At 39.1% G+C, this 72,089-nt stretch overlaps 5 protein-coding genes across 5 annotated transcripts in view; 3 read left to right on the plus strand and 2 right to left on the minus strand.

Annotated features, from left to right (window-relative positions):
* Positions 1–24,494: 24,494 nt before the first annotated feature.
* Positions 24,495–26,558, minus strand: LOC131668288 (uncharacterized). The gene is made up of 2 exons (XM_058942343.1): positions 25,071–26,558; positions 24,495–24,758 (listed from the first exon to the last, which is right to left on the minus strand). The coding sequence occupies exons 1-2, from the start codon at positions 26,556–26,558 to the stop codon at positions 24,495–24,497; spliced, it is 1,752 nt and encodes a 583-aa protein (XP_058798326.1).
* Positions 26,559–32,452: 5,894 nt separating this feature from the next.
* Positions 32,453–33,760, plus strand: LOC131668289 (uncharacterized). Its single transcript, XM_058942346.1, has one exon. The coding sequence runs from the start codon at positions 32,453–32,455 to the stop codon at positions 33,758–33,760; it is 1,308 nt and encodes a 435-aa protein (XP_058798329.1).
* A 141-nt stretch (positions 33,761–33,901) lies between these two features.
* LOC131668290 (uncharacterized) lies at positions 33,902–37,723 on the plus strand. Its single transcript, XM_058942347.1, is given in 1 exon segment — positions 33,902–37,723. A coding segment is annotated over 1 exon segment (3,822 nt).
* An 879-nt stretch (positions 37,724–38,602) lies between these two features.
* LOC131668291 (uncharacterized) lies at positions 38,603–44,243 on the plus strand. The gene is made up of 9 exons (XM_058942348.1): positions 38,603–38,755; positions 38,827–39,118; positions 39,192–39,396; positions 40,937–41,025; positions 41,276–41,878; positions 42,013–42,353; positions 42,425–42,666; positions 42,748–43,030; positions 44,115–44,243. Exons 1-9 carry the CDS (start codon positions 38,603–38,605, stop codon positions 44,241–44,243), a joined length of 2,337 nt encoding a protein of 778 aa, XP_058798331.1.
* Positions 44,244–71,853: 27,610 nt separating this feature from the next.
* LOC131668276 (recQ-like DNA helicase Blm) overlaps positions 71,854–72,089 on the minus strand; it is a 5,324-nt gene continuing 5,088 nt past the window's right edge. Inside the window, exon 12 of the mRNA XM_058942323.1 lies at positions 71,854–72,089. This exon is cut by the window's right edge and continues 330 nt beyond it. The gene's annotated coding sequence lies outside the window, so the exon portion shown is untranslated.

A 72,089-nucleotide genomic window follows, 5' to 3' on the forward strand; every position in this document is an offset into this window, starting at 1 on the left:
TAGGGGTAGTTGCGTATCTTTCCGATCGCTCAAACTTTTTACACCAGTTCTCTACATGACATTCAACAATAATATACAAAAAAATTTAAATACCGAGTGGCTAATAACAAATGGCAGCCCAAAAACTGCGTATTCCCCATATGTGTTTAGTTGTTAAATTAACTTAGGGGTAGTTGGGTATCGTACCGATCGCTCAAACTTTTTACACCAGTTCTTTACATGACATTCAACAATGGTGAGCAAAAAAAGTAAAAAAAGGAGTTGCTAATAACAAATGGGGGCGTAAATACAGCGAATTTCCTTGATCGCGTAAATTGTTAATTAAACTTAGGGGTAGTTGCGTATCGTTCCGATCGCTCAAACTTTGTACACCAGTTCTGTACATGACATTCAACAATAATATACAAAAAAATTTAAATATCGAGTGGCTAATAACAAATGGCAGCCCAAAAACTGCGTATTCCCCATATGTGTTTAGTTGTTAAATTAACTTAGGGGTAGTTGCGTATCGTTCCGATCGCTCAAACTTTGTACACCAGTTCTGTACATTACATTCAACAATAATATACAAAAAAATTTAAATATCGAGTGGCTAATAACAAATGGGGGCGTAAATACAGCGAATTTCCTTGATCGCGTAAATTGTTAATTAAACTTAGGGGTAGTTGCATATCGTTCCGATCGCTCAAACTTTGTACACCAGTTCTGTACATGACGTTCAACAATAATATACAAAAAAATTTAAATATCGAGTAGCTAATAACAAATGGCAGCCCAAAAACTGCGTATTCCCTATATGTGATTAGTTGTTAAATTAACTTAGAGGTAGTTGCGTATCGTTCCGATCGCTCAAGCTTTTTACACCAGTTCTTTACATGACATTCAACAAGTTTATGCAAAAAAACTATAAAAACGAGTGGCTAATAACAAATGGCTGCCCGAAAACTGCGTATTCCCTATATGTGTTTAGTTGTTAAATTAACTTAGGGGTAGTAGCGTATCGTTCCGATCGCTCAAACTTTTTACACCAGTTCTTTACATGACATTCAACAATGTCAAGCAAAAAAAGTAAAAAAAGGAATGGCTAATAACAAATGGGGGCGTAAATACAGCGAATTTCCTTGACCGCGTAAATTGTTAATTAAACTTAGGGGTAGTTGCATATCGTTCCGATCGCTCAAACTTTGTACACCAGTTCTGTACATGACGTTCAACAATAATATACAAAAAAATTTAAATATCGAGTAGCTAATAACAAATGGCAGCCCAAAAACTGCGTATTCCCTATATGTGATTAGTTGTTAAATTAACTTAGAGGTAGTTGCGTATCGTTCCGATCGCTCAAGCTTTTTACACCAGTTCTTTACATGACATTCAACAAGTTTATGCAAAAAAACTATAAAAACGAGTGGCTAATAACAAATGGCTGCCCGAAAACTGCGTATTCCCTATATGTGTTTAGTTGTTAAATTAACTTAGGGGTAGTAGCGTATCGTTCCGATCGCTCAAACTTTTTACACCAGTTCTTTACATGACATTCAACAATGTCAAGCAAAAAAAGTAAAAAAAGGAATGGCTAATAACAAATGGGGGCGTAAATACAGCGAATTTCCTTGATCGCGTAAATTGTTAATTAAACTTAGGGGTAGTTGCGTATCGTTCCGATCGCTCAAACTTTTTACACCAGTTCTTTACATGACATTCAACAATGGTAAGCAAAAAAACTAAAAAAAGTAGTGGCTAATAACAAATGGGGGCGTAAATACAGCGAATTTCCTTGACCGCGTAAATTGTTAATTAAACTTAGGGGTAGTTGCATATCGTTCCGATCGCTCAAACTTTGTACACCAGTTCTGTACATGACGTTCAACAATAATATACAAAAAAATTTAAATATCGAGTAGCTAATAACAAATGGCAGCCCAAAAACTGCGTATTCCCTATATGTGATTAGTTGTTAAATTAACTTAGAGGTAGTTGCGTATCGTTCCGATCGCTCAAGCTTTTTACACCAGTTCTTTACATGACATTCAACAAGTTTATGCAAAAAAACTATAAAAACGAGTGGCTAATAACAAATGGCTGCCCGAAAACTGCGTATTCCCTATATGTGTTTAGTTGTTAAATTAACTTAGGGGTAGTAGCGTATCGTTCCGATCGCTCAAACTTTTTACACCAGTTCTTTACATGACATTCAACAATGTCAAGCAAAAAAAGTAAAAAAAGGAATGGCTAATAACAAATGGGGGCGTAAATACAGCGAATTTCCTTGACCGCGTAAATTGTTAATTAAACTTAGGGGTAGTTGCGTATCGTTCCGATCGCTCAAACTTTGTACACCAGTTCTTTACATGACATTCAACAATGTCAAGCAAAACAAGCTCTGTAATCTCTATTTATGTACGCGATCTGTAGTTCACTGTAAGATTGAGCCTGACTGAGAAGTCACACGACTATTTGCACGATGTAGTAATATTATTATTCTGGGTATATTATATTAATTAATTAATATGTAGTAAAATCGCAAAAGCGAAACGTTTTACTTTTCGCATAGGGCCCTCGTTCTGACATTCCTTTTATCATTATATTTTTTATTGATGAAACATGTATTTGTTCAATGTTATTTCATTTTCTCAGGATTTATTTTTTTACTTGTTGGAATGCATGTTGAATTTCGATAAATTATAATTTATTATGTATACAATGTTAAGGTAAAATTTGCATATATACAATCAATTTTGTATAATAACGTTTTTTTCATTCATTGTACATGTAAAAATCTCAAAGAGAAATGTTAAAATAATAATATTGAAGTAAAATTTAGGGTATCGATATATTTTTAATTATATTATAACTAATTTTCATATCAATAAACATTATAGGCTATAGAATAATAAAAAAATGATATGTCAATTAATCATTAAATGTAGTTTGTCGAGTATTGGTGTGTTCCCATGCACTGTTGTTGATTTTGTACTATTCATGAATTAAATTAATATCATCAAACTATCAATTGCACCGTTTGATAGAAATAAATCTGATTCACGATAGTACTTATTTTATCTGAAAATTTTTTATAAATAATATATTAAATCATTGTAGATTATGTTTTTTTTGTAATTAGTACTTTGAATTGATTATTGAAATCGTTGATCATTCCATAACTTATACTATAATATTAAGAATAGTCATTGTTAATTATTTATGAAAGTTCAATTTCATTTTATGTTTCATTATCGTATTACGAGTAAATGTGGAATATGTTACTGCTGATAATACACCATTCAATTCAAATAAAATAGACTAAACTACTCCTGACATTGTTACATTACTGTTTATATGTTTACATTGGACTGATTCATTATTTTCATGTTTTGACATAATAAATTTGAATATTTTTCATTGTTTGTTCTGCCATTCTTGGAAAAAATATTTTTTATACAATAATTAAAAAATTAAAGTCTTCATTTACCATTGTAATATTCATATATTGATTTTTTAATCTAATATCATTTTGATCCATTTATAAAAATTCTTTTTTTATTCATTTTCATAAGAAATACCGTTTTTGCATTTTTTTCAAAAAAGTCATTTTTTACTACATAAATTAACTGTATTTGTTTTACTTTTTTTGTGAATTATATGTTCTATATCTATATATCATATTTGCTACGTATTCATTTTTTCAAAAAAGTAATGTAACTAATGACAGGCTGAGTTTAGTCTATTTTTATTTGAAATGAATAGTGATTCTAAAACAAATACAGTTCATGTTATCTTTCTATATTTAAAATTTGTAAGACATGTTTCATTAATATAAAAACAATTGGTAATAAAAAATGACTTTCTGTTTTGATATGAAATTATAAATTTGATTAGATCTATGTACAAGCCAAATTATATATAGTATTGTATTCTGAAAAGTGATATAAGTTATGGAATGATTGGCAATATTTTATGTTTTATGGAATTGTAAACCATAGTGGTTTATGATCACTAAATATACTTTCGTATACATTTACGTCGATATCTATTGTACTGAAGCATAAGTCAATTGTTGTGTTATAATCGGTGGTGGAAATATTTGTTGGTGTAACTAAGTGTAGCTTGAACTGTGACATAAATTGGATGAAATTTTTATTAGTTAAAGTATTTTTACTTTTTATATTTATGTTAAAGTCACCTATTAATATGCATTCTTTTGTTTTTTCTTTATTAACTAAATACATAATTTCTTCAATATTTGATTTAAAAATTGTTATTTCATATTTCGGTGATTTGTACAGTGTTATAATACTGATATTGCCTACGTTTATACCTATAAATAAAGTGAATCCATTGTCAGATGTATATAGTTTATTCACAAAACACGTAGTTAAAGTTGGTAAGTCATTTTTTCGGTGATCGACATTTATTGAGGTATATTTGCCATTTGATTATAAACATTAAATTAGAAATTAAGGAGGTTTTAGTTAAATATTGTTATCATTTATAATGACTGTACAAAATATTAATATAAATAATAATAATGGTAGCAGCTTAGAAATTATTTTTCAAATTTACTTGAAAAAAAATAGTAGTATAAATAATAATAACGATAGTAGCTCTCAAATTATTTCTTAAATTTACTTGAAAAATTCCCTTACATTTTAATTTAATGGATCAACTATCCTCACATTCTATATGATGAAACAATATACTTTCTTTACCACTGAATTGATATGAATTAATAAAATTATAAGTACATTCTGATTACTTTTTGTAATTAGAACCTTGAGAATATGGAAAATTTCTCAAATTAATATGCAGTCAAAGATTTTAATATGAAAATAATTTTAAACATGAGTTATTATGATTTGCCATTTGATTATAAACATTAAAACATTAATTAAGAAATTAAGTGAGTTTTAGTTAAATATTGTTATCATTTATAATGACCGTACAAAATAGTAGTATAAATAATAAAAAATGGTAGCAACTTACAAATTATTTTTCAAATTTACTTGAAAAAAAATAGTAGTATAATTAATAATAACGATAGCAGCTCACAATTGATTTTTTAAATTTACTTGAAAAATTCCCTTTTATTTAATGGATCAACTATCCTCACATTCTATATGATGAAACAGTATACTTTCTTTACCATTGAATTGATATGAACTAATAAAATTATAAGTACAATCAGATTACTTTTTGTTATTAGTACCTTGAGAATATGGACAATTTCTCATACTAATATGCAGTCAATGATTTAATATGAAAAAAAAATGAGTTATTTGCCATGTTTGCGATGAACATTATTTATTTGATACTATTAATATTTTTCAAACTACTTGTTTTTTGTATTAATTAGAATCATAGTAATATACAATTTTTCAAAGTAATATGAAGTGATATGAATTGATGGAATATCCGTAGTTTGAATTTTTTATTTCCAATCATATGGACTCTTTTTGTGAAATAATATTAAGAATTAATGTGCTAATTCAATAATATGATTTTATATATACAATAAAATTCTGAATTTATGTATATATAAAATGGAATACAGTTGAAAGCTTAAAATGTAAGAAATATATAAAGTTATGATAATCTAGATATATAAAACCAAGATATTGTCCAGTAGAGTAGCAAATTTAGTGAAATTGGGGTAGTCCGTACGGACGGAACATATTTCCAGGATGGCTGGATACGTATACCCTGTGGGAAAAGTCTTGGTTTAACAAGTCAAACTGAATTCCTAATTATACGGAACCACTTTTCTGAGATCAAATTCAATAGGCCCTCTCTATATGACTGGGCAGTGAACGAGGGCCCAAAAAGTAAAAAAAGGAATGGCTAATAACAAATGGGGGCGTAAATACAGCGAATTTCCTTGATCGCGTAAATTGTTAATTAAACTTAGGGGTAGTTGCGTATCGTTCCGATCGCTCAAACTTTTTACACCAGTTCTTTACATGACATTCAACAATGGTAAGCAAAAAAACTAAAAAAAGTAGTGGCTAATAACAAATGGGGGCGTAAATACAGCGAATTTCCTTGATCGCGTAAATTGTTAATGAAACTTAGGGGTAGTTGCGTATCGTTCCGATCGCTCAAACTTTGTACACCAGTTCTCTACATGACATTCAACAATAATATACAAAAAAATTTAAATATCGAGTGGCTAATAACAAATGGCTGCCCGAAAACTGCGTATTCCCTATGTGTGTTTAGTTGTTAAATTAACTTAGGGGTAGTAGCGTATCGTTCCGATCGCTCAAACTTTTTACACCAGTTCTTTACATGACATTCAACAATGTCAAGCAAAAAAAGTAAAAAAAGGAATGGCTAATAACAAATGGGGGCGTAAATACAGCGAATTTCCTTGATCGCGTAAATTGTTAATTAAACTTAGGGGTAGTTGCGTATCGTTCCGATCGCTCAAACTTTGTACACCAGTTCTGTACATGACATTCAACAATAATATACAAAAAAATTTAAATATCGAGTGGCTAATAACAAATGGCAGCCCGAAAACTGCGTATTCCCTATATGTGATGAGTTGTTAAATTAACTTAGGGGAAGTTGGGTATCGTACCGATCGCTCAAACTTTTTACACCAGTTCTTTATATGACATTCAACAATGTCAAGCAAAAAAAGTAAAAAAAGGAATGGCTAATAACAAATGGGGGCGTAAATACAGCGAATTTCCTTGATCGCGTAAATTGTTAATTAAACTTAGGGGTAGTTGCGTATCGTTCCGATCGCTCAAACTTTGTACACCAGTTCTGTACATGACATTCAACAATAATATACAAAATAAGTTAAATATCGAGTGGCTAATAACAAATGACAGCCTGTAAACCGCGTATTCCCTATATTTGATTAGTTGTTATATTAACTTAGGGGTAGTTGCGTATCGTTCCGCTCGCTCAAACTTTGTACACCAATTCCTTACATGACAATAAATAATTATATGCGAAAATATAAAACGATTTAGTGGCTAATAACAAATTCGAGCTAAAAGATATCAGTTTTGCTTTCTTACCTGTTTAAATGAAATTAGGGGTGGTTCGGGGTAGTTCCAAGCGCTCAAAATTTTCACTCATGATTTTACATAAGAATAAATAATTGTTGTTGAAAATAATTAATTATTTTGTACTGTAACGGGGTATGACCGTTTAATAAATATATCGCGTAATTAAGCTAAGGGGACACGCGATGAATCGTCAATGCTCACTACTACTACGGGAGAGCACTGCTCATCAGGGAGAGCACGAGAAAGCATACGCCGGTCATCCGATTATCGTTTATAACCTAAACTAAATTGAGTGGAAGCTATGTGAGGAGAGAATCAACGAAAACACTTGTTAGTAATATAAATCGGATGTTTTATTATCTTTCTAACTCACAAAAGGTCGGCCCGCGCGTTTGTTTACACGCACGCTCGCTCATCGGCAACACGCTTTGCCGGTACGCTCGCTGCTCTCTGTTATTAGAGCCTTACATGCACGCATCGAATACCGAAAGTTATTTACCCGACATGCAATTCCGATCGCGTAATTAAGCTGGCCAGCTTACCTTGCAATTGCGGGCGATCGGAGAAAATCACAGCGAATCACACAGCACAGAACAGTTTAATGTGGCCTTATCGTTTCGTTCGCGGGACGCGAAAGCGCGCACACACCGGTTTCGCCCTCGATGGCGAAACCTCACACACTGTCTCTGGATCTGGCCGCTGGCTCGAAGCTGGACAACTCCTTGGCGGTTATAACCCTGGATCACTGGCTGCTGTTTAACGAAGCGTACGGATGGCTAAAGCACGTGAATCGGCGGCGGTAATAACAGAAGCGGGCGGACTCAACTACAGTCGATGCTTCACTGGTTCAAATCTTGTCGCGCGCGTTCCGTCTGCTCGCGTGCCGAATTCCTTCGTTACATATTTTTGTCCCCCCCGGGAGGTGCTGCCCTCACGGACAACAATAAGGTTAAGTAATTAGCGCTAACTTGACGTTTACCGTCACAGCCCCCTTCCAGTCTGGACCTATAGGGTCCTTGACGATGATCCCGTTAGCGCTATACTTTCCGAGGAGGAGGTGAGGAAGGATAATAAAGGATCATAGTCGGAGTAATGTCTAATTTATGTTTTATTGGTCGACAGGGCGATGTAACGGTGGTCCTGCCCACGGGGGCAGGACATCATCACCTAGCTGGCCTCGGCGGTATCTCCTGGCCCTGGTCGTCCAATGGAGGTCGGCCGCGCGCCTCCCACCCCAGCCTCTCTTGGACCAGGTCGGCGTGTTGTCGCACGCGTGGGCAGCGGTCCGTGCGAGTCACCCCGGGGTAGTGGCATACGTTGCACCCTTCCCACTGAGCGCGGGAAAGGGTGCCCCGTGGGAGCCCTTGCTCTCTGGGGGTCAGAGGCAACCCGTTTCTACGGTTCGGGGCGGACCACAATGGTCTTTCGACCGTGGAATCCGCACCCGAGGGGCCCAGAACCACATTGATGTGGATGGGCCCCGTTGTCTGACCGCCTTGGCTCCCGTCCACATTAACCACCAGGGTTACCCCGCCTTCTTGCGAGCCCTGGTGCGGCGTAATCCCCGACCTGGTTTCCGGGGCCGTTGTTCTGGCCCCGGCGGTCGGAGACTGGGGGAGGCTGTCGGTGTTGCCACTCGCCGGGCCCTCGAGGGCCTGGCGGAGGCGCTGCTGTACGCCCCTGATCGCCGACGCGAACTGGCGGCGGCGGGACACCACCTTATCCCAGTAGTCCAAGTCTTCCGGGTGGTGTCCCGCGGCTGTGTACGCATCGAACTCTGCGTACACAGTCCGCTGGAGGATGTTGAGGGTCGTCCAGCCGCGCTCGACTTCCCTCAACCCCTCGACGATGTCTCCCCAGGTTCGCCCGCCAGACGGGGGTGTCTGACTGGTGAACCTGGGGCGCCAGGTCGCGTCGGTGGCACCCTCCTCCGTCTGGGTGCCGATGGTCGTGGTCGGGACTTTCCGGGGAATTGGTCCCCCCGGGGGTCCGGGCAGCGGCGTGGTGTCGTCCCGTGCGATGCCGTGGGTCCTCGACGGCATCGCGGTCGATTCGTCGGCCGGGAGCTCTTCAATGAGCACGGATGACGAGCTCTCGTGAGCTAGCACCCGTGCTCGCTCCTCTTCCTCCTTCTTCTGGGCAAGCAGGTGGAGCGCGGCATGAACCACCCCCTCGACGGCGGGACCTAAGTCCAGGCCGATGAGGGCGGCTGCCGCCTGCTCGAATTGATCGAGGGTGATCTGCATCCTGTAAATGTCCGGCGAATTAGTATTCTAAAAACAACTTTAGATATCGAAGGTGGGCGCCTGTTCGGCTGCCCAGGGCCTTCGTCGCCGGAATTGAAGGTGGGGTCCTTGGCGTCGGTCTCCCAGGGCCTTCGTTCGCCGTGTATCATGCATCTACGGTTGTCGCTTTCGGTGGTCTGCCCCTCTTCCTCTTCACGATGATGGGAGGAGGGGCTCGTGTCGTTTGTCGATGTTGTGTGGTGTGTGTAGTTCGCGCGGACTTGCGAGGTCTTCCTCGTGGGCGCTTCGTCGGGTTAGTAGGAGGGATATCCAGTGGGACTCGGCTGGGGGGATTACGGCGAGTACGGCGAGGTGATTTCGAAGTTGTCGCGTCGTCATTTCGGAGTGTATTATCCAAAGTGTCGGTGCTCCCGTTTTCGTGTATCGATGTACCGCTCGCGATAGGCGGGACGTTCATCGCCTCGGCTCCCTCGGTGGTAGAGGTCTCGTCGTCATCTCGCGTTCGAGGCCCATTTACCGGTATGTCGTCGTCTCGTCCATAATAGGGTTTGAGGTCCTTAGCATGTATTAGCTCTGTGACCTCTTCCTGTTGGTTGGCGAGGCGATATGAGTTGGCGCCGAGTACCTTTGTGACGATAAAGGGGCCGATGAACTTGGGTGCTAACTTCGCGGAAATGCCCTGTGCCGCACAGGACAGTATGCGGTTCTTTTTCCACACCCAATCACCTTCTTTGAACCTGTGGTCCCTGTGTTTGGCATTGTAGTACTTAGACTGCCTCAGGGACTCATCCGAGGCGCTCTCGTGAGCTTGTTGAATGGCGGAACGGCTCTTCTGCATGTGCTCGTTCCATTGTCCGATTCGAAGCAAACTCTCTTCTTGTTCGGCGAGCTCGTCCATCCGTTTCCGGAGAGTATTCGGGGCTCCCGGTTGTCTGCCGTAATTGAGCATGGCCGGACTAACCCCGGTGAAACTATGGACGGCCGTATTCAGCGCGAACATGAGTTCGGGTAGCGCTCGGTCCCATTCCCTATGATTCCCCTGCAGATACGACGTTATCATCGTCTTCAGGGTGCGGTTAACCCTTTCCTGCGGGGTATAGGTTGGGGTGAAGGTCCGTTTTATCCCCTGATCTCTCAGGTACCCGTCCACCAACTGATTGCGGAACTCGGTGCCGTTGTCAGACAAGAAGATCTTGGGTGTGCCGAAACGCAGGATTATTCGTTCCCGAAGTTCCTTCACGATCGTCTTGCCGTTAGCACTACGTATGGGTATGCATTCGACCCAACGTGTGAATACGTCGATGAATACCAAGACGTATTCGTGCCCTCGTGGGCTCTTTGGGAAGGGTCCGGCGATGTCGCCCGCGACCACTTGCCAAGGCATAGACCATGTTCGGTCCTGCATGAGCCCGCGCGGTGGCCGTTGCTCGACCTTGCACTGTTGGCAGACCTGGCACTTCTGGACGTATCCCTTCACATCCGAGTACATTCCCGGCCAATAATAGGACTGGGCGACACGGGCGAAGGTCTTCTCGCGTCCTAAGTGTCCTGCTGTCTCTAGGTCGTGATTTTCGAACAGCACCGCTTTGCGTTCCTCTGGGGGCACGACGAGTTTCCATTCGTCGCCATACTGATCTCCTCCTGGATGGTCATAATTCGGCTTTCGGTGATACATCACCCGGCCGACAACCTTCCAATTCGGGTATTGCTCTGGTTGGCTCTCGACGCGTCGGAATTGATCCGTGTACCAGGCGCTGTCCCTTGGCTTCGACTGGTCCATTGCGCCAACCTCTGCCTTCGTGGGCTCGAAAGCGCGTGATAAGGCGTCGGGCAATACATTGTCTGCCCCCTTTCGGTATTCGATCTCGAAAGTATGGCCTTGAAGTTGTAAGGCCCATCGGGCGAGACGTCCAATTGGATTCTTCAGGTTGTATAGCCATTTCAGGCTATTGTGATCAGTTACCACCTTGAACGGGTACGCTTCTATGTATGGGCGAAACTTTTGGATGGCCCACACGACCGCCAAGCATTCGCGCTCCGTAGCTGAGTAGTTTTGCTCAGCCGGATTAAGGACTCTGCTAGCGTACTCTATGATTCGGTCGCCGTCTCCTGCCTTTTGTAACAGGACGGCCCCGATTCCGGTAGCGCTAGCATCTGTCTCCAGCACGTACTGCCCATCTGGTTCTGGTAATCCCAGGCATGGTGCGGACATCATGAGTGCCTTAATTTTGGCGAAGGCTTGTTCCTGTTCCTCTCCCCACACATATTCGCTCTTTTTTCCTGTTAACCTCGTTAACGGTTGAGCGTGTGTGGCGAAGTCGGTCAAGAATCTGCGGTACCACGAAGCTACCCCCAGGAAGGTGCGCAGCTGTCGCACATTTCCTGGTCTTGGGTACTCCATGATCGAGCGCACCTTTTCAGGGTCTGGCCTGATCCCTTCGCGGTTGATCAGCAGGCCGAGGTATTTGGCTTCAGACTTGCAGAAGACGCTTTTCTCTCGATTGATCGAGAGGTCGGCTTCGCACACCCTGTCCAATACGGTTTTTAGATGTCGTAGGTGATCCTCGAAACTGGACGATACCACTATGATATCGTCCAAATAGGCAAAGGCAAATTCGCCCAATTCGGGACCGATCACACTATCGATCAACCGTTGGAAGGTGGCACCGGCGTACGAGAGACCGAACGGCATCCGTACGAACTGGTAATGTCCCAGTCCGGGTACGGTAAAGGCCGTAATCGGTCGAGACTCGATCTTGAGTGGGATCTGGTGATACGCGCTACTGAGGTCGAGCGTAGATATATAGCGCGCATTTCGCAAACGCCTCAGTATATCTTGCATAAACGGCAAGGGATACGCATTCGGCTCGGTGACTTTATTGACCTTTCGGAAGTCAATACAAAATCTGTATGAGCCGTCCTTCTTGCGTATCATGACCACTGGGCTCGACCAGCCACTGTCGGCTGGTTCGATTACCCCTTGGGTCAACATTTCCCTTACCAGTCTATGCATTTCTTGCTCGACCTTGTGCGATACTGGATAGTAACGCTGTTTAATCGGCTTCGTATCACCGACCCGAATCTCGTGCTCGATGCCTGCCGCACATCCCAAGCCCGTCGGGGCTCGGGATAGGGCCTCGTTGATGGTCTTCTGCAGCATGGTCTGTTGTGTAGCCGTAACCTCGGCTAGTCCGATTGTGGCTAATCTCGGACCAGCCTCCAAACTAGCTACTTCCAGCTCCATTTTGGCCTGCGATCCCTTGAACAGCAACGTGTTATCGTCTGGATCAAGTACCGCTCTGAACAACCTGACGAAGTTCACTCCTAAAATACATTCTTCGACGAGGGTAGGGAGGATGGCTACTCTCGTCGGCATCGTCAATCCTCCCACGGTGAAAGGTAGCATGGCGTGACCGACGATCGTTAACTTACGACCGTCTGGTAATCCTGCTGTTCCCGCGTGGGTGGTATCTAATCTGACGCCTAGCACAGTCGCTATTTGTAGAGCATTACTACCCATGGCTGTGGTGGAAGCTCCCGGATCATAGAGGGCCCGTATTTGGAAGTCCCCTATCTTCACCGGTAGCCACCAACGCGTCTCCTGTTCCGGGGAATATCGGGAAACAGTTTCGACGGCTCCACAGCTTTGCCCTTTATTCGTTATAGCGCTAACCATTGTGCTCTTGCGTGGTCGAGTGACGTTACTTGTCGTCCGAGCCCCTTTGGTTCGGACGATCGGAGTTTCCATGAGGTTCTTCTTCGACGGTTTACTTGCCTTAGCCCGTGCCCCCGAGGGCGTGTGCGATCCGCACGTCACCGTCTCGGCTGGTCTAGGGTCTTTGGCTTTACCAGCGTCGAAACCTTTCTTCTCCGAGCGCACTCTTCCGCCACGCTTATCTTTGGCGTCAGCAATGGAGTTCTCGTCCTCGACGCCCAACACGCTCGCTGTTAACGGCGTGGGCTGTGTTGGCGGAGGCCGCGAGATCTCGTTGACGGGGTTTGGGTTATTGGATGAAGGAGTGGGATCAACCCCACCTAACCACTCCTTTGGTCGTTTCCCTTATTACACTGGGGACAGAACTTCCTATAATAACCCAGTAGGCCGCACTCGGCACATTTGATCGGTCCAGAGAACTCTCTTCCTCGTTTACGGGGAGTCTCCGGCCTTTTACTTCGGTCATCGGAAGTCGAGCTTTTATCGGTGCGGTTACTCTTCATTTCCGCCGATATTTCCTTAAGGGATAACAGGATTTGGTTGAATGCGTCGATAGGTGGGGCTTTCCTTTCACCATCGACGGCTTCCAGACTCGGGTTAGGTGCTGCCCCCGGGGGCGTCGGTGTGTAGACGACCTGGTGCGTCACCTTTTCGAGTACCTTCTCCATGCGTTCCAATCTATCGCTGACTTCCGGTTTATCACCGGACATGGAAGCCACTTTCCCTTTACGAGCCTTACTCGCGTCGGTGCGGGGATGATATGCCATCTCAGGATACAAAGTCGACTGAGGGTCTGGCATCGTCCGCTCCATCCTCCGCTGATGCAAGTTGTGCTGGGCCGTCATGGCCAGGACGTTTAGGGTTCGTACGGAGTCCACTTCTGATCTCCGTATTTGGCTTTGGATTTCCGGTAGGAGGTTGGTATGAAGCAGGTCTAGCTGACTCTCGTGCGTCATCCTGGGGTTTAGCCGACTCATTAGGCCCATCAGGTTCGCGATATATACGTTCGCGGGTTCGTCTGGGCCCTGATATCGGCCTTGAACCTCTTTGATTAGACGCTGCTGCTGTTGCCTGCTAGTTCCAAACCATACTCTTGCGTCTGCCTCGAAATCCGCGTAGGAGAACCACTCATTCCTCATCGCCTCGAACCATACAAGGGCAGGACCGGTGAGCAACTCGGAGACAGCCGTGAGCATCTCGTCTTCCGTGAGTCCAGCGCTGCTCCTCGAGTTGTCTAATCTCGTTAAGAAGGTGTCGATGCTCGCGTTGCCCTCTCCGGAGAACCTGAGCTTCCATCCCCTGACGATGCGGCCGACGTCCCTTGTTGTGGATAACGGGCTTGACGTCTGTTGGGATGACCACATGCTCGGCGGGTGGTTGCTCACTTCAGCATTAACTCCACCGAGTTGATGCTGTCCACCCTCTCCAAAAGGGGGCGTTCGGCGGGGGGTCCTGTCGGGGGCCCCCGTGGGCCTCAGGCCGGGTCCGGCTGGAGTGCTCTGGGGTAGCCTTGCGTCGTAATGGCATGTGAAAGTGTCCTGGAATGCGACACTCCTACGCGTGTTTTCGGGTTGTGGTTCCTCATTGGAACTGTTTGACTCGTCTTGCCGCGTACTTTTGTTCACGGCATTTTCCAGTTCCGTAATCCTGGTTGCTAGGTTGTTCATGTGTTCCTGCACCCTGACGTTGGTCTGGACGATTTCTTGCATTACTTGGGTAAGGTCAGACGCATTTCTATTTCGCGATTCTTGGACCTCCCATTTCCTCTCATGTTCCCTGCATCGGAAAATGAGGTCTTGTATCATAATTGCGAATGCCGGCGGGAGTTTAAACTGGTATCCTTCGTCAGTTGTTATAGTAATTTCTTTATTACTATTAATTTTCTCTCCGCTGTCCAGGGCATTCGCGATGTTTATCGCGGTTTTTTGAACCCGCGATATTACGTCCGCGCTCTGTAGTAGTTGGGCTAGCGGGTGTTCTCCTTCCTGCTCGGATGCTGTGTGTTCCTGGCATAGGGACACGATTAGCTCCGAGGGTAGGGCGGCTCTTTTGGCTGGACTGCTGTTTTGGTGTTCGACTTCCGCGAAATCTGCTGCGGAATAGTCGCCGAGTAGCCAGTTGTGCAGTCTGGCAGCTCTCGAGAGCTTGCTCCCGCTAGTCTTGAGCTCCAGCTGGTCGAGGTATTCTTCTATCTCCTCCTCCTGGAGCGTCCATACCCAATTCTCTATTTCATTCTGAGTGCGGTCCATGATTTTCTGTTAGGTTGCCTGCGTTGGATTTGTTTGTAAGAATACAGGTATTATACGCGCGTGCGAGTGTTATATTAAAATTCGTGCGCCGAATTGAAAAATAAAAAAAATTTTTATTTGCCAACACTGGGCTTGATCAAGGGCGCTTAACGGATTAATTGCCGAAAGATTCTTTGCTCGTCAATACGCAATATAGTGATCCTGCCTATCAGGCGTACTAACTGTTTGTTAGCACGGCTGTGTGAGTTAGTATCTAAAATATTGTCACGAGCGTTGTGCGTAAACACCAATAACCGCAGTTGATAATATTAAAAAATTATGCTAACACAATACAATGTCGAACAAAATTATTCAATTGAATTAATCCCGTTTGAAAATTGCCGGTGTTAGTTTTTCCCCGGGCCAACGGGTATAATATTATTTGCGGCAATTTTCAAAATTCGTTGGTGTTTACGTTCTAGAATCTTTCGGTCGCACTCGCACGCGTTCACAGGTTTTGTTTACAAATTTTCGCCGCGGCGGGCCTTCGCAAGCTAGCTACCGGGCTTTGTTTACTATTGTGGCTTTCGGTGTCGAGTGCGCACAACAACACTTGACTGCCACCTGAGCTATTGGTTGACCGAGCGCGAGGTTAATATTAAGAACCGGTGTTTTGCACAATCAAAAACACCGTAGGTTCTTTAACGTTGGGCGCCATGTAACGGGGTATGACCGTTTAATAAATATATCGCGTAATTAAGCTAAGGGGACACGCGATGAATCGTCAATGCTCACTACTACTACGGGAGAGCACTGCTCATCTGGGAGAGCACGAGAAAGCATACGCCGGTCATCCGATTATCGTTTATAACCTAAACTAAATTGAGTGGAAGCTATGTGAGGAGAGAATCAACGAAAACACTTGTTAGTAATATAAATCGGATGTTTTATTAACTTTCTAACTCACAAAAGGTCGGCCCGCGCGTTTGTTTACACGCACGCTCGCTCATCGGCAACACGCTTTGCCGGTATGCTCGCTGCTCTCTGTTATTAGAGCCTTACATGCACGCATCGAATACCGAAAGTTATTTACCCGACATGCAATTCCGATCGCGTAATTAAGCTGGCCAGCTTACCTTGCAATTGCGGGCGATCGGAGAAAATCACAGCGAATCACACAGCACAGAACAGTTTAATGTCGCCTTATCGTTTCGTTCGCGGGACGCGAAAGCGCGCACACACCGGTTTCGCCCTCGATGGCGAAACCTCACACACTGTCTCTGGATCTGGCCGCTGGCTCGAAGCTGGACAACTCCTTGGCGGTTATAACCCTGGATCACTGGCTGCTGTTTAACGAAGCGTACGGATGGCTAAAGCACGTGAATCGGCGGCGGTAATAACAGAAGCGGGCGGACTCAACTACAGTCGATGCTTCACTGGTTCAAATCTTGTCGCGCGCGTTCCGTCTGCTCGCGTGCCGAATTCCTTCGTTACATATTTTTGTCCCCCCCGGGAGGTGCTGCCCTCACGGACAACAATAAGGTTAAGTAATTAGCGCTAACTTGACGTTTACCGTCACAGTACTAAATAACATATAACAATATTCGACAATGTCTTAATTTTTAAGGGTATTTTTTAGAGGGTGGTAGGTGATTCCAATAGTTTTGTTTTGGCTTTTTATCATTATTATATTGAATTTCAGCGATTAATTTTGATAAGAAGGCATTTTTCTAAATTTGGTTTTTTTCGTTCAAGTTGAACGTTCCAAACTTCAAACTCATAACATGAAGATGACGACTATAAAGAAAGTGAACGGGATGTTGGCAACACAAATGAAGATTTTGAGATAGTGTCTAGTGAAGATTTGTTTAACCGTGCCACCTACAAACAATCACCATTTTATCAACGTTATTACCAGAAATATATTGCAATCTATGGTAGTAAAATACAATGCGAAGACGAAATTCCAAAAACAGTTTCGAATAAATACTTTGCTCCAGAATTTGTTGAATACGCTATAAAAAATGGATTCCGTATATAGTGATGTGGAGTGGATTAGATTTGGATTTAGTAGATAATACTATCTCAAGAGTAAGCAATGCTTACATCGAAACCTCCACAAAAGTTATGAAAAATAAATTTCGAAATGGAAATACTAGGTCTTGTACTGGTGATGTAATACGCGTACTAGATAAAAGCAGACAAGAAACGGCAGCTTTTATTAAACTCAACCCATGTATAAAAGGAACCAGATTATCGAATAAGAAAGCTAAATATCCAGCAACTATTGCTAACCCGTACTTAAAAGAGACGTGGGATAGAAAGTCACCATGTATAACACTGGTTGCCGGTGTCGACGTCCATTTTGGGTGGGACGGGGAGCTCAACAACCAATCAAAGTTCTAGAATCCTACCACGTGACCATGAAAAAACGAAGGAGTGGGACCAAAATTTTAAGCAGTATTTCTGAGCGGGACTTTTCAAATTAACGTGAATTAAATTTAGCTAATACGTAACTGTGGCAAAATTTCTGAGCGCCAACTTTGAAAGTAGCATTAATTTAATTTAGCTAAGGCGCAACTGCAATCGTTTTCAGATAACTTATAATAAAATGAATTGATTTTTTTAAGCGGGAAATTCAAAATTATACTTAAAAATTGTAACCGGTTCGATTTATCGTAGACGAGAATGTCCCATATGTATATATTTGCGCCCGAGACAAGTATATGTCAAAAAGATATATATCTGTCTGAGACGAAAATATGTATCCCGAGGATATTTGTGTCTGACCACTAGATGGCGATACAAAATTCCCATGTATAAAACTGGTTGCCGGTGTCGACGTCCATTTTGGGTGGGACGGGGAGCTCAACAACCAATCAAAGTTCTAGAATCCTACCACGTGACCATGAAAAAACGAAGGAGTGGGACCAAAATTTTAAGCAGTATTTCTGAGCGGGACTTTTCAAATTAACGTGAATTAAATTTAGCTAATACGTAACTGTGGCGAAATTGCTGAGCGCCAACTTTGAAAGTAGCATTAATTTAATTTAGCTAAGGCGCAACTGCAATCGTTTTCAGATAAGTTATTGGAAATATAATTTATCTTGATTCTTATTATAAGAAATATTTTCTAAAGAAAATATGAATCTTATGGAAATTTCGGTCCGTGACAAAAATATGTAGATATTATATATTTATGTTTGAGAGAAAAATATGGAAATAATTGAAATTTTAATCTGCAACAGTGCCCTCTGTTGAATAACTGAATTATTTTATATTCCAATGATCAAAAACACATGAATACATAACCTATTATAAATTACAAAATGGCTAACGTCTCGTTTGTAACAACGGTTAGTTTTTAATTAGATTTATTAAAGTTTTTTATATTATATTATTACTGTTTTATTTATAGGCTGGTATACAAGATTTCTTAACTACAGAAACATCGTATAAAATCATATACTACTACAGAAAAAGAATTCTGAGAATACCGAATATTAAATTCTTGTCTATTATACATGCTATTGCAAAGGTACAGTTTTTTTTTGTATTTAACGTTTTATATGTGATATTATAATAAATATTGTTTAAACATTACAGATTTTTCATAACATCGAATTTATATTCGTTCAAATAGATCGAATGAGCGAATTATATATTGAAGAGCAGTATAAGGATCAAGAAGATGTTCTCCTCTTCTATCACAAGAGTGAAAAGATTGACACATTACCACTTGAATATATTAGTGAAGAATTTCATGTGGAAATGTTGACCAATTACATTTTGAATATTTTGAAATTGAATCGACTTGATTATGTCCAATAAAAAAAATAAAACAATTTATTGTTGATACATTAATTAAATATTATTTTGATATGCATTAATTACATATTTTCTTTGTAAACAATTATGACACCTTAATTCGATTTGTAATGTATCTTTACGTAAAACAAAATAAACAGTATTTTTTTTATTCTGTCTACGTTCAATATCACAATATAAACAATTAGTACAAATTATTACACATTTATCATATTGTTGAATCATTGTGATGTATGATCCATTGACATCTTTTTTCAAATAATCAAATATTGATTATATCTGGAGTCCAGAAGAGACCACGAGATCAGAGAAGAATGGCTGACTACATAGCCCAGAAAGAATTCTCCAGACCAGGAGGATAGGCTGACTCGCGAGAAGAAGATTACCTCCGAGATAATTCCGGACCGTCACAGCAACGCACGCAGCGAAATCAACGCCGTGCCCAAGCTTGGAAGACCAAGCCCCGACCGCAGAAGACACCCGATGCCACTGATGTGAAGGAACCGACAACATCTACATCTGCGACAGCCACTGACAAGTACCAGTCAACGTACCAGCACGCAGCTTAAGGATGGTCCTCTGTACAATTTCACGCAAGGATTGCGCCAATTTATTAAACGTCGGTGTCAAAATGTTGATCATTCCAGTTTTCCAGTATTGTGCGACGTAGTATACCGCTAGCTGAGGGAATACGCTCCTAGACTCCGCAGGGAGATGCCGTATACCGCTTTTCTCCATGCGATGAACACTATATTACAGGCTTTTATAATTGATACCGCCCGCAATTTGAATCAAGAAAGCAGATGGCAGAATGAAGACCAGCCTCTATCGTGTATTCCCAGGGAGACAGTAATACTAGCACCAATAGCTGAGTACTTATCCATAATTAACACAAATGTTACACCTGCTGGCGACACTGTAAGGATAAATGTTCCAGATGCAATAGTTCCTGGAATCCTAATACCTGCTGATGATAACAATATTGTGATTCTCGGCGGTAATCCTGCCAAAAGTTCATCTACAAGATGAATTAGCATCTTTGCAAGTTTCATGGACAGAAGAAATTGAATCGTGTATGATAATCCCAAATCGAGTATCATTTATAAGAAGTTAAAGAAAGAACAACGTAAAGTATACGTGGAAAAAGCAAAACGTCGAGGTATTCAAAACTTTGTGAATGCAACTATACCAAATTCAGATCTAGCTCTTATGGCAGACGGATATATGCAAGAAGTAAGAAGAAGCTTAACAATTTACAAAGCTATTTCAGAAAATAAAACTGCGGGTCGCTTGAAATTGGAGTCAGCGGATTTATTGGATCTTCTTCAATTATAGATACAACATTCAAAACAAAAAGATCCTTTTTTACGGAATATGCAACTTCCATTAAATGCGGTGATATATGCTGAACAAGAGTTACATGTATTATCGACATTAAAAAATATAATAGTTCACATAGATGCAACAGGACCAGTAGTACGAATGCCACAAGACATTGACAACAAAAAGATATTCTATTACACTTTATTAGTGAGGCACGACATTGAAATCGTTAAACTAACACACATGAATACTTCGGAACATAGCGTTGTGTCCATTAGTAAATGGCTAAAAGATTATAAATTCTTTATGATGAATGTGTTTTTTAATAAAAATCTGAAATGTCTCCAACATTACTCCGTATGACGCGTATTAAATTTTTAAACTTAGAGCCTTATATCTTTAAACCCACGTGACAACGATATTCCAAACTTTAAATTGTAACGGAGTTAACTCTAGCGGCTGTTCCCAATTCGGGTATCTCGCGGCCGTCCGTACAAATTGTTTAAGGAGAGAATCCGGAAAGTGTTCCGTATAACCGAGCATACTTTTAATCGTGATTTTGCTTGCTATAAAACTACAATGTTTGTTTCAAAATCGAAATTCGTTCCGACGATGACGTGTGCCTGAATGTCTTAATTTTCAGTCGAACATACTCATAGTGTGCTTCTATTTCAAATTTTTCTCTCTTAGTCCTACGGTTCATAGCAAATATACAATACAAATTGTATACATATACAAATACCGATAAGGCCTTCACTCTCGAATTTACGACCGTACGGTCATGAATCACCGAGCCGACACCCGAAAAATTCCTCGAAGAAGAAAACCAATTGAAACAAAATGTACACGATTATGCCATTTTTAATATTTGTCTCTGCGTCTTATTAGATTACGTTTGACTTGTAAAATGGCAGGCTTTTTCCTCACAGACGGCGAGGTTTTTTATGCCGGCCATTTAGTTAAGTTTAGTTTAATTTTAAACAGTTTCACGTTTTCTCTGCGATTATGCAGGGTGTCCCATTGTAAAGGAACCACCCCGAAATTTTCGACGGTTGGCGTTGTACAAAAAAATTGTTCAGACAACAGTTGTTTGGGACAATGGGGGCAACCTTTCTGTGAAATCCGATTTGACCTTGAGATTCATTTTCAAGGTCATTTGAAGGTCAAAATCATTTTATGAATAGGAACCCGTATTTTTGATCCCGAATTCGGAAAGAGCGGAAAATTCTACGTTCAGATAACGTATTATGTGTGGGGTGCGGTTAACCCCCCCCCCCCCTCCAACGCCTAAGGTCATATAGGGGTCAAATTTATGAATTTCTTCATTTATGCACAGGGATGATGGGCAAGGGTAAGGTTAATTGTAATAACCCAATAACTCCAATACCCAATAACTCGATAACCCCAATAACCCCAATAATTCAACAACCCCAATATATATCCCCAAAAAATTGTAGGGTCAAACAACAGAATTTCCCGCTCTTTTCGAATCTGGGATAAAAAATGGGGGTCCTTATTCAAAATATCACTTGGTTATTGGGTTATTGGGGTTATCGAGTTACAATAACCCAATAACTCAACAACTAATACCCAATCAACCAATAACCCAATAACACAATTTTCTTTGATATAATTTTTTCTGATTAGATTTGTTTGATAAGTGTTGATTACTTTTCAAAAATGTCACACAAAAACTCTTAGTAAAATAAAAAATTCTAGTAGTATAAACGTTACTACCGCTAGGCAGCGCACGCCAGACGCTTCTCGGCGATAAAGAAAAGTTAGCCAGAAGAGATAATTATAAGATATTATTCAAATGCTAGTGTAGTGAATTCCAACCAAATCTTGAAAAGTTTTACTTTTCACCGACATTAACGTCGCTTACACTTGTTTTATTCAATTTTGATATTTTTGATATCTTTTTTGTTTGTCGTTAATACATTTTGTATTTATCTGCAAAAATTGAGTTTTAACAATACATCGAAAGAATTGAATTAATAGTTGTTCAAAAATAAAAATTTTGATAAATTTGAATTTACTTAATTGTTGCCTATTGTGCTTATTTGTAAACTAAAATGGCTGATTACCCTCCAGAAGAAATCGTAGATATGATTTTGATTTTAGGAGAGTGCCGAGAAGTTTACAAGTATGCAGCCGAACTTTATGCTCTTCGTTTCCCACATAGACGGCACCCAACTAACGTTACCATTCGAGATCTTACTTTGCAAACTCGGACTGGACGACTTCATCGTTGAAAATAATTAAATTAATAACCGAAGAATTATTTTAAATCTAAGCAAATGAAATTCATTATCATGATATAAATTTATTTTAGAATTTGTTTGTTTAAATAACATAACCAACCTGTCTCTAAGATGTACAAAGCAAAAACTCTCTCCCGCCAGCTTTTTTCTCTCTTATATATCCTTTTGTTGCTATGGAGATAACAATGATTTATTTTTGTTTTACTTGTTTATATAGTTTTTGTTTCTAGTTATTTACAAATTGTTTTATTATTTCCATAGCAATTTGTGACTCTTTACAATTATATATATATATATATTTCCAAAGTTTAATTTGTTTGTAAATCAATAATTCATTTGTTTATTATTCTATTCCTACATATCTTATTCACCTTGTTGACCTGCAACTTTCAAACCATGATTATGAAAGTTGCTGAAATTTAATGATATTGTTTCAGCTTTTGAAAATTCTCGATTCTTTCGGCCAAAATCTCAAATCAAATTGACAGTCTCACTGCAGCTTTTGAGAACTTATATTCTCCCGACACGGCACGGAAAGTACGACTTTCAATTTAATTTTTCAAAGATTCCCTCAGAAAAATCGATATTTTCCCGTCACAGCACGGAATAACACGCAGCCTCAAGATTAGCTTGAGCTCGTGAATTCAACGAGGCAAATTTTTATAATATTATACAACATTGCTGTTGATTAGACTAGTTTTTAAATAATTTATTACAAACAAATAACTTTACAATAGATACGGAATACATAAATACTTAATAATAAAATTACGCATTTCTATTTTTAACATTCTTCCCCGTAATTTTATTAATTCTTTGTCATTTATTTTGAATTTCTTTCTCACTTAATAATTTTATTAGCTTATGAACTGGTGGTATAAGATTTCTTGTTGCTGTGCGTATTTCTACTATTCTTATTTGCTGATCTTTAGCCGGGAATACTTGTATTACTATCCCTTTTCGCCAAAGATTTTTTTCCGTGTTTAAATCTATAATTAAAACAATATCACCCTTTTTTAGCGGTTCTTCGTTTTGTTTCCATTTTTGTCGTGGAAGTAAAGTTGGTACATATTCTCTTAGCCATCGCTTCCAAAATTCATCGGCAAAGCTTTGAGCTATCTTCATTTTTTTCTTAAATTTAAATTTTGAAAATCATATTTGTCTAATTTTAAATTTCCTGATGAAGATCCGATCAAAAAGTGGTTTGGCGTTAATGCTTCGTTATCTCTAGAATCCAACGAAACGTGAGTCGGCGGTCTCGAATTAACGGAATGTTCGATTTCTGTAAATACAGTATATAAAACCTCTTCACTTGGGGCTTGTTCTTTTAAAATAGCATGTAAAGCTACTTTGACTGATCGAATCAATCGCTCCCATGCTCCTCCCATATGTGGGGCATCTGGAGGATTGAATCGTCATTCAATATTTTGAGATTTTGCTGAATTCACGAGTCGTTCTTTATCCAAAAGTTTGATTGTGTCGGTAAGCTCTTTACTTGCTCCTTTAAAATTAGTTCCATTATCAGAGTATATAACGCAAGGAGTACCTCTTCGAGCTGCAAGTCTTTGCAAAGCCATAATCGCAGAACCGGTGTTGAGAGTATACGCTATTTCAAGGTGAATCGCGCGAATAGTAAGACAAGTAAAAAGTACTCCCCATCGTTTTTCTCGCCTGCGTCCTATTTTAACAAGCAGCGGATCAAAGTAATCTACTCCGCAATGACTAAACGGCTTTGAATTCAGAGCTATTCGAGCTTGCGGTAAAGCTGCCATCAACGGAGCACACGCTTTCCCACGATGAAGTCGATATATTATGCATTTACTAATTATTGATCTTAAGATGCCTCATAGGCCAATAATATAATATAGTTAACGTAATTCATTTATTACAGTATTGGAGCTGCTATGATAATATTTTCTATGAAAATGCGTAATTAAATTCTTCACCGCTGAATGTTTTCCATTTAAAATAATAGGTTCGTTATTAAAATCTCCGAGTAATAAAGTCACTCGACCACTAGCTCGTAAAATTTGATTTTTATCTACATATGGATTTAATATGGCTATTTTACTCTGTTTATTTATTGACTCTCCGTGTTTTAATTTTTGCAATTCTTCTGGAAAACTTTCTGCCTGAATTATTCGATATAAATATTCTTCGTTTTCATTATTTCGCTCTTTAAGTGATTTAGATTGAACAAATGTGTTCCAATTTTCGTAAGAATTCCGAAAGTAATTGTTACTCGAGTTGGCATGAGCCTTTTCTCTCCAAATATGAAATATTTTACGTATTCGATTTGCATGTACTAGCAATCCTTGCCAACCTAATAATCGTATTGTAATTGGAAGTTCAGAGAATTTTGTAGTTATCGTGAAAATAAAATTTTTTCTTTGTTCCAATTTTTTAATAAAATTCTTTTCATTTTTAGTTAAAAATTTTTCTACCGGCCATGTTTTTTCATTTTGAGATAAAAAACTTGGTCCATTAAACCATCGACTATTTAATCTCAATGCATCATTTTCTAGTCGCGTAGCATCGTCCGCTGGATTGTCTGCAGTCGGTACCCATTTCCATTCAGAGCTTTGTGTAAGTTCAGCAATTTCCCCTAAACGATTAGCAACAAATATATTATGTTCACGGGGCTCTGATCTAATCCACTGAATTACAGTAGATGAATCCGAACAAAAAACGCGACGAGTAATTTTAATTCTAAGTTCATTTTTTAAAAAATTTGCTAGTCTAGCTCCTAATAATGCTGCTTGAAGTTCTAATCGCGGAATAGTTTCTCGTTTCAAAGATGCCGTTCTATTTTTTGTCATGACTAAAGCAACATGCGCCTTTCCGTCATGTTTTTCAAAGCGCAAATATGCCGCTGCTGCGAAAGCTATCATACTTGCGTCGCAAAAAACATGAAGCTGCGCTTCTTCATTGGTACCTGAGGGAGTGTAACATCGATTAATTTTACAATGTTTTATTTTTTCGGTTTCTGATAGCCAAATTAACCAAGAAGTATACTCTTCTTCTCTCAATTTATCGTCCCAGTGAATTCCGCTTCGATGATTAGCCTGCATTAATACTTTAGATTTTAACGTGAAAGGTGCTATCAAGCCGAGAGGATCGTAAATGGACATAATTACACTTAATACTTCGCGTTTCGTTGGTATTCTTTGTCCGCGTAAAATTTGTATAGGAATTTTTGCAAGTTTTACGTTAAATTTTAATTCATCCGTCTCCGTATCCCAATACATTCCAAGAACCCTTTCATTTTCAGTTTTTCCGAGAGATGTTTGACCACTTTTCGGCGAATCTTCAATATTTAGAGCTTTATTTATTACTTCGGATTTGTTGCTAGCCCAACCGTGCATTTGGAAACCTGCTTCAGAATTAATTTTTATTACACCTTGAATAAATTCGACCGCTGTGCTGTCTGATTTTTGACTTGAAATTAAATCATCCATGTAACTGTCATCGATTATACCTTGAACTGCAAGAGGTTTAGATTTCGCATATCTCTGTGCGTTTTTATTTTTAATAAAAATGGCAGATGTTGGTGACGATGCAGCACCAAAAATCAGGCAAGTACATTCAAATTCATCGGGTTCTCTATGTCTATCTCTCCCTCGATATAAATATCTTATCGCTTTGTCATGTTCAATAATTTTAACTCTTAAAAACATATCTGAAATATCGCTTTTTATTGCTACTGCGTATTGCCTAAATCTAATTAAAATTCCTGGCAATGGTCTAAGCAAATCTGGACCTGCATCAAGTTGATCATTTAAGCTTATTCCATTTGTTTTTGCAGCACAATCAAAAACCACACGGACTTTATTTGGCTTATTAATATTATAAATTCCGAAAATTGGTACATACCATATTCTAGATCTTTCTGTATTCTTATCAATTTGTTTTGCATAACCTTTCTCTAACATTCAATCCATTTCTTTATAAAACATTTCTGCATATTTAGAATCTTTATCTAATTTTTTCTCTAAAATAAATAATCTTTTTAAGGCAGTAATTTTACTGTCAATATCAGGAGCTACATCATTTCGCCATAAAAGTCCGGTTTCCCACGAATCTCACTTAAAATGACTTGATTTTTCTAAAATTTCTATAGCTCTTTCGTTATTATTCTTTGATTTAGACTTCTCATTTACACCTATTATTTCAGAATCGAAAAATTGTTTAATTCATTCATTCAGTCTTTCATCTACTTGTTCATTTTCTTTTATGAATTCATTTTCAGAGTTACAAACTGATATTTTATTTGCAATTGACGTTATACAAGTTTTTTTGCAATTGCGATAAGTGTTCCCGTATAAAGTCCATCCTAACCGAGAACGAGAAATTGCTAAATCTTTATTTAATTCTGTAAATTCTCTAGTTGCTATTAATTTTAAATTGTCTTGTCCAATTAAAATGTCAACTTGTGCATCATAATAAGGTTGTAAAGCAATATGATTTATTAATTTGTTGAAATGTAACATTAAATTTTTACTTAAAGTTTGAGTGGGAAATTTACAGTTTTCCACTATTAAAGCATGTTCGACTTCATATTTTCCAAAAATTCCATATACTTCAAAACTAACTTTTTCACAATTCGGTAATACTGTTTTTGAATTTATTTCGGTTAATGTTAAACTCGTACTTTACCCTCTCAAACCAATGCTTTTTGCGAACCTTTTATCAATTAACGTAATCGTAGAGCCTTCGTCGAGTAAAGCAAATGTTCTTGCTTCTTTCTTGAAACCGATTACCCTTAAAGGAACAATTTTTAATAAAACTTTTGATGATTCTAGTCATAAAGGTGGATTTATTTCTGACGCTGTATTTGCGCTTTCAACGTTAATTTGTTCAATCGAATTAAAATTATTATTGGACTTTTCAGAATGTAATAATGTATGATGACTTTGTTCGCATTTTTTACATTTTCCATATTTACAAACTTTTCTTAAATGCCCAGGCGATAAACAATTCATGCATAATTTATTACGTTTTACTAAAATTCAGCGTCTATCTACTTTTTCTCGGAGAAAATCGTCACATTTCCAAATTGGATGATTTTTGTTACATACTGCACACATACGAGATTTATGAGAGTTTGTTTTCTCAATTTCGGTCTTATTTGACTTGTCTATAACTAAAGATGAAGCATATTTTTTGTTTCTTGTATCTCGAGATGTATTCGAACGATTTGATAATGTCTCAGCTGATTTTCCGAGACTAAAAACTCCTGTTTTGGCTGCTCTTTTAGCCTCAATATACAAAAAATCACTCAATTTCTCTAAATCTGATTTTTCATCAGATTGTTCCTCCGCATATCGATTAAACGTATATTTCAAAGCGGAAGGCAACTTATTTCCAACGCTAAGTATTAATTCTTCGTTGTATAAATAGCTTGATAATTTGAACGACTTAAAAGTAGTTGTAGCATTTTTTAATTTTGTTGCAAGACGCGTAATACTCCCCTTTTCGGAGTCGATGTGTGGTAAAGTTTTTACATCAGACGCGATTTTAGCAGCCACTACTTTAATATTTCCATATTCTAATTCTAAACTTTCCATTATTTCTTTCGGATCTGCGTTTACTGCTATTAAAGCTTCGACTGCTTCACGAGCTTCTCCTTTGATAGCGTCAGAAAGTCTAGTTACATTTTCGCTATTGCTGTACCCACCAGATAATGTTGGTTGTTCATAAATAGTTTTGAATTGTAAAAATGCTAACGGGTCTCCATTAAAAGGCGGTAGAGCTTCAGCAGTCGTTAATCGATTTACTAAAAGAGAGTTGCCTTCGCTTATTGACGATTCGCGTACAGATTGAAACGTATTTTCAAACGTGTGATTACGTCATTATGACTCACAGACGCTGGTGTTGATGACGGCAAAGTAGTACTATTTTCCCAGTTTTCATGACGCTCGTGAACATCGACCAATTCTTCAGTGTTGATGGCCTTGTCATCTGATAATGGTAAGGGTTGTTGAGGTTCAGGTGAAAATTGACGAGGTGCAGATGAAGTTGCATTGCTGACAAGTCTGTTATTATTTTCAGCGATAATAACGCGAGAAGGCCTTCTTCTGTTTGTCCGTGTTTGTACACCTTGTCTGCTCCGTTTTGCTGGAGGTTGATCCGTTGGAGTATTTGAAGATCGTGTCCTTCTTGGAGCCATTTTGATTTCGAACTCAAAATAAAATAAATGGAATTACACTCTATTATAATTTACACTTCTAAAAATAATTCTCGGTTTTTTTTTTATCCGGTCGATAATTTCCCGGGTTTCGGCACCATTAAAAATAATTAAATTAATAACCGAAGAATTATTTTAAATCTAAGCAAATGAAATTCATTATCATGATATAAATTTATTTTAGAATTTATTTGTTTAAATAACATAACCAACCTGTCTCTGAGATGTACAAAGCAAAAACTCTCTTCCGCCAGCTTTTTTCTCTCTTATATATCCTTTTGCTGCTATGGAGATAACAATGATTTATTTTTGTTTTACTTGTTTATATAGTTTTTGTTTCTAGTTATTTACAAATTGTTTTATTATTTCCATAGCATTTTGTGACTCTTTACAAATTGACTCTTTATATATATATTTCCAAAGTTTAATTTGTTTGTAAATCAATAACTCATTTGTTTATTACTCTATTCCTACATATCTTATTCACCTTGTTGACCTGCAACTTTCAAACCAGGATTATGAAAGTTGCTGAAATTTAATGATATTGTTTCAGCTTTTGAAAATTCTCGATTCTTTCGGTCAAAATCTCAAATCAAATTGACAGTCTCACTACAGCTTTTGAGAACTTATATTCTCCCGACACGGCACGGAAAGTACGACTTTCAATTTAATTTTTCAAGGATTCCCTCAGAAAAATCGATATTTTCCCGTCACAGCACGGAATAACACGTAGCCTGAAGATTAGCTTGAGCTCGTGAATTCAACGAGGCAAATTTTTATAATATTATACAACATTGCTGTTGATTAGACTAGTTTTTAAATAATTTATTACAAACAAATAACTTTACAATAGATACGGAATACATAAATACTTAATAATAAAATTACGCATTTCTATTTTTAACAATCGTGAACGTCGTCGTCATGAAGATGATGTAAATGATAATCGCGTTATAACGAACCTTGCGATTGTCCACCTTGATCCTCATGTTAGTTCTCGGCAAATTGAAAGAGAACATGACATACCAAAATCGACAGCTCTTAGAATTCTTAGATCGCTGAGATACCATGCTTACCACATCACATTAACTCAAGAACTAACGCTTCGGCAATTTGCAGAACGTCTTCTATTTTGTCACTGAGCGGTACAGCATCCAGAGTTAATTTAATGTGTTATGTTCTCAGATGAAGGGACATTTAAAAATACTGGTGAACTAAACAGACATAATTTCCATTACTGGTCAGATGTCAATCCACATTGGCATCGAGGCATTGACAACCAATATCATTGGAGTTTAAATGTATGGTGTGGGATTGTAAATGGCTATTTAATTGGCCCTTACTTTTTTGACACTAATGTAAATCAACACAATTTTTTGCAATTCTTGAGATACCATTTACCTGGTTTACTTGAAGATGTTGATTTGGAAACTAGACAAAGAATGTGGGTACAATTATATGGTGCACCACCACACTTTGCTTGAATAGTAAGAAATTATCTCAATGAACGATACCTAAATCAATGGATTGGACGTGGAGGGCCCATTGCAATGCCCCCTAATTGGCCTGACTTAACTTCACCTGATTTTTATCTTTGGGGATACCTAAAAAATACTTGTTATGAGCAATAACCGACACGAGAAGACATGATGGAATGCATACGAAGACTTGTGCAGCAGTTCCAAGAAATGTTCTTCTCTTAACTTTAACACATTTTTTGAGAAGATGTCAATTGTGCATTGAAGCTAATGGCGCTCAGTTTGAGCATTTACTTAATGGTTAAACGTAAAATTAAGAATGCTTCACTGGAATAAAATACCCTGAATAGTAAGAGGCAAGGGGACTCACTGAAATAAAGCACCCCGAATAGTGAAAGGATTCAATTAAATGATACACCCTAAAGGGAACATATTTCTATTACGTTTACGACGTTGTTCCTGATAAGAGCAAAAATTAGGAGATTAGTGCTGAATAGACAGTGGTAATAATTGATACTTGGCTAGTCCAGGTTTTGAATAATTAAAATTTAAAAATAAGAACTTTGCTTTGCATTTTACAACAATGTATTTCAAGTTACTTCAACATGTTTACTAAAATGTATGTTACGTCGCAACACGATACATATGTATTAACGCATACGTACATTACTCAAACATGTATTTTCAAATTAAGTTAAGCTGCGCGCGCAGCTAAAGCGTGTCTGTGTGTGTGAGAGTGTATGAGGTGCTAGGGCCTTAAGCCTAGCGTGGTGGCAGCACCTTACGGCGCTGCGCCACTCGCGCCAAGCTTGGCGGTTCTTGCCGGTGTAACCGGCAGTCGTCGACGACATCGTCCCGCGTGCGGAGCTCCCTCGCGCCTTTTACGTTCTCGGATAACGTGCTCGTGCACCCACGTGTAACATCACTTGTATTACCCACGTAATACAAGGTTCTCGTCCACTCACGTGGTCTGTTCTATCGTTTCAGTGTAATTCGGATGCGTAAAAGTGATTGTAAGTTCATCGTATAGCAATCTCCTTTGTGTGCGGAGCGTGTGAGTGCGTGCATGGTAACGACCATTGTTCTCCGCGCGACGTCTCTATCCCGCGTTATCTTCATCGTTGTAATTTCTAGTTTCATTTAATAAAAGGGTTTTTTATGCCGTTACGGCTTTTTCCCTCAAACAGTGTTAAGTGATTTCCCTCTCATTTTAATAAATTAAATCTAACTACCACAACTAAGTCAGCAATCAAGAACAAAGGAGAAATTCGAACTAGAGCGATTTACTTCGCCAAGGAAGTCGTTCAGAACTTTTCATGGTGCCTCCTGTGAGGTAGTTTTCTACCTCTCTCTCTCCTTTTTCATTCTCGGAAAAGGGGACGTCGCGCGAGTGCAAGTGTATGAGAGTGTGTGGGGAGGGAAAGGTGTGCATATCAAAACGCGCGAAAACGCGCGCAACGTGCACCGACAAGTGCAGCCCGCCAATTTATCTTCTCTCTCGCTCGCTCTCCCGCCGTTTATTCGCGCCTCGTGCAATTGCCTACACTCAGCGTGCGCAACAGCGTGCGCAAACATTCAGCGTGCGCAACAGCGTGCGCAGTCATCCAGCGTGCGCAACAACGTGCGCAGTCGTCAGTGCCGATCAGCCTTGCCATCGCTTCCGACCAGGGGGACTTACACGCAGCGGCCACCGACATCGTTTTCCATTAACTAAGATAAGTGTTCTTCTTCCTTTTCTCGCTTTCTCTGCTTCAATAAATAAACATACGCTTGCGAACAAACGGTTTCGCTTTCCACTTATAACGATTAATTCCATTTTAACTGAGTTAATTCTAGCGTTTTGATTTTTTGTTGTCTGCTTCTTGTTAAATTAAGTGAATCAATCAAACTAAAATACGATTGCGCATTGATTAGTACTCGAGTCATTGTTAGCATTTCATGTTTATTCGAATTTAGCAAGCAATTTACAATCCACTAGTGATTAATTGCCATTAAATAAGTTTGTAGACAATTGTTTGACATTGTTTAATTATTCAATTATTGTAGAATTTCGTTGTCCGTTTCAATCATATGTTTTTTCTCTCTTCTTCTTTGAAACTTCAATTAACGTCAATTTCAATTTGATTCATAACGCGTTATTTTGATCCAACAAATACCCAAAATGAATAACGACGAGGTTATTCCAGCCAGCGGCAACGCAGAAAAACGCCTAATTTATATCGAACAGAAATTTAATAGGTTTACAAAAACGTTGAAATCCCTCAAAGAATACTTAGCAAAGGGATCGCCAGATGCGACGAACGCGGAGTTACGAATAAATTCCCTTTCGACCATATATCAAGGTTATTCAGCGAATCGCGAAGAACTTCTTTCGATGCAACCTGAGCATCCCCACATTGCCGCATTCGACGAACTCGAATCCGAATATTTCGAAGTAGCAAGTCGAATATCGAAAATGAACAAACCCCCAGCGATCCCTTTCGCGAATTCCAGTATGCTCAACGGAAATAACACCGCTACCTTCATCGAGAGAACTAACGTGGCAAAACTCGCACCGTTGACAGTGCCCAAATTCGACGGGAACCACAAGAACTGGGTCCCTTGGAAAGCCAACTTCCAAGCGCTTATACACGATCGTCCAGGAATGGCGGGAAGCGTCAAACTATCCCAGCTTCAAAATGCAGTTCAGGGTTTAGCAGCGACCGTAATAAAGGAATTCTGTCTTGACCCCAGCGACGTCAGCTACGGTTTAGCTTGGGAAGCGTTGTGCAACGCTTACGATCAACGACGTGTTCTAGTCAACGAGCACTTCGACACTCTGCTAAAGTCAGCTCCCGTTCAAAATCCAACCGCCGAAACCACAGCCACCCTTATGTACACCGTCCGTCAGCACGTCAGCATGCTCAAAACAATAAACATTGCGATCTGCGACGAGTTTGTCCTGCGAATTCTCGAGAGATGCCTGCCCGGGTATCTCCTGTCGCTATGGATAGATAAACACTCAAATCGCGAAATCCCCAAATTGGAAGAATTATACATCTTCGTTCAGGATTCAATATTTAAACAACGAGCGATAGGTGAACTTCCGAAACGAGATTACCAGTCCAAAAGAAAAGGGGCAGGTAGCAAAGCAGAACCCCCGGCAAAGGTCTCCAGAAACATTGCCAACACACTCGTTACTACCTCGACGACCAGCAACAACGCGTGCGTTCAATGCGGTCAATCCCACAGACTCTACAAGTGCGAAAAGTTCAATAAGGCGAAATTGAACGAAAGGTGGGAACTCGTCAAAGCAAAGGGGTTATGTCGCAATTGCTTATACGTCCACTCCGCTTCCTGTACCAGCGAAAAAAGGTGCAAAAAATGTCATAAGGATCATCATACCCTTCTACACGCAGATAAAAAATCAGGTTCATCTACCCCTCAACCCGCGAACGATTCAAAACCGTCCGGGACGTCTCAACCATGACTAAGCCAACAAACATTCGCGTCAATCGCATACCTTCCCGATTCTCAACTTATGACTACAGCAGTTTTAAGCTTTCAGTCAAGCCGAGGAAAACGTCTCATGGCACGCTCATTACTAGATTCATGTTCTAACGCAAACTTAATGACTCAATCTCTTATCAATCGTTTACAATTACCAGTTAAACAATGCTTTGTGAATATCGGAGCAATAGACAATGCGAATATTGTCTCAGAAAAATACACTACTGCCACTTTCTATTCTACATATAATAATTCTAAACATCAATTAAACTTTTTGATTGTACCTAAAATAGCTGAGAAGGTGCCTAATGAGACTTTCCCTCGGGAGAAATTCAACATCCCCAAGAATATCAAATTAGCAGATCCCCAATTTCATATACCCAGACCGGTCGATGTCTTGCTAGCGTCAGGTCCAACTCTGTCTTCTCTTGCCATAGGGCAAATCAAGCTAAATGACGAAAGATCCCAAATCACTCTTCAAAAAACTTCTTTCGGCTGGATAGCAGCCGGAGGATCAATCTTATCAACGATTCCCAACTCCGTTTCGTGCAATGCGGTGAGGTTAGATTCACTCCTAGAAAGATTCATGGCGATGGAAGACGTGGATTATCAACCCATCAAGTCAGAAGAGGACGTAGCGTGCGAAAGGTACTACGCTCAAACCACGACACGCGACGCTTCGGGTCGCTATATCGTTCGTCTGCCGTTTCGATCAGGCAAATTCGAACTAGGTTTGTCAAAACACCAAGCGTTACAGCGTTTTCAGGCGTTGCAGCGCAAATTTGATGCTAACTCCAGGTTCCGAGCAGACTACGAAAGGGAATTCAACGGGTACCTGGAACTTGGCCACATGACGCTGTGCGAGGACGACAACAACGATGGTTACTACTTGCCTCACCACGCGGTGATCAAGGAGTCCAGCGAAACGACGAAATGTCGTGTCGTTTTCGACGCTTCTGCAAAATCCTCCACGGGCATTTCGTTGAACGATATGCTGTTGACTGGACCGACCATTCAGGAAACTCTGTGGAAGCAAGTTTTGCGATTCCGTTCTCATCCCTTCGTCATTACTGCCGACATCGAAAAGATGTACCGACAAATCTGGATTCATCCCGACGATAGGAAGTTCCAGAAGATCTTATGGTACCACGAAGGCGAAGTTCGAACTTTCGTTCTCAACGTTGTAACTTTCGGGGTGAAGTGTGCTCCTTTTCTCGCAATTCGAACATTGCATCAGCTAGCCGTTGATGAAGAGAGCAGATTCCCAAGGGCAGCAATGCTACTTCGTCGAGACTTCTACGTTGACGATTTCCTTTCAGGTGCAGACACGCTGGAGGACATCATGAGGATTCGCGACGAGATGATCAAACTTTTAAGTCGTGGGGGGTTCGTGATACGAAAATGGTCCTCGAATCATCCGTCGGCTTTAGACAACATCGATAAAAACATCTTCGATTTAGATTGCGGCATACAAGGGAACCCCATAAAGAAGACTCTCGGAATCATCTGGGACTCACAACGAGATGTCTTCACATATTCCGCAAACCCTGATGCGTTAGCTTCTACCAAAAGAAAACTCCTTTCCCAGATTGCGAGGATCTTCGATCCTCTAGGCTTATTAGGTCCTTTAACCCTGTATGCCAAAACATTAATTCAGGAATGTTGGAAAGCTAACATTACCTGGGACGAATCTCTACCTCAAGACATCCACACCAAGTGGATCGCTTTAGCTGAACAACTTCCTTTAGTGCGAGAAGTCGCGTTACCAAGGTATCTGCGATATGACGTTGCGAACCCAGTATCCACCGAGATACACGGTTTTTGCGACGCGTCGATAAAGGGATACGGCGCGTACATCTACATTCGTTCCGTTGACTCTGCGGGAAATGTCACTGTTAGGTTAGCTTGCAGTAAATCCAAGGTTGCTTCGCTTAGTCATCACACCATACCTCGTTTGGAACTCTCTGGCGCTGCCCTTCTGAAGGGACTAAATGTCGAACTGGTGACCCAGCTGACTTTCAATATCGTGCGAACAATTCTTAGAACAGACTCAAAAATCGTTCTCTGCTGGTTAGACAAAGCTCCTCATCTACTTAGAACCTACGAAGCGAACAGAGTCACTGATATTCAAACGCTAGGTGAGAAGGTCGAGTGGAAACATGTTCGTTCGAAGGACAATCCGGCTGATTCACTATCCCGAGGACAGCTACCCAGGGAACTTTTAACTGACCCCCTCTGGCATTCGGGCCCTCCATGGTTAGCTCTTCCTGAAGATCAATGGCCTTCATCGGAAGAATCCTCGTTAGGTGATCCTCCAGGCGCGACAGAGGGAATTGTTTTATTCACAGCCTCTTCTGGAAGTAACGTCTACTCTCGTTTCTCTGATTACGGATGCCTTATTAGGTCCATCGGATATCTTCTCCGTTGGAGTAGAAGGGAATCACTACTAGACGATACCCAAGATGCGAATAAATCGCAACGAGAGATTCGTTACCTCTCCCAAGCCGAAATAGTTTACGCAGAACGCCAAATCCTTCTTCTCATCCAAAGAGAATGTTTTAGTTCTAAGATAAGATAGCTCAAGTCGACTACGAAATTAATTTCCAAAGGCCCCAACGGCGCTTTCAGGAGTCGAACGAAGTTCGATGAACTCAATCCCTTCTTAGACGAGCATGGACTGATCAGAGTAGGTGGTCGGTTGAAAAATTCAAATCTTCAATTCAATCAAAAATACCCTATTTTTCTACCTAGCAACCATCACGTGTCAGATCTCATCATCCGCGACGCTCATCATCGAAATCTTCACGGGGGGGTCCAATCCACTCTTTACAGGATACGCGAAAGGTTTTGGATTCTCAACGGTCGAAACCAGATTCGACATGTCTTGCGCCGCTGCGTACCCTGTCTTCGGCAAAGGCCAAAATTCTCACACGCCAAGATGGCAGACCTTCCAGAATCTCGAGTAAACCCTGCGTTCACTTTCGCGAAGGCCGGCGTAGATTTTTTTGGTCCGATTATGATCAAAGAAAAAAAGGATCGAAATCGAAGTTTCCTTAAGGTGTATGGGTCCGTTTTCGTTTGTATAGCCACTAAGGCTGTCCACATCGAGGTAGCATCCGATCTCTCAGCTGAGGGCTTCCTCGCGTGTTTTCGTCGGTTCGTTGCCACGCACGGCAAACCGACCACCATGTACTCTGACAATGGTACTAACTTTGTAGGCGCAAATAGCGAACTGCAAAGGATTTACCAATTACACAATTCACCCGAATTTAAGAACGCGATTCAAACCTTTGCTGCAGCCGAACGGATTGAGTGGAACTTTAATCCACCTCTCTCACCGCACTTCGGCGGTTTGTGGGAGGCGGCAGTTAAAAGTTTCAAACACCATCTGAATCGTGTCGTCAAGGACCAAAAGCTCACGTACGAGCAATTGGAAACATTGTTAAAGGAAATCGCCGCCGTGTTAAACTCTCGACCATTGTACGCGATTTCTGCTGACCCAAACGATTCCCTTGCGATAACTCCAGCTCATTTTTTGATCGGGCGTTCCTTCAATTTCTTACCCGACCAAAATTATGTTTCAGTTCCGGACAATCGCCTCACTTCCTACCAGCTCGTCTCTAAAGCTAGACAAGCCTTCTGGAGTAAATGGCACAAGGAGTACTTGCATGAACTGCAAACTCGTCAGAAGTGGTTGAATTCCGGAACCGTATTATCACCTGGATCTGTGGTTGTGTCGATGGAGGACAACCCTGCTTGCGCAAGATGGCCGCTGGGTGTCGTCGTGGAGATCCACCCTGGGAGCGATGGCATTGCTCGAGTAGCATCGGTGAAGATGGCTTCCGGAATCTACAAACGGAACATTACTCGGCTCTGTGTGCTCCCTGTAGATCAGGAAAACGCGGACCCGTTGGAGTCTCAAGTCACCCTCCCGAACTCGTGATTAGCCCCAGATGTGTGCTCTTTGGTTTGCCATGAACGAGTCGAACCATGGGGTATTCTGGAAGTGCTTGAAGCCTGGCCCGCGAAAGGTAGAGTACAGAGTGCTCTACAGCCAGATGCCCAAAGAATCAATCTTTGGAGCGCGATACCTGTCCGGAGATCAGGTTCCCACAATCGCGGAGACTCCAACCTTTCGTCGACGTTAATTTAGGACAAGCGTGATCAGTGAAGTGTCAAACTTATGGCACCGGATGATCTTGGGTAGAATTAGTTGTACATTAGATTTAAGACATTGTAAATCGTTCGTTTCGTTGTATTAGTAGTTTAAGAGAAATTGAAGCCAAATAGCTTTCAATCAATCAGGTTGCGATGTCGATGCTAATCAAGAGACCAGTCCCTTCAACGAAAACTGGCTCTTCATGTAAAGAAACCAAAGACCGTCCTAGATTAGTAAGCAGGAATGGGTCAACTAGTCAATGTAAGCTCTTGTTAAGTCTAACACTGCTCGATCATTAAAGGTCTAATTAAGGGGGCTCCAGCGACTACAGCCGAGGTCAAACTCCGCCCAAAATTAAATTCGTATTCGCAATATTTAATTGATGCTAGTAAATCCTGCAATTATTTTTAAAGCCCAAATATTATGAAAGCGAGCAACTTAAGATTATATTTTATTTATCAATAAAATATACAGTCGCTGATTTGATCTTGTTTACAATGAGCCAATGAACAGCTCGATTTAGATGACCGTACATCCGGAAAGCATGCCTTACTACCTAACCTATATGTCTGTACGGTGAGTATACGAGTGTCGCACCAGCTGTTTGCGCGATCGTAAGCGTAATGTGTTTGTCAACATTTGTTGATATTTGTTATTAATGAAATGAGTGATGACGCTTCTACAAGCGAGGATAAAAACAATTGGAGAAATAACGAGAGAATCACAAAAGGATCTCGCAAAGGTCAATTTAAAAAAAAATCAGTGAAACGAACGAAAAGCGTAGATCGAGGAGAGAGGTCGAAGAGGTTATGCGAGGTGAGATACCTTGATACAAAAATATGTAAACAATACGTGACTGATTATTTTATTTATAATATATTTTATAGGAAAAGGAGGAAAGCGAAAAAAATGACGATGCGGCCACGGTTAAAGTTAAAGGTGATGTTTTGGCTGGGAGAGAATTATTTGAGCCTAGCATATTGGCACAAGAAATGTGGTGTTGCAGCTGTGACATACCCTTATCTTTTCGATACACTGTAAATAAAGTCCAGCAAGGCTTAGGATATGTTTATGATATAAAATGTTACAAATGCGGTAAGGTCAAAACAGTAAGAACAGGAAAAATATTCAGACAGGGCAATAGTGTACTGTTTAAAGCAAATGTTAAAGCAGCGCTTGGTAAATGATTTCTACTTTTGATCATAATTATTATTTTTAATAATGATCTATTACTGATTGTTATATTTTATAGGTATTATAGATGCTGGAATTGGTGAAACACAATTCAATATATTACTATCTGCACTGAATATCAACACCGTGTCAGATACTTTGCTCAAAAGGTATGAAAGGATTGTAGGCCCAGCAATTGAAGCCCTCGCTAAAGATTCATGCTTGAATGTTTTGAAAGAAGAAATAGCCTTGGCTAAGAAAGTCAATGATATTATAACAGACAAGTAGGACTTTTTTGGTCGCAGTTATACTCACATATAAGAAAGATCTGCATGAGCTAGAATTTTATTTATATAAAAATAATTTTTTTATGATTTTTTTTACACTCAACTTTTATTGAATCATTGTTATAATGAAATTGTAATTTTTTACTATTTTTTATTTTTTGTTTTGCAACGATTACCGAAAATCGTAGACTCGCGCGAGGTTAACGAGCGGCTAAGCGAGAGGAGCCGCGTTCGGTCCGCGGGAGAGAGAGGGCGCGTAAGGGGCAATGACCGGGAGGGGAGGCTCCGACCGGCAGTATGACTGTGCTACTCAGTCCGTTCGTGCCGATCTAACCTCCGTGTTCCCGAGCCGTTCGAGTTTTCGTGTGTTCTTGCCAATTGACATTGCGAACTTGAGTGCGTGGGTGGGTGTGCAGCAACAGCAGCAGCAATAGCAGTAGCAGCAACTGCAGTAGCAGCAACAGCAGCAGCATCAACAGCAGCAACATCAGTGGCGACAACAACAACAGCAGCGACAGTAATAGAAGCGGTGCAGCAAGCAGCGGATCAGTCGATTAACAGCGTGTTTGTCGGATACGGTTGGCCACCGTATCCTCATCGTTCTCGCGGTAGGTGCACCTTCTTCCCTTGTTTAATTATTGTCATAATTTGCGTGCGAATCCGCGCAGCGAGCGCGAAGAATTTGTTTATTGCGTGCGAGCAGGTAGTTCGCGGGAATCGCGGTTTTTTCTCTCTCTCTCAATTTGCGTGTCTTGTCATTCACGCGTGCGTGCGTAAGTCTCTCGGCCAATTCCCCGTGTAGGTTAATTGCATTAATAAAGTGCATTTTTATCGTTTCTATCGAATCAAAGAGTCGTTATTGTGTCTTTCCTTTGTCCGGAGGTCGCGCCCGTGTTTATTTTCAGTGTTTACGTCGATTCGAATTCGCCGGTTACGTAGCATGGACCGTGCGAGTACAGGTAGACGCGAATCGACGCCTTGGGTTCCGGCGGCGGCCGCTCGAGCGCTACTAGCAAGGGGCGACAGCGCCGCCAAGCGGTGAGTTGGGGGAACCCAACTTGGAACGGTGAAGAGACTCTGCGCAGGCGCACTTCGAGGCAAGGTAGGTTACTGTGCCTTGAGCACAGAGATAACAAGGCGTCGTTTAGTCGCAATTAAAGGTACGTTTGCAGGATTATAGACTAAACGGCAGCCTGTTACAGTTTGTTACTGATAACATTTACTTTATCAATTCTCCATTTATGATAAACAAGATATTATTTTTTAAGAACTCAATCATCTAACTATTCCATTCAATGCTTATATATGTTATGACGATATTTACCTAAAAACTGATGTATACTTTCATGATTTTGAGTGTTATGTATGTAACTGTTGAGATAAGAAATTTTGCACTAATGTAAGACAATATTTGTATCAAATGCTTCGATATTTTAGTATTCAGCAAGTTGGCAATATTTGCTATAAATAAAATGTAACAAAATTGTAATAATTTTTGTGTATTTCACTTTCTATTTTTTATCGCGTTTATTTTCAGGAATGAAAAAGACAAATATGGATTAACATTCGGTTATGACGCAGGTTGGCAAAAAAGGGGAACCGGCAGAGCCTATAATAGTTTGTCAGGTAAAAATAATTTGATAGGACCTCGATATAGTTGCAATACTTTTACTTACAGAAATACTTAGGAAATATTCAAATAGTTTTTATATTTTTTATTCAAAATAAAAAACTATAAATAAAATAATATTATTATGTAAGCTAAAAATATCGCATGAGTAATTGTTATAAAGCTTTGCATTGAGAAACGTTAATTGTCGTATAGGTCATGGTGTATTGATGTGTTTTCACACAAAAAAAGTTGGTTCTTTCGCAGTCCGTACAAAAACTTGTCGGTCCTGTAGTTCAGGCAAAATACACGATTGTAGAAATAATTATAGCGGTTCAGCTAAAGGAATGGAAGCAGATATGGCAAAGGAATTGTTTACTGATAATCCGTTGTTCAAGGAACTTAATATCTATGGTGCTAGGCTAATTATGGATAACGATTCCAGTACTATCGCATTATTACGTAAAGTTTGTACACATAATATTGAGCTTTGGGCTGATAAGAATCATACGGTGAAATCTTTGTCCAACGCTTTGCATAGGTTGTCTGTGGCAGCGGGACTGGTAGACTATTTTACTGAAAATTTTAGTGGTGTGATCGCGGAATGTAAAGGTCAACCTGATATTCTTAAAGAAAGATTACAGGCAATAGTGCCTCATGCATTTGGAGATCACACTCTCTGTACTTTTCATGAAGATAAAGAGAATTATGAGTATAAAAGGTTGCCTGGAAAAAAACCTTTAGATAATAAAGATCTTAAAACTGCTTTGGAAGAAATATTCAGTCGTTTTATTAATGATGTTAAAAAAATTGCACCAGCAGCATCCACACAAGCGAATGAATCTTTTAACCATCTAGTCGCATCAAAATGTCCGAAATCAAAACACTTTTCCGGATCTGAATCGTTTTCTTTCCGAGTTGCAGCAGCAGTATGCCAAAAAATTTGGGCCATGAATGGATCAATTTAGTCTTTGAAAGATTAACTTTTAGTCCTGTAAAAGCAGGTATAAAGTACAGAATTGTTAGAGAGTTGAAAAAAATTAGAAAAAATTTGTATGCTAGTAGTCGTGTAGGAAAGTTGCGCAAGAAAGCTTTGAAAATAGCACGATCTTCAAAATCAAGTGGTCAAAAAAAAAAAGAAGGTATCACTTATGGAAGTAATGTAGGGCTAAGTGGTGTACTTGAAATTCCACTTAATATTCCAATTAATTTGCCCAGAGTAACCAATGCTATACCTCATCCAGTGTTACCTAGTCATAATCCCGATGGTTCCCAGAATTATAAATTAATCTATGTTGATACCGAAACCACTGGTCTGAATCCGAAGAAAGACCAAATAATCCAGGTACGCACTTTTTACTCCAATAAACTTATTTATTTTTAAAAACTAACTCTTTATTTTTGTTTTTTTTTAAGATTGCTGCTTATGATGGCAATACATCGTATAGTGCTCACATAGTTCCAACGGGACCGATTGCACCAATGGCATCACTGAAAACTGGTTTAATGATTAAAAGTAGCAGTTTGTTTTATCGAGGAAAAAAGTTGGCAAGTGTATCTAGGCAACAAGCTGTAGATGGATTCTTGAATTATTTAGAAATATTCAAATCCAATCCTTCTCATCCACATATTATTTTAGTTGGCCATAATGTTATTCGGTAATTCACCAGTCAAACATAATTTTCTTGCGTCTGCGGAGTACTTCTTTTTTTTTAATATATTATAATACTTTCTTGAAGGTTCGATGCCGAGAGAATCAAACTTTTACTCGAACAGTTTAATTCGTATGATAAGTTCGTTAATTTAGTACATGGATACGCTGACACCTTGAATATTTTCAAGAAGAAGCTACCTGAAAGGGCGAAGGATAAAAAGAATTCTTGGACCCAAGAAGCTCTAATCCAGGAGTATTTACCTAATATAAATATTGCTCTTCTACATGATGCGTTAGAGGATATTAAAGCTTTGAAAAGTCTAGTCGATATTTTAGATGTTTCTTATGAAGAAATAGTTAGTGATACAGTGAGTCTCAGCCAAATGCAGAATAATAAAGATGCTAATGAACATAAAAAAATTGTTAAACAAATTGTTGATGCAAACAAAAGAAAATTGCAAGTGTTAAAAAACGTTGTTAAACCAGCTATTATCAATAAGCTTGCGAAAGAAGGTATAACAGAAGACGTGTTGAAGGACGCTTATTTAAAAAATCCAAAAGAAGGAATTAAAATTTTATTATCTATTAGTGTTGGTAACAAAGTACGAGTTACTTCCAAGCCAGAAATTATTACCGCAATCTGTGATGAAATAAGAAAAATCTGCACCTGAAAATATTAATTTATTGTTTTTTTTTGTCGACAAATCGATATGAAAAATTTATAATTTTATTTAAATTATTTACATAGTATGTAACAGGCTGCCGTTTAGTCTAAAATCACACAAACGTACCTTTAAATGCGACTAAACGACGCCTTGCTATCTATGTGCTTAAAGCACAGTAACCTACCTTGCCCCGAAGTGCGCCTGCGCAGAGTCTTCTACTTCTCCGAGTTGGGTTCCCCCAACTCGCCGCTTGGCGGCGCTGTCGCTCTTACTAATAGCGCTCGTGCGGCCGCCACTGGAACCTAGGTTACTGACTCGCGTCTAGTGATACTCGCACGATTCGTGCTTCGCAACCGGCGAATTCGAATCTCCTGAAAATAAACACTGGCGCGACCTCCGGACAAAGGAATGACAAAATAACGACTGTTCAACTCGAATATAACGATTAAGATGCTCTTTATTTAGCTAATTAAATTACACGGGGAATTGGCCGAGAGACTCACGCACGCACGCGTGAATGACAACACACGCTAATCGAGAGAGAGAGAAAAAACCGCGATTCCCGCGAACTACCTGCTCGCACGCAACAACAAATTCTTCGCGCTCGCTGCGCGGATTCGCACGCAAAATTAATACAATGATTAACAAAGGGGAAAGAAGGTGCACCTACCGCAATATCAATGAGGATACGGTGGCCAACCGTATCCGACAATCAAACAGTTGATCGACTGACTCGCTGCTCGCTGCACTGCTTCCAATACTTTTGTTGCTGTTGTTGCTACCGCAGTTGTTACTGCTGCTACTGCTGCTGCTGCTGCTGCTAGCACTCACCCACGCAAGTCGCAACGTCAATGGCAAACAAACACAAAATTCGAACGGCTCGGGAAAATGGAGGTTATCGGCACGAACGGACTGAGTGGCACAGTCATACTGCCGGTCGGAGCCTCCCCTCCCGGTCATTGCCCCTTACGCGCTCTCTCTCTCTCGCGAACCGAACGCGGCTCACCTCGCTTAGCCGCTCGTTAACCTCGCGCGAGTCTACGATTTTCGGTAATCGTTGCAAGTAATACTAAAATTTCCAATTTCCATTTTTTCAAACGTTCTTAGAATGATAAATATTGTTTGTGTATCATTATAATATAAATTCATCATTTATAAATGAAATAAATTTTAATATTTTTGTTATTATCAGAACATAACATTCAAAAGACGCGCGCTTGACATGCGCAATGTAACTAACATGGCTACCGTCGGCTAGCCGGATGTGCAACGGCTCGTCCAATTTCGCGTACAGTTTTTACTAATTATCTCGATATTTTCCACGGCTCCACACCATTTGCGATGTACCATTAGAAAGCTGAAGGCTTTATCTATATAAAATAAGTTTTTTGTCGCGTAACTTTCCCATTAAGGTTAGTAAATTATCATATTTTAACCTCATTTCTACTCTGCTCCATAAGAACCCATGTATAAGATCCGAACTTTGAGATGATATATCTCAAAATTTTCCACGGCTAGGGGGGTAATGAATGATACCGTTGGATTCAGCGCATTTCAATCTATAAAATGAGTTATATCATATCTCTGAACTTTCCGCGCTGGAACCCCCTTAATCTCGCAGCTGTGGCCGACAGTATGTTACGTCGCAACACGATACATATGTATTAACGCATACGTATATTACTCAAACATGTATTTTCAAATTAAGTTAAGCTGCGCGCGCAGCTAAAGCGTGTCTGTGTGTGTGAGAGTGTATGAGGTGCTAAGGCCTTAAGCCTAGCGTGGCGGCAGCACCTTACGGCGCTGCGCCACTCGCGCCAAGCATGGCGGTTCTTGCCGGTGTAACCGGCAGTCGTCGACGACATCGTCCCGCGTGCGGAGCTCCCTCGCGCCTTTTACGTTCTCGGATAACGTGCTCGTGCACCCACGTGCAACATCACTTGTATTACCCACGTAATACAAGGTTCTCGTCCACTCACGTGGTCTGTTCTATCGTTTCAGTGTAATTCGGATGCGTGAAAGTGATTGTAAGTTCATCGTATAGCAATCTCCTTTGTGTGCGGAGCGTGTGAGTGCGTGCATGGTAACGACCATTGTTCTCCGCGCGACGTCTCTATCCCGCGTTATCTTCATCGTTGTAATTTCTAGTTTCATTTAATAAAAGGGTTTTTTATGCCGTTACGGCTTTTTCCCTCAAACAGTGTTAACCTATTAACGCTCACAGGACGGTTTTTCGAGACCTGAGTTTGAACTATTCTCATGTCATGAATTCTCGTGGAAAAAATTCAGGAACCATTGTTTCTTATGTTTTCGAGTGTCCTCTTTCCAATGATGCTGGTTAAAATTGTCGCTGAAAAACTTTTACGGTCCAAAAATCAAAAATAAATAAAAAAAACATGATTTTCTGATTTAATTTTTATTTTAAATCGACTTTGCGTTCCCTAAGCATTTTTTTAATGCCTAAAACCCTTATAGATCGCGGCCTCGAGGTTTTAACTACAAGTTACTATGGTTCTCCGGATATGAAAATTTTTCGTATAAACAAAATGGCGGCCGAAGTGAAAATATTTATCTAAAACTTTACAAATTTTTTTCTCGAATACTATAGATTTTCATGAAAATTTTTAAAGAACAAAAATGTCTTAGAATTAGTTATAAAATACTCTCAAATTTTTTCAGAATCATCCGAGAAAATTTTGGGATTTCGGAAAAGTCTCTGAATTGAAAATTTAAAAATTATGTCGGAAAATTTTGAAATAATTTGAGAGCGTTCTTTGTTTGTTTTTAAGACATTTCTATTCTCAGAAAAACTTTCGTAAAGTGCATGGTTTTTGGTAAACAAAATATTTGTTTAGCAAACTTTAACATTTTTTTTCTCGAAAAGTATACTCTTTAGGAACATTTTTCTGAGAATAGAAATGTCTTAAAAACAAACAAAGAACGCTCTCAAATTATTTCAAAATTTTCCGACATAATTTTTAAATTTTCAATTCAGAGACTTTTCCGAAATCCCAAAATTTTCTCGGATGATTCTGAAAAAATTTGAGAGTATTTTATAACTAATTCTAAGACATTTTTGTTCTTTAAAAATTTTCATGAAAATCTATAGTATTCGAGAAAAAAATTTGTAAAGTTTTAGATAAATATTTTCACTTCGGCCGCCATTTTGTTTATACGAAAAATTTTCATATCCGGAGAACCATAGTAACTTGTAGTTAAAACCTCGAGGCCGCGATCTATAAGGGTTTTAGGCATTAAAAAAATGCTTAGGGAACGAAAAGTCGATTTAAAATAAAAATTAAATCAGAAAATCATGTTTTTTTTATTTATTTTTGATTTTTAGACCGTAAAAGTTTTTCAGCGACAATTTTAACCAGCATCATTGGAAAGAGGACACTCGAAAACATAAGAAACAATGGTTCCTGAATTTTTTCCACGAGAATTCATGACATGAGAATAGTTCAAACTCAGGTCTCGAAAAACCGTCCTGTGAGCGTTAATGGGTTAAGTGATTTCCCTCTCATTCTAATAAATTAAATCTAACTACCACAACTAAGTCAGCAATCAAGAACAAAGGAGAAATTCGAACTAGAGCGATTTACTTCGCCAAGGAAGTCGTTCAGAACTTTTCGATGTATGCGATCTTACCATAAAAAATTCTCAACAAAAATTTTGTTATTAGGTTATTGGGCTATTGGGTTGTTGAGTTTTTGGCTTATTAATTTTCTCGGATCCAGATTTCAAAACCAGAGGTGCCGTTGTCAACGTGCATTCCAAGCTTACATCAGTTTTTTAACGTTTTCCTCAAATTTGACCTTTATTTGCCCTTACCAATGACCTTGATAAAAATATCATTTTGAACGTAAAATTTCCCGCTCTTTTCAAATCCGGAGTCAAAAATAAGTGGTTCCATTTAAAAAAATGACTCTGACCTTGAAATAATCTTCAAAACCGACTTCAAGGTCAAAGTCATTGGTACCCGTTGATGTGTCCCCCATTATCCCCTCCAACTTTTATCTGAAACATTTTTTCGTATGTGCACAAGCATCTGAGATATTGTCCCCTATAGATTAAAATGGCCCACCCTGTATATATACATATATATATATATATATATATTGTGACGGTAAACGTCAAATTAGCGCTGACTACCTAGTTTAATTGCTGTCTATGAGGGCAGCACCTGCCGGGGGGACAAAATAGGTAACGAAGGAATTCGGCACGCGAGCAGACGGAACGCACGCGACCGAATTTGAACAAGTGAAGCACCGACCATCATAGTGTCCGTCCGCTTACGCTACCGCACCGATTAATTCACATGCCCTTGACGTCTACGCGCATCAGAAAGACAGCAGTCAGTGATCCAGAGTTGCAGCCACCAGGGTGCTGTCCAGCTACGTGTTTGAGGCTAGAACGAGAGAGAGAGTGTGTGAGGTTTCGCCATCGAGGGCGAAACCAGTGTGTGCGCGCATTCGCGACCCGCGAGCAAAACTAACAATATAAAAACTGTTCCGTGCTGTGCGACTTGTCGTGGTTTTCTCCGATCGCCTGCAAGTAGAAGGTAAGCTGGCCAGCTTAATTTCGCGATCGCGAGCGTAGAATAATAATTTGATGCTAACATTCGATGCGTGCATGCAACGGCTCTAATAACAAAGAGCAGCGAGCGTACCGGCAAAGCGTGTTGTCGACGAGCGAGCGTTCATGTAAACAAACGCGCGGGCCGACCTTTTGTAGATTTTAAGGGATAATAAAAGATCCAATTTATGTTACTAACAAGTGTTTTCTTTGAGTCTCTCATATCTTATAGCTTCCACTCACTCCCATTTTAGTATAGGTTATTAACGATTATTGGTTGACTGACGCATACTTTCTCGTGCTCCCCCGGATAAGTAGTGAGCATTGACTTTTAATATAATTAATATAATCACGCGAGTATAATAATTAAACGGTTTTACCACGTTACAATATATAATATTTTTACAATAACAAGATAATAATTTTTTTAAAGATTTTCATTTTTTAGAAACTTTCTGCAGAAAGAAGGACCTCCAGATATTGGAAAAAACAAGCACAATATTAGGAAGGCCATTACTGGGGCATAGCTAACCAGACAGATTCAAGTGTGAATATGAATTGTTTATGTGTATAAATTCATACCCGATAGTGTAAATAATATATTTCATTTCTTTTGGTTTACAGATAATAATTCCATATCGAAAATGATATAAAAATAAATAAAAATAAAAATATTATAAAGTATTTATAACTTTTATATTTTTTTTATACCTTGACTATGGAAGCAGCACATTGACCAACTCACAAAAAAGGTCAATATGGCGCTTTATAGCTTGCGCTTTACAGGCCGTGTACCGTGTATATTAAATAAATAATATTATAAGATGATAATAATCAATTGATATTTATATTCTATACATATTAAGGCTAGGAAAAGAGATTGAGGACGCGAATTTACACGCATAATTTAGGGGTATACCGATAGTATGCCAAGACGATGAGGAGGAAACTTTCAGTTTCCTTCTTATTGAAAATCTTACGTAATGAGTCACTCGGCATTTTTTTCCTGATAAATATAAATTAAAACGTAAAAATAATGAAAATCAGCGTTGAGCAGTCGTTTGATTGGCTTGAGAGGTGGTTCGCGAGGGCGCCGACAGGAGATATTTTCCGAGCCCTTTCCTTAGAGCAATAAGTATATAAAAAACCATTGCTCAACATTATATGTCTTGGTGGTTCGATATCTGAACATAAAAAACGATTAAATTTGGTGTTTAGCGGTTGTTTGACGGGCTATATGGGTAGTTCGCGAGGGCGCCGACCGATGATATTTTTCGAGCCCATTTTTTGGAGCAATAATTACATAAAGAACCATTGCTTAATATTGTATGTCTTGGTGTTTCGATGTTTGAACAAAAAAACGATAAAATTCTGTGTTTAGCGGTTATTTGACGGACTGTAGGGGTAGTTCGCGATGGCGCCGATCGGAAATTTTTTTTTCGCATTCTCCTTACAATTATACTTTAACGGAAAAGCATTATACTGCCTCTTATTTATTGGTAATAACAAGTGTCAACGTAATATACTAACATTCATTACGCCAGTTACTCTAAGGGTAATCTATATATAGGGGTTGTAATTAAATTAATGATGTACAATCATTGTTCATATCAATATAGCATTGTTGAGAAGCAATATGTCCAATTCAAAATTGAAACTTGAACTTTTGACATTTCCGTTCATTGTGAACGATCCAAACTTCAGACTCATGCATCAACCGACGTCAACTCAAGTTGAAGTCGCGTCATGGTGCGCCACTCGCGCCCCTACCAGGTTAGATTAGATAGACCATCGCGAACGACTGACCTTGGGCTGACCCGGGAGAATGAACTGGTTTAATAAAATTAAACTGGGCCGACGCAACACAGTTGTTAACGCCACCACCATGGATAACTCCCAAAACGGACCGTGTATGAACGCTCAGTTTTACAGGCTTTGGCTATCCAGCGACGAGCTTTACTCTCGACTAGTCTTCAGAAACCTGAACACAGGAATCTTCACAGGGCACTTCAATGACCGATCTGTACCTACGTGCATTCGCTGTTCTGCCGAATGCGTTACTACATCAAACATTCCTAAATAAACGATGCCTCGGCGGAGGCACTTGCGATGGCCGAAATGCTGATCGCGAACGTTAATGAAACTAGGTTAATCCCCGAAGTTGATTCCCGACAGGTATTTGTTGCTACCGTTACTGCATTTATCTGAAACAACATGGCAAGGACCGAAATCCTCCCAGAGCCTCAGGAATGCTAACAAATTGGCAGAGCTTATCCTGACGGGAACAGCAGAAGCCGATCGTGAACAAGTTAGAGGTACACTGGGAAATCCCATCACCTATGACACTATAGCTGCGTCAGAGCATCTAACGAACAGCGTAGAGAATTGTGCAAGGATCTTGGCGAGGCTAGCGGCGTTATCATACCCCGATCAGCAGGCGGTAGCTGTAAGGCTCCTCGTATCGTTGACTGTGTCGGTGGTGAAGAAGGGCAACATCTCGGCCCAGGCAGTAAGAAAAGTGACCGCAGATATCACCCGAGAGTTAAACGCAGATATTACGATCGATACCGAGGCCGTGGCTATCTATGCCAAGCACTTTTGTACGGGGGTAACGCATCTAACCGCGCGAGCCTTGTTCACGCTGTGGACCGACTGATCACCTGCGGCCGTTCTTCGTGTCAGGCTCCTAGTTACCCAAACCGCGTATTCTTCGCTAACCGCTTTCCAGACTATTGGTATCTGCATCCAGAAGTTTCCCTCTTTCCCGTGGGCACGCGTCTACAGAATTCTGCAGGCAGACGTGTGAAATTATCGGAATGCAGTGACTGCCGTAGGTGGATACGATTACTATGGGTTCAATCCGGATCTTGGCATCGTCAAGTCAACGAATTATAAGTCGTTAGCCTGGGTATGCAAGGAACTTCTAATACGGTACGAGGGTAAGAAGTCGCTGTCCCGGTATCAGGGCTGGACCCGCGCACCGCAGCAACAGACCATTCTCCAAGGCTTGATCGATGACTTCCGAACTACACTAGACGCCGAAGCCGATGGCGTCGCACCTCCTGAGGACGTCAGGCATTGATGAACCTCGTAAACGATGATATTAACGATAATATCTTCGCCGACAGTGGAGTCCAGTAGATTCTGATTCTAGGACCACTGACCATGGACACGAGCGTCATTCCTATTTAAAAAAAAAAAACAAAATGTGCCAAATGTGATGTTCGTATCACTTATAAATAATAATAATTCGAACTCTCGTATCTAGCTAATGAGTAAGAATTTGTTTCTAATAATTTTACTCTATTTGTCAATAAAATAAATAGATAAATCAAATGTACTATAATAATAATAAATAAATCAAATATATATAAATAAGTACAATGTTTCAAGGAAAGTCCGACACTGCCCTTGTTTTTTATGGTGCGAATTGTCCCATAAACAGAGCTAAAGTCTTTCTTGGATAGGATATAATTCGACCCAAGTTTCTTATAGCGCGAAATGTTCTATAAGTCGAGCTCGAATTATAAGGAAGGAACAGTCTTGCTCAGTTAATCATAATGAGAGAAAGAACTTAGGTATTAGCCAAGTTTATTCAGACTCATGCGCTCACCTTGCAAGGCTAGAAGTGAATGCTAGCCTGTGCAAAGGTGGGCCTATTATACACAGATTTTCCCGCTTATTTTTGCAGGAGAGATGTCATCGAACATTCGAGAAACATTCGCGAATTTCGAGTAATGAGTTTTCTTAATTTACAAATAAATAACCATTAATATTAAGCTTTTAACACGTGTAAACTTTACAAAATTTGTTATTTGTTGATTTTATACAATATACAATTATCGCAAATAGTGTCGTCAAAAGTTATTAACTAATACAGTTTATTAACGTGATATTACAATATTTACAATAGAAAATTATTAAATTTTTATATAACTTTATAGTTGATTAAATTTGGAAGTATTTTCTAAAAATAAATATTCAAATTAGTTAATAACATTTGAATTATAACTAATTTTTCATATTTGTAACGGTTTTTCCTAATCTTATAATGCAAGGGGGGATGTTAACCAGAATCTAGCAAAATTTCCGGATGAAGGGTCGAAGATAATATGCTATATTATCACCGATTAGATGAGTCGACCGACCCGGTTACGGATGGAGAGACCAGTTGGAAGCTCGTAGTACCTGACGAATTTAGACACCAGATAATACACGACGCCCACTGCCTGACGACGACCGGACACCTAGGAGTTGAGAAGACCTATCTGAGAATTGCCCAAGACTACTACTGGAAAGGGACGTATACCGACGTATACAACTATGTAACCCGCTGTGAGAAATGTCAGAAGTATAAAGCCAGTCAATTAGGACCCCAAGGCTTGATGGGCCGGCGGAATGTTGACCGACCATGGGCAGTAGTAGCAGCTGATACTATAGAAATCCCCAGGAGCAAAACTCAGAACAAGTATCTCCTAGTGTTTCAATACCTATTCATGCGCTAGATAGAGTTGAAGCCGGTACGTGCAGCTAATGGCAAAAGTGTCGTCCGAGCTTTCGAGGAATTAATACTATTTCGATGGGAAACCCCTGACTACCTGCTAACCGACAATGGCAAGAAATATGCCAACAAATACGTGGATACCATGTTGCAAGAATATGGTATCAAACACGTTACCACCGTGCCATACCATACGCAAGCTAATCCCGTCGAACGCACGAACCGCACGTTAAAGACCATGATCGCGACCTTTATCAATGACAGCCATAAAGATTGGGACCAGCACCTAAACGAATTCCGCTATGCAATAAATACAGCAGTGCAATCAGCCACACGAACATCGCCAGCTTTCTTAAATTTCGGGCGACAACCAAGACCTCCCAAAAGCCTACGTCGGAAGGTAGAGTCCACCGAAAATAAAGTAGCGTCAGACCCGAATGAGTGGATAGACCGACTAAGGAAACTGGACGACCTTCGCGAAGCAATTCAAGACCGACTGGATCAAGCTCATTATCGAATATCTGACCGTTATAATAAAGGTAGGAAGATGATACGATATGAAATAGGGGACCTAGTATGGAAGAAGCCTTATCATTTATCCAGTGCGACCAACCAATTTTTGGCAAAATTAGCAGGGAAATTTGAGGGACCACTTCGGATAAAAAGACAGCTATCAGATAATGTATACGTCGTGGAAAATACAGCTGGCAAGAAAATAGGGAAAGCTCATGTCACGCAGTTAAAACCGTATAAAGTGGGAAAGCCCGATCAATATTTGATGACCTGTCGATTGACCAACGCGTAACTAGAGCCGTAGAAAGTAAGCAAAATAAGACCACGCCCCGAATAACAAACTAAATTAAGAACTAGAAAGGACAAGCCTCTCTAGTTTACAGGGGGGGGGGGAGATGCAGGTCGCGTAACAAACTAATAAACTAACCAGACTAACATCGCACGACTGGTGCTGGTTATTGACCTTGACTAACAGACCCCCCTTATTGACCAAAAATTTAGACCTTTTGATTTGCAGACTTAACTATGCTACTAAAGTTCGGAACAAGGGCCAAGAACTCACCCCGTGACCAACCGGAAGTAGAGTTCCAACTCACACTTGCTTCGACCACACCCAAAGACCAACGACCATCCCTAAATGAGACCAAAATTCCCCGCTGGGAATTAACCGCATCCCTAACCTGCAGTATTTCCTCATATATACAGGAGATTAAAGAAGAAATATTAAAGGAAAAAGCGAGAATAGAAGGAGAACTACCGACCATCCCGGAAAAGATCCAGGACCGAGTCACGATCACCGCAAAGAAGGTGAACATCCTGATCCCCCTCATAAAATGACCAAAAATGACCATAAAATTATCCGGCTGGCTGGACTACTGGAACAAGGAGGAAAAGAAGACAAACAACGAAGCCCCTCAAGAAAGGCTAGCCGATCGTCCAGCTCGGGCGGTTCAAGCCTAATCATTACAGCCGAAGAAACCCTGGGCCGACGCAACACAGTTGTTGACGCCACCACCATGGCTACCATGCAGAATGGACCATCCATGAACGCGCAGTCCAATGCTTGTCAATCATAACAACCTAGCATTGGGATCTTTGCCAAACGTTAAAGAGGTAAAATAAGCCGTTTGTATGTGATTTCGTGAGAAAATTGATTCATTATAACGTTATCGAATCAAACTATTATCTTCTTCTAGCTAAGGTCTAATGATCTCCACAATCAACCGCTGGCAAATAATTTAGAAACCGAGCTATTTGAAGCAATAGTATGTCCAATTTGCGAGTATTTTTTAGTAAAAGATGTAAGGAGATGTTCAAATTATCATTTCAGTTGCAATGAATGTATAGAACGAACATTTTATGAATGTAATATTTGTGAATCGTTTCCGGAAATGATAAGTGTAATCTAATAAACCGTTCGTGAGTCTGTATGATACAACGTGCGATATAATAAATTACATTTTATTTCCTGTTTGAATACGATTTAAATTTATAATATTAATCTCTAGTACTAATGAATTTGTAAGTTATCAAGTTTAATTTTTAAGTTATTGTAAACCCGCTTATTAAATAAATCTTGGTTGAGAACGGTACTCGAGGAGCCATCTCGTGAGCCAAGGCCTGTACCTTTGCGTCCGCTCCCCCGATTTTCTCCACGACTCCGCTCCAATAAGGGCCCCGAAAACCCAGCGAGGAAATAGAAGAGACAAACTAGCCAATGAACGCATCATCGCTTGCTCCATTCCTCCCAAAACTAAGATGCTGAGAGAGGGACTTACCACCCAGCCACCCCCAGTGTATAAAAAGAGCTGTACGAGCCTCGAGCGTTAGTCAGAGAAAAAAATCAGAAAGTGTGAAAAAAAGATCACGGAGAAGAAAATCCTACAAGTGCTACCAGTGAAGGAGCAGAGAGCCATGCAGCCAAACAACACGAAAAAAACCAGAGATAGGACAAGGAGAAATCGTCCAGCACCAAACTCGCCAATACTTTTTAATAAAAAAAAGACAGTAAGCAAATAAGAAAAATCTTTTATTTCTTTTCTTTTATCTCTCTTTCCTCTAGTGAAGAAATAACTCGTACTTCCCTTTCCTTTTATTTCATATCTGGCGACTACTTTTGATAGGCTCCAGGTATTGATATTGTTAGGAAAACCCGGGTACTACTATTGATAGGACCCGTGGTGCTTCTCACTTAAAGATTACGACTTTCTATCGGAATCTGAGAGCAGAAGTGAAGGCTCTGTGGCACTATCCCCCTCGGTTTAGACAATTTCTTAACGAGTGATCCACGCCAGTTTAGGCGAGAAATCGCAGTTCTGGCGACAAGGAAACCTGAGACTGCGCTAAGCCTCAGGCGCACCTGAGCTGTGTCGTTGCCACGACGTCACAATGTAAATAGTATTTTTAATCTGTTAGTTTAATTTTAAATTAATTTATTTCATTTATGAATAATACAAATATAATGTTATTAATATAATATTAATAAATAGTATAATCAAGATAATATTAAAAATATTGAATATTGATTTTTCAATTTTCAATTTTATAACCATTTTATTCAAAAAATATTTATACAAGGTTTATGTACAGGGTGTCCTATTTTAAAGGAAGCACCCCGAAATTTTCTACGGTTGGCATTCTACAAAGAAATTGTTCAGACAAAAGTTGTTTGAAGGACACCGTTCCTATAAATCGGATTTGACCTTGAGATTTATTTTCAAGGTCATTTGAAGGTCAGTCATTTTTTGAATAGGAATCTATAATTTTGATCTCGGATTCGGAAAGAGCGAGAAATTCTACGTTTAGATAGGATATTGTGTGTGGGATGCGGTTAACTCTCCCTCCCGCATAAGGTCATGTAGGAGTCAAATTTATTATTTTCTTCATCTATGCACAGGGATGATCAGGCAAGGGTAAGATTAATTATAATAACCCAATAACTTGCTGGTAATATCTCCCCCCCCCCACCCCAACCCAACCCAATAACTAGACGGTAATATCTTAATGTAGCACGATATCGGCCTTGACCGTCAAAATTACCCAGCGAGGCTTCGATACCCAAACCACGTGAGAATGTTCCGTTATTATTAACAAGTTTGCCTAACTTGGCTGGCTACCAAGTCGGCTACTCAAAACACCTCATTTTTTTATTTCGAATTTAGAAAAAAAGTTAAACTGGTCACTCCCACATTGTCTTAATCCATTATGGCCCTTGCCAAACCTGGGTAAGATAGGGCCAAACTAACTATGCCAATCGTAGGTAAATCGAAAAAAATATCCGTGTTTTTTCTTTTGCCATTTACAATTATTTATCAAATGTTATTTAAACAAATTATCGAAAGGTAATCATTTGAAGTCTGACAAAAAAGCGTTACATACGTTTCTTTCATATTTTTTTTTCCGTAGAATCCATTTTTGAAAATAATTTTGTAGGAAAACAAATTATTTTTATTCTCTTTTCTGGTGTGATTCCGGACAAGCCTACAGAGTTTCACCTAAATCGAAAAATTGTCTTGCCTAAATAGACTGGACACTCCCTCTTTGCCTACATTGATTAGATTGGTTCGCGTTACTAAATGTGGTACGAACACACGTAATGAATAAATCAAAAGACAAGTGACCGACGCCTTTCGGCGGACGGGGCGCGTGTGCTACGGAGCGAGGCCAATAGTACTTCTCGCGACTCTTGATGTCAGGAATGCCTTCAACTCCGCTCGGTGGGGGGATATTCTGGAGGCCCTACAAACTTTCAGGGTTCCCGAATACCTGATGCGGGTGATGAGGGAGTACCTACACGACAGATGGATTCGATACGAGACGACCGACAGAACAGTGACCAGACGAATCACAGCAGGAGTCGCCCAAGGTTCAATCCTTGGACCCGACTTCTGGAACATACTGTACGACGCACTACTAAGACTACCGATGCCACCGGGGGTGGAGCTGGTTGCCTACGCCGATGATGTGGCTGTGGTGATAATAGCCCGTACCCCGGAGCTGGCGCAAATGCTTCTGAACCGCGCGATGTTACGAATCAATAGATGGATGACTGAACGCGGACTTAGCCTTGCCCTGGCCAAGACAGAACTCATCCTTCTGACGGGAAGCAGGATTACTACCCTGATTCCCATGACAGTCGGAGAGGTATCGCTGCGGACCAGTAGGGCGGTCGAGTATCTGGGGGTGACCCTAGATACGAAGATGACCTTCTGGCCGCACATACAACAGACAGCGAGGAAGGCGGCAGAGAGGACTTCCGCTCTCAGTCGTCTTATGGCAAATACATTTGGACCGAGACAATGGAAGAGACGACTACTGATGACAATGACCCACTCGATCATGCTCTACGGGGCGGAGGTGTGGGCCAACGCGTTGGGGGTCAAGAAATACTGCAAACGACTGACAAACGTACAAAGACAGGGAGCACTGAGGATAGCCTGCGCCTACAGGACAGTCTCGGCTGAAGTTGTCCTGGTGGTGGCGGGGGTTATCCCGATAAACATGCTCGCCAGAGAGCGGAAACACGTGTACGAACAAAACAGTGACATGACCAGAACGGAAGCCGCCCAGGACGAAAGAACTAGGACGATGACGGACTGGAACAAACAATGGAGGATAAGCACGAACGGAGCATGGACTAGACGACTCATCGACGACCTGAGACCGTGGACGGAGAGGCAATTTGGGGAAGTGAATTTTTACCTGACCCAGTTTCTTACCGGCCACGGGTACTTCAGGAAATATCTGTTTGACAGAGACAAAGTTAACAGCGCCGACTGTAAATACTGTGGACACAAATGTGATGACGCAGAGCATACATTTTTCAAATGCTCACACTGGAACGACGAAAGGCAAAGACTGGAGACGACACTTGGAAACATCACGCCCAACAACATTGTGGCAAAGATGCTACAAGACAAAGACTACTGGACGGTAACGGCAACGTACGTTGAGACTATCCTACGAGGGAAAAAGGCGGACGGTTGCCTGGAAGTCGAGTGTTAGACGAGAAGAATGCGAGAGTAAATGGTATGAACAAATGGATGAATGTGAATAAACGGACGTAACGAAACGATACAGGACCCGTGGACAACGAGAGGACTTGACGCGGTTCTCCAGCGGGAAGTAATGCTTACGCGGTTCCCCGCTGGAGTATGGTGTAGGTGGACTTTACTACTCTTCCCCGGACGGTTTACCCTCCGGTTGAAGAGAAGCGGGATTTGGGCGGTCAGCTGGTCTTCGACGACCCGGAGGCTCCTTGCGCTCGATTGATAGATCGCTTGAAACAGCCCGGTCTGAGAGGATCAGCGAGTCACGTCACACGGCGGGTGGGAGAGTGTAGGTGGGTAGCTTCGGTAAACTGCCGTCACACTCCAACCGTTATGGTCCATGAGGATTTATCCTGTTTTTTTACCACCATAAAAAAAAAAAAAAAAAAAATGAATAAATCAAAAACGACCTTGATAATCGAACTTTTATTTATCTTGGGTAATGGGTTATTATTATTATTATTATTATTATTATTATTTTTATTATTATTATTATTATTATTTTTATTATTATTATTATTATTATTATTTTTATTATTATTTTTTATAATTTTTATTATTATTATTATTATTATTATTATTATTATTATTAACTTCACCCCTGCCCCGGTGGGATAGGAGGGGGGTTGACCGCATCCCACACATAATACCTTACTTTAACGTAGAATTTCCCGCTCTTTCCGAATCCATGATAAAAAATGGGGGTTCTCGTTAAAAAAATTACTTGGTTATTGAGTTGGTTTATTGGGTTATTGGGCTATTTGAGTTTTTTGGTTATTAAAATTAATCTTACCCTTGCCCGACCATCCTTGTACATAGATGAAGAAAATAATAAATTTGACCCCTACATGACCTTACGCGGGAGGGGGGGTTAACATAATACCAAATACACAAATTATAGGTTCCTATTCAAAAAATGACTATAACCTTTAAATGACCTTGAAATTAAATCTCAAGGTCAAATCCGATTTCTGGGAAAAGTGTCCCTCATTGTCCCAAACAACTTTTGTCTGAACAATTTTTTTGTAGAACTCCAATCGTTAATAACTCATTATCTATTTCAATAAAATAAACCTCGTATCGTATCTCCTCGAACAAATAACATGTAGCATTATTAACTAACTTAGTTTTAACTACTACGTTTCTATTTTTCTGAGTGAATCTACCGCAAACATAAATCATACTGCGAGATAGAAGTATGGATAAATCTTGACGTTGAATTGAGATACGAACTTCATCATTATTATTGAAATGTGATGATGAATAAGGTTGATGCGCACGAACTTCGTAAAGAGCTATCGACTTATAGAAAGCAACACCTGAATGAATATTTACAATTTCATCCATTTTGATATAAGTAACACACTAATATACACGATAATTCCCGCCAGCTGATGTACGAGATGTGTTCAAAAAGTAAGGTGAATTTTTAAATTAGGTGGGCTACGTAGATTCGATCATCGATCTTCTTTTTTATTATGTTGTTATATATGATCCTCACATATGCTCACAGTTTCAACCAGTTTGTATGTTATTTTTTTTTGCGAGACAGAAACGTTAGACGTGTTTTTTGTGCTCGGCGATTTTCTGCTGTCGAAAACAATGGATGAAAGAAACTGCATAAAATTTTGTATAAAAAATGGAATGAAATGCTCCAAAACACTTTAAATATTGACAGTGGCATACGGTAAGTCTACTTTTAGTCAAAAAAATGTTTACAAGTGGTATAAGCTCTTTCAAGATGGCTGAGAAGACACCGATGACGAATCTCGCTCTGGACGCCTCAGTACTTCAATAACTGATGAAAGTGTTTGAGGTGTGAAAGAAATAGTGTTAAAAAATTGTCGAATCACTATTAGAGAAGTCGCTGAAGAAGTCGGCATCTCTGTTGGTTCGTGCCATGCAATTTTTTCCGAAGTTTTGGGCATGAAATGTGTAGCAGAAAAATTTGTTCCGAAACTGCTTAATTTTGAACAGAAGGACCGTCGAAGGAGCATCGCTCAAGAGCTGATAAACGACGTCAATGATGATCCTTATACTCGTATGCTCAAAAGAGTCATAACTGGTGACAAATCATGGGTTTGGTTTATGGTTATGACGTCGAAACTAAAGCTCAATCGTCCCAATGGAAGACTCTAGAAGAGCCAAGACCAAAAAAAGCACGTCAAGTTCGATCAAATGTCAAGGTTTTGCTCACTGTTTTATTTGATTATCGTGGCATAGTATATCAAGAGTTCTTACCACAAGGTCGTACGGTCAATAAAGAGTATTATATTGAAGTTATGCGCCGTTTGCGAGAAGTAATACGAAAAAACATCCGGATTTGTGGGAACACAATTCATGGATTTTGCATCACGATAATGCACATGCTCACTTATCGTTGCTTGTGTCGAACTTTTGGCCAAAAACTATAACGAGACTGATGTCAGCTCGTTATGTCTCTCTCTCTAGGGCAATAATATAGAATATTTGTATTATGCCATGTCTTTCAACTTATATTTCTCCTTAGCTACAGCAGACGATAATTGCGGAGAACAAGGTAAGAAAGAGTGCCGGCGAGATAGACCGCGTGCGTGTGCATAGATAGGTATGTGTGTCGAGCCGCACGCTGCGTGCCGCGTGACGAAGGGCCGGCAATTAGCTGATAGCTCGCGAGATACTTAGAGGCATTCGACCATGCTTGCGCCTATCGGTGTGCCTTTTTGGTTTTGTTCGTGATTTGCCTTGTGGCTAGTGAGCACTCCTCGACGGGAAAGTGATTGTGAGGTGCAACTATGCGCACTGCACCTCCTCTTTTTTTGCGATGAGTGACGAACCGCCTTCACATATTTTGCGATAAGTGACAAACCGCCTTCGCGCATTCTGCGACCTTACCGTCCGGCTGATTAAAAACAAAGGGGCATCGCCGATTGTATGTACTAACCGTCCTTAACGTCTCTCTCGCTCTACCTAACTCGCCGCTCTCTCTGTGCCGCTATGTACACGCCTTTCTCACGTACATAAACTCTGTATTTATATCTACTGCTACATTTGTATGGCTTTTCTTTTGAGCATCCTTTTCTTCCTATCGCTTTCCTCGACTTTCGCGATTTTAGCTACGCGATCCGCCACGCTCTCCGCGGGTCTATCGGCAACCTGGTCTACCGGACATAACACGACCCCGCAAAGAGCTGCAATTTTACCAGCAAACATTCAATCTCGGATATATTAATATTGTAGCGATCTAAATCCCCGTTACAATTTATCATTACTATTTCTATGATAAAAATATATATTCCATTGTAATAAATTTTTTATGAAGCCTACTTAATTTTAATACAAATAATAAAGTAAAACTAAATTTTTATCAATTTTAAGTAGTTGTTATCCTTATATTTAACTGCTCATTAGGGGCCTGCAATGGCTCAGTAGGGGCCTACAATGGCTCATTCGGTAGGGCGACCGACTCGCCCCCTATAGATTCGGGTTTGATTCCTAGTCCCTGTTGATTGATACAAGCACCACTAAAAAATGTTTTATGTGCTTTGTTTTCAAACACATTGCAAGCCTCCCGTCGCTGATTAGCACTGATGGAGCATAAATAGAGAGACGTTAAACAAAATAAAAAAAAAATTCACTGCTCGTCAATTGTACTGTGTTAAAGATTACTCTAATTATTAAAACTCAATCTATTATATTATACTTTCTTTCTATTTTTTAAGCTATAATGGATGCTGACTAATGGTATGGACGAATGGAAGAAAAAAAGGCACATGCTGCAATTAGGCTTTATCTAGATAATGCTGAAGTAAAATTTGTTCCTGTACAGCATATTAAACTGCGATCCTTACATAAAAATGTTCCCTTACGATGCTTATATTTTAAAAAGGAAAGATGATGAAGGCAAGAAAGCGTATGAAACCGCAGTTATTCTAGATATAGCGGACATAACGTTATTTACTAACGTTATTTATAACGTCATTTTTGCAATAGAGAAAAAATAGTTGAAAGAAAATCATCCATTTTGTAAGTAAATTAAAAATAAAATTGTAAATCACATTATTTATGACGAGTCAAATAAATTAAAAAGTAAGAAGTACAGGTCTGGAAAGGCATCAGCAGTGCCTTTGAAGACAATATAAATTTCAAAAGCATTTACTTAATGGTGCTACAAAATTGACATGGTTTAAAAACTTTTTATAAAGCAAAAGATATATATTTTGCAAATAATGCACATCAAACCTGGCAAAGAAGAAGTTAAAGAAGAATGTAGTAAAAGTATTAAAATTAATATAAATGAAAACAATTTATTTGATTTGTGAATCAAGAAAAAGTAATGAAGAAACTATCGATGTAGTATAAATAGTAGATAATAGTAAACTCAAATTCCAGATAGTTCTTAACGAAAATGAATGGACATCTGTTAAACCAATTTCAAAAATATACCGAGATGGTACGATCAAAAAAATCATGCGTTAGGGCGATATTTTTATGCAAAAAAGTACATTCTATGTAAATATTTTATGTAAATAAGCACAAGAGGAAACAAAAACTTGTTTTTTTTATTTTTACAATTATCACATAGGTAAAGAATACTTTTTCTCCACAAGAGAATCCTGCAACGAGTTCAAATCAACTTAAACAATAACTTTAATAAATAAGCCAACTTTAGGGCCTGTTTATTTCGAAGCTGTTGGAATTAAAGTGAAATTGAATACAACACACAATAATAGTAGACACCTAGTCGGACCAAAAACAGAAGTAATAAAAGAATTATTGCACCAATTCTCAAGAAAATGGCAAAGAGATAAAACGAAGATATTTATAGATAGTAATAATCCTAACCCTCCCCAGCTCTACAAGTTACCATCTCTTTAGAAAGTAAGAAGATGCCAAAAATGAGGAATTAGAAATTATTAAAGGTCATACTCTATTTGATTCATTTACCTATTTAAAAGTAAATAATCCCCATGGCTATTATATTAGGGACATTGGATACAATTTCTTTTTTGTTTTCTTTTAATCCCACCAAGTTAATATTCATAATAATATTTTGAAGCATTTAGAGAATTCAACTTCATCTGATTCAACAGGATCAGTGTGTAAGTCAATTATAAGCCCAAGACAAAATGATAGGCACACTTTTTTAACAATCTTAACAACTCGTGTAGAGAAGAAAATTGCACCAATATTTCAAATGCTCTCCGAACGAAATGATGCTAATATTATGTTATTAGGTTCGTGAATTTTTAAAATTGGAAGCTGAAAAACTACGCCGAATGATTACAAATCATGGCTTAGGATTGAGAAACGTTTATGCTTAGGATAAATAATGTTACTTTTAAGCAATATAATAACATATGTCTTTTGCTTCTAAAAAGTGAATAAGACTAATATATTGCATACACAAATGGCAACAGACATATCTTATTTAGTCCATATTGTAGAGCGTTGGCCAAATTTCACGAAATTGCCTTCAAAAGTGCAACAGCTATACAAATATCGTATAAGTATTCTGTCTACAATTGAAAATTTACTTAACTTTGAAATATTTATTAAAACTGTAATCACACTTACATATAGTAAAACTTGTAACAGTAACTGTACCAAAACTTCTGGTTTAATAATAAAATTGATCAAATTATTTGAGTTCGATGACAATATTAAATCAAAAACAAAAGAAAATGAAGACTTAAATGAAGTGATAGTACCCAAAGAAAACTATAAAGAAGAAGATAAAGAAAACATGAAGGATTACAAATGAACTCATTGACAGTATAAGTTTACAAAACCTTATAGATAATGAGTTTCTTGTAGATAATGATTATTATTATCCTACTTTTGCGGAAAAGTTCAATAAACTTTATGATGAATTCCCTTACTGCACAAATACTACACATCAATCAAGAGAAAATGAAGCTACATTTAGGAATATCGAAGACAGTATTTTGGATAAGAGAATACCAAAAAGGCAAAATCAATTTGTTATGGAATATTGCCATAATATAGATTCAGACGTGAAACTAAGAAGAAGTGAATTAAATAATTTAATGTTAAAAAAAGAAATGAAAATAGAAAAGAAAATATATAAAAGAGTAGATGTACTAGTTATCTTTTTGAAAGTGACAAATGGGACAAACATGGGCAAACAACTAATCCATTGCAACTTCAGTTTGAACAGTCTATCAATGATTGTGAGGCGATGAAATTTCATTCAATGTTACTAACATTGTTGATGGCGTTGATAGTAATGTAAAATCCATGGATCAGCATCCTGTTAATCCTTCTTCACATCAATTGACAGCTACCTGTTATCAATAGATTCAACGATTGAATTCTTTAAGAGTATAGAAATGGGAACTGACCACAATTATATTAAAAATATAAATGAAAAGGAACTGTAAAACCCAATATCTAACCAGACCTTTATCTTTTAGCCAAAAGATAAACCTTCACCTGTAAACAAAAGGTTCAAATAATAGAATCTACCGAAAAAAGAGATAACTTTCGTGTAAATAAATGCTTATGTTAGAAAAAAAATTAAAGAAACGAGGTTTATATGCGAGTGCTAATACTGACATAGAATTGGATCTTTAAATTCTAAAGAAAAAGAAGGAGGTCCATATGATCCAGAATGATTTTAGAAAAGATAGAAGAAAATCCATTGGTAGAGTTGTGTATCGCTTCGCCAATACTTATCTCTGGGACTCTGTCAGAGAATTGATCAGCTATGATCACAACAATTCATCATTGTTCAAAGAATATATTGTAAAAAATAAAAACGAACGTTTAGCATTAGAATATAAGTGCTACCTCACCACAATATTTAATCACATTAATTTAGGTTTATCAAATAGTAATATTTTGAATAAGAGAATACCAAAAAGGCAAAATCAATTTGTTATGGAATATTGCCATAATATAGATTCAGACGTGAAACTAAGAAGAAGTGAATTAAATAATTTAATGTTAAAAAAAGAAATGAAAATAGAAAAGAAAATATATAAATACTGTATACTGTATACAATATACAATACTGTATTTATACAAGTCGAGCAGACCATTTATTACCTTTTGCACACACACACGCACACGCACACGCACACGCACACGCACACGCACACGCACACGCACACGCACACGCACACGCACACGCACACGCACACGCACACGCACACGCACACGCACACGCACACGCACACGCACACGCACACGCACACGCACACGCACACGCACACGCACACGCACACGCACACGCACACGCACACGCACACGCACACGCACACGCACACGCACACGCACACGCACACGCACACGCACGCACGCACGCACGCACGCACGCACGCACGCACGCACGCACGCACGCACGCACGCACGCACGCACGCACGCACAACAGCTTACAAGTAGATCCATCAAATGAAATTGATTGTACATGCAATACAAATAATTTATTTCAAACTTTGATGAGTCAATATACATGCACCATAGAACATCAATAATGTAGAATATGTGGCTATTCCAAGGTAATATAAAAACCTGTGACCAGTGACTAAGAAGGTCCAAGATTGCATCGAGATGTTTGTTGACTATGATCATCTTATGATCATAATATCGAAGAAGAGTTTGCCACGCGCTGAGATAATCATTGTTTCTGGGATCGCAGAGCTTCAGTTTCTAGAGTACTTTACTTGTCAAGGACCTGAAAAGCTGACTACACTTCAAAGCATCGCTGATATCACTCCGGGAATGGACGAAAGCAATAAACTTTGTGCTTCTAATGAGTCCAATTTTCTTGGGTCTATCAAACGAAAGGATCTATACGAGCAAAGGAAGGTTCTGCCTTTCCATAAAAGTATTGTTGCTGGTATTCAGCGTAGAACTCGCAACTGGAGAACGCTCCACCTTGTGAAATTTGACCACTGCACCAACCACAGCAAAATATCGAGTTTCAATACCGTCGAATTTCTCTACCATTGGATGAGAAGGATTTGCCTGAGACAATTCGTCATTGTACTCAAGATAATCCTTATATAGAAACGATAGAACATTCAACCTTGCTTTGATGACGTCAAGATCAGGACCTTCACCATTAAGATCATTCTTAATGGTGATTGATATTTTTTGGTTATATTTTTTGTATTGTTTTTGTATATTTTTTGTATTTTTTTAAAATTTATATGAAAATTTATATAAAAAGTATGATCTTCAAGAGCATTTATCTTCTTGGAGTGAGAACCGGAAAACTCCGATCAAGAATGCGTGGCTGTAGTTTGGAGGCGAATTTTCGATTTCCGGTATTTTGATAATTTTTTACTCGAGAATGGCGGATCTTACCGAGAAAGTGAATGGAAGAATTTTGATTCCAAATTTCACATAGAATACGATTGTATTTTTTATTTTTCCTGAATTGCTATTTTTGAGTTTGCAGTCCGCCATCTTGGATCCGCCATTTTAAATTTTGATAAGATAATAATGAATTTGGATCTAATGGTACTAAAAGTTCATAAAACTATTGAATAAAGAAGATTGAAGACTATACAGTGTCTATAAAACTATGTAAGTACGTTATTTGAGCTGACTCATCACGGCCGCCATCTTGAAAATAAATTTTCTAAGCTAATTTTGCTAATATACATCCAATTTATTGTCACAAGACTCAGAAAAGTCATTTTTCCCGCTAAAACTTTGATTATACTTCAGAAGTGCATATTACTGTGATTTTGCAATAATTTAAGGCATTCGGGCACCATTTTGGATTGATTAACAATAAAGATCAAAGTTTATCAAAATATATTTTTAAAGTACAACTTTTTCGGGTCCCGCATCTTGATGGATTCTTAAAAAAAATCGAAAATCTCCATTTTGTTTCTTTATTGTTAAAAATAAACAATTTGTGCTCATTTATTAATAAATCTGACGATGCTATTCGAAAGATGAGACTTTTAATACCCAACCCACACGGGTTATAATTGAAAGGCAAGAGCTTGAAGTTGACGTTAAAATTTTGGCCATTTGCATGTTAAAGAGTTAATCTTTTAAAAAATGTGAATTATAGCCTTGAACATAAAGACTATAATCGAATTCTATGCTATATTGTCGCCAAGGCAACCGCTGACTTATTCCTAATGATATCGAAATTATTTATATAGAAACACAATATAATTAGTCTAGGAGCCACAGGTGGTTCCGTGGCCGATCGGGGTCCCACGGAAAATCAAGAATTTTTAAATGTATTTTTACCTTCTGAATCCAAATCTGCAAGGTGTTTTGCGATAAGAGATGACTTTAAAATGTTATTAACAAATTAAATATTTAAATAATTATAACTTTTCTCCTGAACATATTCTCGTTCCAAGTAGCATATAGATCGATCCTATATTCAATGACAAATCCGTCGGTTTTTTTAGATTTGAAAAGTATTGATAAGAACCAGAGATATTGTAACTAAACTAAAAAAAATCATGACAACAAAATTTTATTGTTTAGGCAGGTATAACTTTCTGATTTAGCTACGAATCCCAGCAAAGTTTCGAAAGCTTTCTTGTTTCATTAAGAATGTAATAACGTTTTAAGAACCAAAGATACAGCGAAAAGACTGAATAAACATATCGACGCGTGAACGCGAGAAGCACGCCTGCCGCCGATCACTATTTCGAAGTAGTTGTTTCAATAACTAGTATTTTTTAAATTAAAGAAAAAGTGTAATTGATGGTATTTACCATTTTCTAGGAGCAACTTCAAACGATTTTTAATCTGCTCCCGACCCTTTTTAGAGCTTGTACTTGCGTCTTTTTAATCTGCATGTCCAATGCTCTCTTCTTTTTCATAACAGATTATACAATTATTCCATTTAAGATTTTAACTATCGGTAGATTTTGCCGTATTATTATGAAATCGTAAATAACACAGTTATCCTTAAACCATTGACCGCAATATTAACTCCCGTAAAAACGCAGTGAATATATATACAGCGATACGTATATAAAAAAAAGTATGTTCCAGCAAGCTCATCATAAACAAGTCAAGACTTGAGAAAAAAAAGGCAAACTAATTCGCAGCAAATTTTAAATTGTATTGATATTTATATTGAAGATGGTAAATGTTAACGTTTGTATATTAAGTACTCTTATTGTGGTAAATTTATTGCTTTCTTTCGATTTGCTATTGCATCTTATTTTCTGTAGCATTTTAAAATTACATTTTAAAGAAAAAATATGGAAGTAATGCATTACTTGGAATTTAAATAATTTCGACAAGACGTACATGCCTTATTGCTTAATTTTTCTAAAAAGATTAGTGACTAGAGGATTAAAATTAGAGTTAAAGTGCAGCCGTTATATACATTTGCATTTCTTCTAGCCATCGAAATAAAAAAAAATATAACGGAACTACGTATGACACTAAAAAAGTGCAGTCTACAGTTTGTTATTCTAGATAAAATGTTGCAAAATACGAAATATAGCTTATAAAAGAAGATGCGCTGAAGGGAGCTTACGCGCGCTCAGGGCGAATAGTGATCGGCGGCAGGCGCGCTCCTCGCGCTCACGCGTCATTATATTTTTATTCAGTCTTTTCACTGTATCTTTGGTTCTACCAGATAGTTTTATATTTTGAAAAAAGTTACGTATTTGTCATTAAGTAGGGAATCGTTTGACTTATTTGCTGCACCAGTCACCTCCTAGAGGAAAAAGGCGATGTGGTTCAACTAATACTTTTTGAAAATTCACCCGTTTTTCTGTTTGTTGATTACCAATAATTCCAGTCCTAATTAATATTTAAAAAATTTTCAAAAATTATTACATTCCTGATGAATCGAGAGAACTTTCAAAACTTTGCTAGGATTCGTAGCTTAATTAGAAATAAGTAATATCTGTGTAAACAATAAAATTTTTTTGTATCATGATTTTTTTTAGTTTATTTATAATATCCCCGGTTTTTACCAATATTTTTCAAATATGAAAAAACCGATGGATTTACCATTCGATAAAGGATCGATTTATATGCTTTTTGGAACGAGAATTTGTTTAGAAGAAAAGTTATAGTTGTTTAAATATTTAATTTGTTAATAATATTTGAAGGTCACCTTTTATCGCAAAACACCTTGCAGATTTGAATTCAGGAGGTCAAAATATATCTAGAAAGCCTTGGTATCTGTAGGACCCCGATCGACCACGAAACCCCCTGTGGCTTCTAGACTAAATATGGTATAATAGAGAATGTTTATTATATGATAATAAAGTCATGAAACAAAAGAATGGAAAGATAAAAAAAGTAAACGGAGTATTCCGAATAGGAAACAAGAAAGAAGAAACTGAACCTTAGAGCAGATAGAAAAGAGCTTTGAGAAAAGAAAGTAGAAAACAGGTTATGCCAATTGTAAAATTTTTCAAAGGACTTATCTAGGTTATGCTCCAAGAAGACGATGGCCAACTAGGCGGTGTGCCGTCCTTGGGTGAGAGCGATGACGACTGCGTACAAAGAACGATGATGTCGACGATGTGACCAGCAGTCAAATAATTAGTCTTTAGCGAGTTCGCTGATTGTTCGAAAATCACACACAAATTGCACACGTGCTATCACTTGCTAACGCACATGAAAATCGAGGTCGAATACCTCAACAGGTGGTATCATAATTAAACATGAGCGGCTATCGTACACTAGGCAGCATTTTTACACAAATTAAATTATTGAATTGAAAGCATAACCGAAATTAAATATATTATAAATAAAAGGAAAAAAAGGAACTGAAAAAATTAATAAATCAAATTAAAGGGAAAAACCTTAGCAAATTGTGAAGTCACAAGTACAACGCACACACTGTCATGCCAATATTGCATTTCTACTCCTACACAATCACACATATATACACATGTAATATTAACATGCACGTTTCGACGGCTTACCATGGAAATCGTTGCAGAGTTGAGAAAAGACGAACTCTAGCATATTGCGCCCAGACCGCAAAGGTCTACTCAAGAAGCGCGAATGAATGTTTATTGATGGCTGCAATAGCCAATGTTTAAAAGAAATAGCTGCAATAGCGATGTAATACACTTAGACACAGCACGCAATTACAACGGACACACAGAAATGACAACGACACTTGCGTATGCAACGGCTACAACACTGACTGGTCTGCTGCTACTCGTTACTGTTATCTCTCTGCTGATGCTAGAAAATGCACGATACTTTTTCGCATCTTTACTGTAAAAGTAAAATGAAAAAAACACGGTAAAACGCGGGTAGCTTTCAGCACGATGATGCTTCTACCAGAACAAAGCACCGACTGACTGAGTGGCGGGAATCCATGGGAGCTAGAAACGGTGGGCATCAGTCCTGCCAACCACTCTCATTATACAAATCTGCTTAACTCAGTCGATAAACGCAGAGGCTAAAGTGACGACGGAACAAAGAGCAACTGAATATCTTCTTTAGCGTTTTTACACAAAACGTCCTAGTCTATATTCAATTGCAACACATAAAATAAATTTTTGATTTTGAATTGTTACATGAATTATTAGATCAGACAAATAAGTAGACATTGTCTATATTTATACTTTGGTATGCATTCTTTACGTCTATCCATATAAGGTCCTAAAATATTTGTACATATCAGTCCTCTTTCTTTACAATTTTGACAATGGTAAATCTTGTGAAAAATAGTACATTACGATACAAGTGCGGGAAAGTAGATTACTTGTCTCGTGTGGCGTTTACGCTCGAGGGAAGCGAGGGTGGAAAGGTACACGAGACGAGAAACTCTTTCTCGAACATGTGCCATACCGTATTTTTTGATACAACGTGTGTAAAGTGCGATTTTCAACGCACGTTTTTTGCCGAGCGTGCGGAAAAAACGCACTTTGCGTACGAAGTGTCGAAAAATGGAGTGTAGAAATACTTACCATTTTCGTCAGCGTTATTTTCGTTTTGACGTGACGCGAGCAAGGATCTTGTAGTGGCATTTAATTTTCTCCGGGCAGGTAATTCCGATGCATTTATTATAGTATGTGCAATATGTAATTCATCATCATCGCTATCGCTCATTATAATCTGGCACTTCTTTCAGGAAGGTTGTACAACTGTTGGTTTTTTAAGTGAATTACAGCTTTTAGCAACATTTTTCACTTTAGCTATTAATTAAAGCTTTATCCTACAACGTTCAAATTCACTATTCTTGTGTATACTAATTTGTCAGTCTATAAAAGAACTTGAAAGTTAAGATTTTGCATGCCTGCTGGCAATAAATTTTATTTCGATAAATCGAGCAAGTTTTCATGCTATAAATTTCCCCGCAAACTTTATTTCAAACGTAAAATCCTTTGAATAACCTAAGCCATTTTGCTGACATCCAGATTTTCAATTGTGTGTGTCTATAAAATCATAATTAATTACGACTTTTCAATGGGGTTGTAAATACATATTAATATTTTTATAATTGTAACATCGAAAACTTCTAAAGCAGTTTTAAGTAGAATGTTCTAATATAGATTTAAGTGAAAGTAGATATCAGCTCCATAGTTGTCTTAGTTTTAGCATTAGTCGTAATAACCAACGCAAAATCACCAACGAGTTTAGAGGACTGTCCTTGTTCGGAAGAAGATTCTCCAGTATGCGAAAACAAAGGCTAAAGCTTCGCGCGTTAACGAGTGTTTATTCGAATGCGCTCAAAAGTACTACGCTTACCGCAGACAAAGTTTGTTATGCAGAGTTGTCTGTAAAAATCACAGTTCCAAAGTGTACGTATACTAATCTAAATTCTCTCTTTTGGTTTCTTTAGTAATTGTACATGCACCGTGTCAATGAAATGTGTTTTCGAAATTGAGTAATTAAACGGCAGCTTAGAAGATAATTTGTCCAGAATTTAATAAAAAGAAATATATCAAATATTATTATAATGAAAAAATATTTTATTATTCCGATTGTCAACGTTTTTTTACGATTTATATTGTACAAATACGAGTGCTATTTCATAATAATTATTACATATTTACAATAAACATTGAACACAAATCCTTATCGCGCTTAAAACACTTGCAAAATAAATATACTTATTAAATAGCAATTGTATAAAAACTCTATTTACTACAATAATCATGGCAAAATGGCAGCTTTGAAAGTTATTTGTACTGTCAGTATAAATAGAAA

This window comes from Phymastichus coffea, unplaced genomic scaffold, assembly GCF_024137745.1.
Source record: "Phymastichus coffea isolate CEN01 unplaced genomic scaffold, Cenicafe_Pcof_1.1 PCOF00076, whole genome shotgun sequence".
Lineage (NCBI taxonomy): Eukaryota > Metazoa > Arthropoda > Insecta > Hymenoptera > Eulophidae > Phymastichus > Phymastichus coffea.

Bases quoted from the DNA above. Each gene is read 5' to 3' on its own strand.
- LOC131668288 (XM_058942343.1), bottom strand. From the start codon at position 26,558: ATGTTAGAGAAAGGTTATGCAAAACAAATTGATAAGAATACAGAAAGA. The intron at 24,759-25,070 runs GTAGAAAAATTT...CGAATAATTCAG, and splicing joins AAAATGAAAAAACATGGCCG to GCAGAAAGTTTTCCAGAAGA.
- LOC131668289 (XM_058942346.1), top strand. From the start codon at position 32,453: ATGAATAACGACGAGGTTATTCCAGCCAGCGGCAACGCAGAAAAACGC.
- LOC131668291 (XM_058942348.1), top strand. From the start codon at position 38,603: ATGAGTGATGACGCTTCTACAAGCGAGGATAAAAACAATTGGAGAAAT. The intron at 39,397-40,936 runs GTAGGACTTTTT...GTTTATTTTCAG, and splicing joins AATGATATTATAACAGACAA to GAATGAAAAAGACAAATATG. The intron at 41,026-41,275 runs GTAAAAATAATT...GTTCTTTCGCAG, and splicing joins AGCCTATAATAGTTTGTCAG to TCCGTACAAAAACTTGTCGG.